This window comes from Carcharodon carcharias, chromosome 34, assembly GCF_017639515.1.
Source record: "Carcharodon carcharias isolate sCarCar2 chromosome 34, sCarCar2.pri, whole genome shotgun sequence".
Lineage (NCBI taxonomy): Eukaryota > Metazoa > Chordata > Chondrichthyes > Lamniformes > Lamnidae > Carcharodon > Carcharodon carcharias.
This window is the reverse complement of record NC_054500.1, coordinates 2,493,140-2,565,228: the sequence shown is the minus strand read 5'-3', so window position 1 is coordinate 2,565,228 and position 72,089 is coordinate 2,493,140. Positions and strand designations below refer to the sequence as shown.

General features: G+C 43.2%; 1 protein-coding gene across 1 annotated transcript; it reads right to left on the bottom strand.

Annotated features, from left to right (window-relative positions):
* Positions 1 to 39,276: 39,276 nt before the first annotated feature.
* LOC121272513 (immunoglobulin kappa light chain-like) lies at positions 39,277 to 63,091 on the bottom strand. Its single transcript, XM_041179127.1, has 6 exons — positions 62,979 to 63,091; positions 60,567 to 60,631; positions 44,519 to 44,866; positions 44,177 to 44,197; positions 42,387 to 42,533; positions 39,277 to 40,076 (listed from the first exon to the last, which is right to left on the bottom strand). Exons 1-5 carry the CDS (start codon positions 63,089 to 63,091, stop codon positions 42,388 to 42,390), a joined length of 693 nt encoding a protein of 230 aa, XP_041035061.1. The 3' UTR covers positions 39,277 to 40,076; position 42,387.
* Positions 63,092 to 72,089: the final 8,998 nt, after the last annotated feature.

Here is a 72,089-nt window from a genome sequence, read left to right as displayed (position 1 = left end):
TGCATTTGTCTTGAAACTACCAACTTTGTTGAAACATTCTGGAAATTTCAATGTTAGTTGTGAATTGAGGTGATAAGAGTTGCTTCTGAGGTCGATCTGCCTTGTGATTTCTGATTAATTCCACAGATTGTCACTGATGTGCTGTCACGGCATGCTGGTTGACCTACAATCACTGGGCCTTTAGGCTCCACGATATTCAACATCTGAGACACCCAGAATTGATTGCACTAGCACTCCAGGACTAAGGACGCTGCACATGGAATTAGTGAACTGTTGCCTGCTGAGAGTTTCACAGCAGTCGGCTTTGCCATGGCCTTCCACGTCACTGGATAGATATCTTTTAGAGTTTGCAGTTATAGTATGCTGGCACTTGCCCCTGTGTCTATCTAGTACAATAATGAGTGTTTACCAACTTTCTTAGGGCAGTTAATTAAAATCTTGGCAAGAACTTTGGACAAAGAGATGGCATCTATGTTTCCCGTCAGATTGACGGTGTGAAACATGAGTTTGTTGCTCTCTGTCTTGTCATGAACATCATCATCATTTTTTGGATTGCCAATAACCTCATGTATATGTTTCTGATGGGATACCGGATGGTCATTCTTATTGCTTGAAGATACCTGTTGTGTATAGTCTGTTTGGATCGGTGCACAGCTCTTTGTAGCTGTATCAGCCTTTGCTCTGGTGCACTGCTGCTATCAATGGCTCTTTCTGCCACATGCCTTGCAGAATTGATGGAAAGCTGGGCATTTCCTTGGTGCCTGCAAAATGCCAAATTATTCTGCTCTCTCCCCTTAGGACGACTGTTGTACCTCAGACTAACCCACTGCATCTGAAGCTGCTTTTCCCACTCGCTCCCTCTGCCATTCTAAACTCGTTGTTCTTCTCAGCTCCAATTACAGCGAATTTTAGAGGGACAGGGCATGTCTTTCACCATCGAGGGAGGGCTGTATGCACACAGCCTTTGGCCCTCCATCTTTCCCTCAATGGTTTGACAGGAGGTGGTTTCACTCCCCTCAACACTGTCCTCTCCTGTTTTTGTTCATTTCCCTATTGGAAGAGAAAGTTAAATCCAAAGATATTTCTGTTGTGAGACTCATGATCTTAATTCAGTATAAGTGATTTTTCAAGGGACAATTTTTGTGAACATCCATCGTTTATCATATTGTTTCTTCCTTCCTTCTTTCATGTTATCTTTTTACTCTGGCTCGTAAAAATAGGGAAAATCCCAAGATATTTTGCAAGTATATCGATGGGAAGAGGATAACAAGGGAAAGATCAGGTCCCATAAGGGATCAAGGGGGCAATCTATCAGTGGAGCCAGAGGATATCGCTAGAATGTTGAATGAATACTTCACATCCATCTTCACCCGACTGAATGAGGATGAAGATATCGGCTTCGGGAGAGAGACTGTGAGGTTCTTGAGAAAATGCATATAGGGAGTGACAAGGTTTTGAAGGTGTTGGCAGATCTCAAAGTGGACAAATCTCCAGGTTTGGAAGATTTCTGTTCCAGGCTGCTGAGGAAGGCAAAGGAGGAGATTGTAGGGGCTCTGACCAAAATGTTTAATTCCTTCTCTGGCCACGGGGGAGATGGCAGAGGACTGGAGAAGAGCTAACATGGTTCCTCCGCTTAAGAATTGTTGCAGAGATAAGCCAGGGAACTACACACCAGGTAGTCTCACTTCAGTAATAGGGGAAACATTGGAGGAAATCCTGAAGGAGAGAATCTACCTCCACTTGAAGAGGTAATGTTTGATCAGGGATAGTCAACATGGCTTTGTCAGAAGGACGTCATGCCTAACAAATTTGATTGAATTTTTTGAGGAGGTGACCAGGTTTGTAGATCAGGGTAATACAGTTGATGTAGATTATACGGATTTCAGCAAAGCCTTTGTCAATGCCCCAAATGGGAGACTTATAAAGAAGGCAAATTCACATGGGATACTGGGTAAGTTGATAAGGTGGATTCAAAATTGGCTTAGCTGTAGGAGACAAAGAGTGATGACAGAAGGCTGCTGTAGTGACTGGGAGCAAGGTTCCAGTAGCATACCACACAGATCTGTGCTGGGTCCCTTATTATTCGCCATCTATATAACATGACATGGATGACTATTTGCGGGGTAGGATTAATAAATTTGCAGATTATACAGCGATTGGCCGGCTAGTTAACAGTAATGTTGAGTGTCTTGGGCTACAGGAATATATAGACAGGATAGGCAAATGGGCAGATAAATCGCAAATGGAATTTAACCCTGAAAAGTGTGAGGTGATACACTTTGGAAGGACTAATTTGACAAGGAAGTATTCAATGAATGGCATGACACTAGGAGGTTCTGCTGTTCAAAATGACCTTGGTGTGTGTGTCCATACATCTCTAAAGGTGGAGGGGCATGTGAATGGGGTGGTGAAAAAGCCATATGGGATACTTGCCATTATCAATCGAGGTATAAATTAATAAAGTAGTGAGGTCACGTTGGAGTTGTATAGAACTTTGCTTAGGCCACAGCTGGAGTACTGTATGCAGTTCTGGTCGCCACTTTATAGGAAGGATGTGATTGCACTGGTTTGGGTGCAGAGGGGATTCACCAGGATGTTGCCTGGGTTGAATCATTTAAGTTATGAAGAGAATTTGGATAGACCTGGGTTGTTTTCCTTGGAGCAGAGGAGACTGAGGGGGTGACCTGATCGAGGTGTACAAGATTATGAGGTGCATGTAAAGGATGGACAGTAAATAGCTGTTCCCCTTAGTTGAAGGATCAGTCACGAGGGGTCATAAGTTCAAGGTGAGGGGGAGGGGGCTTAGGGGTGATATAAGGAAAAACCTTTTTTCCAGACGATGGAGACGGTCTGGAAAGTGATGCCTGGGAGAGTGGTGGAGGCAGGTTCTCTCACATCCTTTAAAAAGTACCTGGATGAGCACTTGGCATATCATAACATTCAAGGCTATGGGCCAAGTGCTGGTAAATGTGATTAGGTAGGTAGGTCAGGTGTTCCTCATGCGTCAGTACCGACTCGATGGGCCAAAGGGCATCTTCTGCACTGTGTAATTTTGTGATTCTGTTAATTCGGGACCTGCCTCCTTGCCCCAGCTATAGCAGAGGTTGTGGCATCGTGGATCAGACCTGCCTTCAAGTAGAAAACTCTAGAAAAATCGGGGCTCTTTCCAACCTGGCAGGAAATTCAATTAGATCCTAGCTGCTGTGTATCTTAACTTCATGTGTGCGCCTTGGACCTGTCACCATTAATACCTTTACCAAATATAAACCTATCAATTTGAGTCTTAAATCTTCAAATGACCCTCCAAGACACCCAGTAATCGTTGGGGCAAATGTTTCAGTTTCGTTTGTGTTAAGAAATGCTTCATGATGTCATACTTCAAGATCCTAGTTCTGATTGCAAAACACCTAATATAACTGCTTTATTGAAATGGAAGGGAGACAGGGAGCACAAATCTATCGGCCAATGAGATTTACACCTATCATAGGGAAAATGAGCTAAGCCGTTCTCAAAGGTGCTATAATAGGACGTTTAGGTAAATTCAAGGTAATCAGGCAGAGTCAACATGGTTTTGTGAAAGGGAAATCATATTTAACCAATTCATTGGTTAACCAATTCATTGGTTAAATTGGAGTGCGTTCAAGAAAGTAAAGGTACACTGGAAAAAAGTGATTCGGAAGATATACTACATTTAGATTTCCAGAAGGCATTTGGTAAAGTGCCATATCAAAAGTTATTGCTGACAATAAGAGCTCATGGTGTTCAGGGCAACCTATTGGCATGGATAGAAGATTGGCTAGCTCTCAGGAATCAGAGAGTAGCCATAAATGGGTATTTTCCTGGTTGTGCCACAGGGTTCAAAGCTAGGGCCTCAACGCCTTACAATTATGCAAATGCTTTGCATGAAGGGAATGATGCTATGACTGCTAAATTTGCTGATGACCCAAAGATTGGCAGGACAGTGAATTGTGAAGAAGACATAAGGAGGTTACAAATGGATAAAGATGGGTTAAGTGAGTGGGAAAAGATCTGGCAAATGCAGTCTAATGTGGGAAATGGTGAAGTTGTCCATTTTGGCAGAACAGAAAAAGAAGCATATCATAAAAATGGTGAGAGATTACACAGATCTGAGATGTAGAGATTTCTGGGTGCCCAAATGCATAAATACCAAAAGGCTAGAATGCAGCTAGAACAAGTAATTGGGAAAGCTATGAGAATTTTATTCTCTAGTTCTGTCGAAGGGTCATGAGGACTCGAAACATCAACTCTTTTCTTCTCCGCCGATGCTGCCAGACCTGCTGAGTTTTTCCAGGTAATTCTGTTTTTGTTGAGAATTTTATTGTTTATTGTGATGGCAATTTAATACAAGGGCAGGGAAGTTATTTTTCAGTTATGCAGGGCATTGGTGAGACCACATCTCGGGTACTGTGCACATTATTTAAGGAAGGATGGAAATTCATTGGAAGCAGTTCAGATAAGTTTTACTTGATTAATACTGGAATGGGCTGGAAAGGAAAAGTTGGACAGCCTAGGCTTGTATCCACTGGAATTTAGAAGAGTAAGAGGCAATTTGATTGAAACATATAAGATCCAGAGTGGTCTTGACAGGGTGGATGTGGAGAGGATGTCTCCTCCTGTGGGAGAATCTTGAACTAAAGGGCACTATTTAAAAATTAGGCATCGCCCATTTCAGGCAGTGAAGAAGAGATTTTTTTCTTTCTCAGGGTGTTGTGAGGGTTTGGAATTCTCATCTTCAAAAGTTGGTTGAGGCAGAGTCTTTGAATATCATTAAGGCGGAAGTAGAGAGATTCTTGATATTAAGGTCATGAAAAGTTAGCGGGGATAGGCAGGAATGTGAGGTTGAGGGTAAATTTAGAACCACCTTGGTCTTATTGAATGGCGGAGCAGGCTAGAGGGGCCGAGTGGCCTACTCCTGCTCTTAATTCGTATGTGCGTTCGTATGATTGAAAAGTTGTTCTGAATTTCCCCACAGAGGAGAGAACTTCAAACCATCTACCCTAACAATTCACAAATAAAGAAATACTCGACAGTTCACCTCTCCATTACAGTTCAAAGAGGAATGTTTGATTTTGGGATAGTGGTGAAAGATATTCACACCTAGCATTCTAACAGCACATCTGGATCTCTGTAGCGCAGCCCATTTGTCTCACAACATCTTAGAAAATGCATAAAAGTTGGAGTGTAAACTGAGGAGGTTTAAATAATTCATGTGGTTCTCTGGATTCGAGAAGCTCTAAAAGTAACATGTATACTATGGGTTTCTTCATGGAACCTCAGAGTCTGGTAAGGCTGTTATTATAAAAACAGAATTACCTGGAAAAACTCAGCAGGTCTGGCAGCATCGGCGGAGAAGAAAAGAGTTGACGTTTCGAGTCCTCATGACCCTTCGACAGAACTTGAGTTCGAGTCCAAGAAAGAGCTGAAATATAAGCTGGTTTAAGGTGTGTGTGTGGGGGGCGGAGAGATAGAGAGACAGAGAGGTGGGGGGGGGGGGGGGGTGGGTGTGGTTGTAGGGACAAACAAGCAGTGATAGAAGCAGATCATCAAAAGATGTCAACGACAATAGTACAATAGAACACATAGGTGTTAAAGTTAAAGTTGGTGATATTATCTAAACGAATGTGCTAATTAAGAATGGATGGTAGGGCACTCAAGGTATAGCTCTAGTGGGGTTTTTTTTATAATGGAAATAGGTGGGAAAAGGAAAATCTTTATAATTTATTGGAAAAAAAAGGAAGGGGGAAACAGAAAGGGGGTGGGGATGGGGGAGGGAGCTCACGACCTAAAGTTGTTGAATTCAATATTCAGTCCGGAAGGCTGTAAAGTCCCTAGTCGGAAGATGAGGTGTTGTTCCTCCAGTTTGCGTTGGGCTTCACTGGAACAATGCAGCAAGCCAAGGACAGACATGTGGGCAAGAGAGCAGGGTGGAGTGTTAAAATGGCAAGCGACAGGGAGGTTTGGGTCATTCTTGCGGACAGACCGCAGGTGTTCTGCAAAGCGGTCGCCCAGTTTACGTTTGGTCTCTCCAATGTAGAGGAGACCACATTGGGAGCAACGAATGCAGTAGACTAAGTTGGGGGAAATGCAAGTTAAATGCTGCTTCACTTGAAAGGAGTGTTTGGGTCCTTGGACGGTGAGGAGAGAGGAAGTGTTGCATCTTTTGCGTGGGCATGGAGTTGTGCCATAGGAGGGGGTTGAGGAGTAGGGGGTGATGGAGGAGTGGACCAGGGTGTCCCGGAGGGAGTGATCCCTACGGAATGCCGATAAGGGGGTTGAAGGGAAGATATGTTTGGTGGTGCACCTAGTCTTACCTTATTGGTGGGACATTCGATCTATTTTAAGTGTTAACCTCTCAAATATTCTCCACCGACGATAAAATAGGGGAAATGCGTGAATCTATGTAAACAGTAATACAATTAAAAACTAAATAGGTACATAATTAAAAGGTGAAGATGGAATTTGCAGAGCTGAGGGCAAGCGGCAGAGGGTGGGAGTAATTGGACGGTCCTTTTAAAGAGCTAGCAGTGTCATGGTAGGCGGAATGGCCTTTTTTTTCCTGGATCATCCTGTTTTCTAAGCCGTGTTTCTTTCTCTAATTCTGGTCTAGGGTTTCGAGCTGCACCCACTGTGGTCCAGTTTCCATCGGCGTCTGTCATCCGCCCGGGACAGCCCTTCAGTCTGGGCTGCAGCCTAGAGGGAGCTAGCATGAGCCTCTATTGTATGTTCTGGTACCGGAAAGAGGGAGCCGCGATGAAGTGGATATGCAGCGGGCACGGTGTCTGGGCCCGATTTCGAGAAGCGAATCGCCGCCCCGCTCGACGTTGGAAGCAATAAATTCACCCTGCAACTGAACAACCCCGAGCTGACAGACTGTGCCACCTATTTCTGCGCTGCGAGTATGGCACAGCGGTACAAACCTGTCACAGGCTGACATCAAAACCTCCTCGGCACCGCGTGCACTGTACGTATGGCTGCACATGCGCAGCCCTTTGACCTATCGTAATCAGCCGTTTCTGTGCCACTGTGCATAACCTTGGCATCCCCCCAAAGCCCCTTATAGCCAATAAATCAGCTATTTTAAAGTTCAGGCACTGCTGTCATCTCGGAGATAGCGTCTCAAATTTACGCTATACACTCCCACATACAGCAACATTTCAATCATGTTAATTAAGGGTGAAAATATTTCCCCGAACATTCGGTGTGTCAACACCTAAAACGCCTTAGCACTCAACCTGCTGAAACGCTGCACTCGCTTCATACTGCCCCACAGACAGTTCAGCAAGCCCTCAGCTCTGCATTGCAATATCCGCTTAGATATTTGTACTCTAGTATCTGAGGCCGGTCTTTAATGTACGACCGCCCGGAGGCCAGACGGCTACTTAATGAGCAAAAACGATATACGCTGCTCTGTGTTCACAGGGTTATGGCGAACGCTCCTGTGCAACCTTTCTGGCACTTTTTTATTAAGTTACATATTGATTATAGGCTGGCTCACACCGCAGTGTGCACCCAAGCCAAGGCTAATTTCAACATGCTTTAAAATTCCAGGAAAACACACGGGAGCACATTGTTACACCTGTTTATCATTAACGTGGCTACAGCATCTCGAAGAACGACATTTCCGGGGGTAGGTCTTGGGTGCATATCTGCACTGACCTGCAGTTTCAGTCAGAAATCGAGTCACTTGGCGTGAGGACACGTTCATTGCAGCCCTCAATTTTAGCATTTTTCCATCCAAATATGCAAATATGTTGTATATCTTTTATCTCTATACTACTTCTGCCGTGTAAGTATCCTCCGTACGATTATATTACATACTAGGGCGAAGAGACCTGGAGAAATCTGTCCAAGTTTGTTGAGAAAATACAGACCTTCCTCAGTAAGCTGCGGGGTGACAAAAGCTGCAGAGGCATTCACAGGTGAAGTGAATAGATAAAAACGTAGAAGATGGGAAAATAATATGGGGGATGTGAGTTTATTCACTTGCTAGAGGCGTGAAACCTCCAAATGCTTATATTCCGGGAGACCTGGGTGCACTTGTGCAAGGAACACAGAATCTAGCGCCCACGTTACAAGAAGTGATGAGGAAGGCAAATCGAATGTCGGCCTTTACTGTTCGCGAATGGTGTACACAAATAACTAAGACTATACAGGGCCTTGGTGAGACGATACCACGGGTACTGCGTCCAATTTTCGTTTGCATCTAGAAAGAACCATTGTAGGCAGCAATGAGAAAGTTGACTGGATTCGTCTCTGGAATGACAGGAGGGTCCTGTGATCCGATACTGAATAATTTAGAAATATGCTCTCCAGTGTTTAGAAGAATTGGAGTTGATTTTGCTGAAACCCATAGACTTCTGAAATGGTTTGAAAAGATAATACACTGAGAGGTTCTATTCCCCTGACTGGGGAATCTATAACATGGGGTCACCACCTCGGGATAAGGCGCCGACCATTTAGGGTTGAGGTGAGGAGAAATTTCTTCGCTCAAAGGGCTGTGAGCACTTGGAATTCTGTAAACCCAGAGGGTTGTGGCTCCTGCATTACTGAGTATATTCAAGGCTGCGATGGGTAGAAGTTTGATTTATCAGGGCATAAAGGATATAGACAGCCGGCGGGAAACAATTTTATGTTCTTATAAATAACATCAGTGTCTGACATGAACAATTCGATTAGACTAAACTACTAATCTTTGATACCCAGCTAACATTCAGTCAATGGATTTGATGATCGCCTGAGTGGGGGTTCTAAGCGTCGATTAATATTCCACTGGTTCAAAAATAAATTGATGTTTTTATTGTTTTTTGCATGAATAATAAAGGCAGCGTTAAGTGGAAACTGTCCGCACGTGCTTGCATCACTACTGACGTTTAATTACGGATAGCCGAAAGGCTCTTAATCTGCATTAAGATTCGATGAATCGCTTCATTGTCTTTTTAGATCTAACGCAATGATTGCGGCCTCTGCAAACTCCACTTACATTGGTGGTAGCAGAGGGCGAGCTGGCAACAATTAACTGCAATGAACGGGAATCCACTCCTCAAGCCATGCTCTGGTACCGCCATTCAGCTGGTCAGGGTTTCACGTTGATCGGGTACATTCGGATCGGAGGTACGATCCATTACGTGGTGGAACAAACCCAGTTTGAAATCGCTGGTGACGGTGATGGAAACTCTGCTTTGAAGCTCCCGAGCGCCTCACCTGCAGACACGGCAATGTATTTCTGTGCGACAAGTGATGCACAGCGGTGTAGTATGGGGCAACGACCCTTCAAAAACCCTCACCGCCTCGTAACGCAATGGAAGAGAGATAGAGCCTGCATTTCTGTAGCAACTTTCACAACCTCGACACGCCCCAGCCCATAATATAAAACAAAATGCAAAATATTCCGGATGCAGGAAATGTGAAATATGAATGAGAAATGCTGGAAATACTCAGCATCATCTGTAGAGAGAGGAACAGAGTTAACATTTCCAGGTAAGGTTTGGAAGAATGGTCCTTGTCCTGAAACGCTAACTTTGATTCTCTTCCACAGATCTACCGGAAATATACCTCCCCATCAAAGCAAAACCCTCTCGTGACTTTTGAAATTTTGGGACACAGCAAGATCCCACAGAGAAAGAATGAAAGATATAACCAGATTATGTGCCTTTCAGCGAAGATGCCTTGTTGTGAACGAAGGCCCAGGGTTTCCAGCTGCTCCCTCAATAGGAGCGGAGGAGCTGGGTACAGACCCCCCAAGAGAAGAGACGGGGCCTCGGATGAACGCCTCATACGGAAAACTCTGAAAAAAAAAACAGCACAACCTCAGTACCCCCCTCTAGCAGTGCAGCACTCCCCCAGTACCTCCCTCTGATAGTACAACGCTCCCTCACTAGTGACCCTGAGACAGTACAGCACTGCATCTGTACTGACCCTCAGAATATGCATACCTTCCTCGGTACTGACCCACAGGCTGTGCAGCACTCTCTCAGTACTGACCCTCCAACGGTGCAGCTCTCCCTCATTATCTCCCACTGATAGCACAACGATCTCTTTTAACGAAACGTCCACAAAGAAGCACTTCCTCTTTACTACACAGAGATAAAAACAAAAAAACTGCGGATGCTGGAAATCCAAAACAAAAACAGAATTACCTGGAAAAACTCAGCAGGTCTGGCAGCATCGGCGGAGAAGAAAGTCCTTTCTTCTCCGCCGATGCTGCCAGACCTGCTGAGTTTTTCCAGGTAATTCTGTTTTTGTCTTCCTCTTTACTGACGCTCAGCAAATGCAGACCTTCCTTAGTATTGAATCTCAGACTGTGCAGCACTCCCTCAGTACTGACCCTCCGACAGTGCATCACTCCCACAGTACTGACCCTCAGACATTGAAGCACTCCCTCAGGATAGACCTTCCAAGAGTGCAGCAGCCCCTCAGTACTGACCGTCAAGCTGTGCAACAATCTCTGAGTATGGACACTCCAACTGTGGAGCATTCTGTCAGTTCTGACCACCCAACAATGGAACGCTCCCTCGGTGCTCACCCTCAGGCTTTGCAGCACTATCTCAGTAGTGACACTCCAACTATGCAGCGCTCCCACAGTGCTGACCCTTAAACAGTGTAGCATCCCCTCAGCACTGAACCTCCGGCAGTGCAACACTCTCTCGGTGCTGAGCCTCACAGTTCAGCACTCCCTCAGTACTGATCCTCCAACAGATTAGCACTCCCTCAGTACGGACCCTCGAACAGTGCAGCACTCCATCAGTGCTGAGACTCAGGCAGTGCAGCATTCACTCAGTGCTGACACTCTGACAGTGAAACGTTTCCTCAGCAATGATCTTCTGACAGTGCAGCATTTCCTCAGCAGTGACCGTCTGGCAGTGCAGCACTCCATCAGTACCGAACCCCTGGCAGTGCAGCGCTCCCTATGTGTTGACCCTCTCACAGTGTAGCACTTCCTCAGTAGCGACCCTCTGGCAGTGCAGCACTCCCTCAGTACTGACGCTCTGATCCTGCAGCACTCCGTCAGTACCTACCCCATGACAATGCTGCTCTGTAATATGTAAACTCACTAATGTTCTTTTTGTAAACGAACGAGCTGCACGGAATCATTAACCAGAAAGATACAGCTTGCCATATAACTACATGAGAAGGGATCTGGAGAATTAAACAAAAAATGATCAATGTGTTGAGACTTAAGAAACACTTTAAAGGAGGAGAGAGAATCTTGACCCTTTAGGGTGAAATTCCAGAACTTAAGTTCCCAGGCGTGGAGAGCCATGATGGAGTAATGGAAATCAGGTGGATGCTCAGCGGCCAGAACTGAGGGTTGCAGAGATCTTGGAGGGTTCTAGGAGCTGGAGTAGATTGCAAAGATACGAAAGGTTTTTGGAGCTGGAAGAGTTTCCAGAGATACAGAGGGTCGTATGGGCTGGAAGAGCTATTATATATGTAGAGAGTTTTGCATAGGCTCGAGGACAATACAGAGATCGAGGGGGTTATATCTACAGGAGGAGATTACAGAGATAGGGAGGGTTGTAGAGACTGAAGGAGTTTTCTGCAATAGGGGGAGCTGTATGGGCTGGAGGAGTTTACAGCGAAAGGAGGGGACGTGGCTATGAGAATATTTGAACACAAGAATAATTCAAAATCGAGACATTGCCTGACCAGGAGCCAAAGTAAATCTATGGACATTGGTGTGGTGGGGGGCGAGGGGGTGGTGGTGGTGTTAAGGTTCAGGGAAACTGGGGTTTGGACAATCTCATGTTTTTGGAGTGGAAACGTCTGAGATTAACTAAGAGATGACACAGACTTGGTTAATCCCAGACCCTCATGGTGCCGCTGTCTTTAAATGGCTTAAACACAATACATGTTGGTGAGTAATATTCACCCATCCAACCTCAGCTGATCTCATTATTTATTTTATAAAGTTTCTGCTTTGCAAAGTGGGCGATTGCACCCAGATAACCAATGCTTATCATCCATATAAACCCTTCCCATCTATCTCCACTTCACCCTATCAGCACCTCCCCTTCATCAGGACCTCCCTCACCGCCTCCACTGGTGCTAAATTATCAGACGACTCATCTGACATCCAGTACTGCATGAAGAGAAATTCAGTCTAGTTAAATAGTGGGACGACTGAAGCTCTTGTTTCCAGTCCCTCTGCAAACTCCCTTCCCCACCTATTGACTCCATCTCTCTCCCTCGCTGCCATCTGGAATTAAACCCATCTATTCATTGACGTTGGGTCATTTTTCACGCCGAGATGAACGCTCCGCCTCCTGTTGTGCCAGCAGTAAAACCACCTATTTCCACCCCTGCAATCCCAGGATGTTGCACAACTCCTTTATCTCAGCTCACCTGCTGCTGAAATTCTCATCCATGTCTTTGCTCCAAATAGGCTTTCATATTCCACCACACCCCTGGCTGCTCTGTCACATTGCACCCTCTGTAAACTGGAGGTCATCCAAAACTCTGATGCCCATGTCTTCACTTGCACAGAGTCTTATTTCCCCATCACTCCTTGCTCGCTGACGTACATTGACACTCGGTCAAGTAAAGTCTTGATTTCAAAATCCACATCCTTGCTTTGAAATGCTTCCATTGCCTCTCCCGTCCCTGTCTCTGTAACTTCTCCAGTCCCATTGCCCTGCGAGGCAACTGCGCTTCTCTAATTCTGAGAATCCGCCATTATAATAACTACGCCATTGGTTCCTTCAGTTCCTTGGGCCTCAAGCTCTGCTGTTCCCTCCTACCCTACTCAGAATTTTTACAGCTCAGAAGGAGACCATTTGGCCCATCCTGTCTACATCATCACTCCGAATGAGAAATTTCATTCTCTTCTGCAATTCTCCTGCCATCCCCCCGTCACCCTGCACATTCTTCCGCTTCAGATAGGTCTCACTGCATTTTGAATGCTTTGATTGAACCTACCTCCACCACACCCTCAGGCAGTGAATTCCAGACTTAATTTTACATCTCGTACTCCACCCCTTCACACACGGGAACATTTTCTCCCCATCTAATCTGTCCAGGTCCCTGGTCCATCCCACTTTCCTCTTATAAGATACTCCTTAAAGCCAACCTCTTTGGTTAAGCTTTTGGTCCCCTGTGTTTCGGTGTCATATTTTGTTTAATAAGGTCTCTTTGACGTGCCCTGGAGCGTCTGATAACAGTAACGGCGTTATATAAGTGCAAATTTCTGTTCCGGCGTTTATGATCCACATGAGGTTGCCTTCCCGCCCACCCCACCGCATGCTACCCATCTATTCCTTTCTCCCTTTCACTCCTTGCAGTGATTCTTGGATACACTTGTGATCCCCTGAGTAGCTCAAGTTGGAATCCAGGAGGAATAATGCGAGATCTGGGCACCCACTTTACACTGGCGCTCAGGGTTGAATTTACATCTTGCTGAAAGGATATATTGCGATGTGGCCGATAAGGACAACATTTGCACTGGTCTTTCACATAGACGCAAATGCGAAGCTTGAATTTCGCTGGTGTGAGAGATTGAAGCCGCCGTTTGGCACTTGCTCATCCTTTTACAATCTGACGCACTCACGTTGCATCAACGTCATAGGCGGCCTCACGCAGTACAGCATTTAATGACAAGGCAGCTGATGGACCTTGGATTCAGGGTCAATCCACGATGCCTTCAGATTGTCTCGCCCTCATCATTTTTCTTCTGGTACCATGTAAGCAGGGGACATATTGACATTTCGGTAGGGTTAATTGTGCGACTCTTATTAAAGACATATTTTACAAACAAGCCGCAGCAAGAGATGAACGTAACAACATGCCATTAAAGCATATGGCAAATGAACGAGGGAGCGAAATAAGGCGTATTTTGTACCAGGCAGCGAGTTGTTTTGACCTGCAACGCATTGCCTGGAGGGGCAGTGGAAGCAAATTCAATAGTAACTTTCAAAATGAGACTTGATATGTAGGTGAAAAGGGGAAAGGCTTGTATCACTACGGGACTAATGAAATTGCTCTTAATTTCACAGGGTAGCTTCTTCTCAAAGATAACTTTAGGGTTGCCTGGTCTAACATTTACTTATTAATGTGCGAAATTTATTTGCAGATGGTCCCTCGAGAGATGTGCTGCATCAGTGGCCGGATGCACCCGCCGTCAAAGAATTACGAGCTGCTGAACTGAACTGTTACCAGAATCAAACAGCCCGCACTACCATGCTCTGATACCGGCAACGCCCCGGGGAAGGGCTTGCTCTGATCCGGTAAAAAGTGATGGGGAGCCAAGCGAACTACAAAAAGGGTATTAAGGCCGGGTTTACCATCACCCTAACTGCGAGGGATAAAAAATCCAAGCTCCACTTGAATAGCGTCAAAGGGTCAGACACAGCAGTTTATTACTGTGCAGCTAGTGATGGAGCACAGTGCTTGAGAACAGTTCTGCGCCATGAAAAAAAACCCTAATGATTAAAAGATAGCCTTCTTCAACCATTCAGTCTCAGGCGAATAGCTCTCAGGGCGCCAGGGCTTGTTATCCACACTGCTAGGGAGCGGGATGACTATTGACTACACTTAGTACAGAGGGTGAGGCTGGTCTGTCACTGAGACTTAGGGCAATCAGAATGATGGGAGTGGGGGGGGGGGGGGGGGGGGGGGGGGATGTGGGGAGCTGTGGATGTATGTTAATCAAAATGCAAGGGGCAGGGGGGGCGTTATCATATTGTTAGGGTCGGAGCTCTCAGTAACACGGAAGTGGCAGGGGCTGCCAAGGTGCCCTCCTCCCAGCCTGGTTTACCCAATATCTTTACTTCATCAACTAATTTGGCCACAGCACATTTGTCTCTTCACTGAAGCCAGAGACTGACGACAATGTGAAATTCGTTATCACGGGCGGGCCGTTGTGGGGGGGGGGGGGGGGGGGGGGGGGGGTGGGTGGGGGAGGGTGGGACATTCGTGGTAGGTGTGGCTTTGGGGGGGGGCGTGGGGATATGGGATGGTAGTGGGGAAGTTGTGTGGGGTGGGCCTGGTTGTGGGGAGGTGCAGGGCTTTGGGGGGACGTAGGGAGGTGTGGGGAGCGGGGCATCATTGTGGGGGTGGGGGATGTTTGTGTGGATGCTTGGGATGGGTGGTTGACGGAATGTGCGGAGGATTGGCTTTGTTTGTGGTGAAGGTGCGGTGGGTAGGGGGTGGTTGTGGGGTGCTGTGGGGTTTTGGGGTCGACTTAGGGAGGTGTGGGAATTAGGGGCTAGTTGTGGGGAAGTGTGGGGATGGGGTGTTGTGGGGAGGCGTGGAGGGGGTGGCTCTGGGGATGTATGGGGAGTTAGGTTGGTTGTGTGGAGGTGTGGGAGGGATAGTTGTCTAGAGATGTGCGGGGTGGGTGGTGGTTATCCGTAGGTGTTGGTGTTGGGGGTGGTTGTGGGGAGGTGCGTGGGATGGAGGTGGTTTTTGGGAGATGTGTGGGGTGGGGGGGCGGTTGTTGGGAGGTGTGGGTGGATAGTCCTGAGGGGGTGCCGGTGGTGTGGGTGGCTATGGGGAGGTATGGGGTGGAGGGTGTTTGCACAGTGGTGTGGGAGGGTGGTTGTGTGGAGCTTTGGGGTGTTTTGGGGGGTGGTGTCGGGGTGGGGGCGGTTGTGGGGATGTGTAGGAGTGGTGGAGTGGGTGGGGGTTGGTTGCTTCAGGGAGGAGGTTTGAGGTGAACAGCTTAGATCAAGTTAAAGGGGAAGCTGTATAAAGATATGAGGGAGAAAGGAACAGATGGAGATGCTGATGGGTGAGATGAAGAAAGTTGTTTGGAGACTCGTGTGGAGTAGAAATGCCTGCTCAACTGTTTGCCCAAATGGCCCGATTTTGCACTGTGCATTTTTGGTAATTCTAGGTCCCAAACGTTAGTATGCAGAACAGAGGAGACCATCACAAGTCGGGCCTATGTGTCTGGAAAACTCCTTTCTAATTGGTTATACTGAGGCGCTTCCATGAAGCGGCTCTCCATCTCAACTGAACAGTGTAGATAACACATTCCTTCCCGTCTAATCCATAATGAATCAACGGATGTGGATTTACGATCCAACCTGGTCTTTTTGCAATGAAAAAACAAAAATTGCCGGAGAAGCTCAGCAGATCACCTGTGGAGGGAGAAAAGAGTAAAATTATGTCCAACTTCTTCAGAACTGTTCACAGGATCAGCTGGCGACAGATGACGCTTTACCCTCACGATACCTTGCAATTTTCTCCCATTTGCTGTATCATGCATGAATCGAAATGAGCGACACCTTTCTCAAAGTTTGATTCGTTGTAATGTTTCGTAACTGGGAACTCATTTTCCCAGGCACAGCTGGACTACTGTTGTTCATTTCTGGGCGCCACTTTTTAAGGGCAAGGGTGCAGAGCAGGTAGATCAATGATGCAAGGGAGGGAGCTCTTCAGTTATATGGGGAGATGGCAGGGGGAGGCTTAGGCTGGAGGAATCAGCAATTAGACAAGAAGTGGGAGGGACTTGGAGTGGACTGAAGCTGCTAATCAAATAGAACTGCAGCTCTTCAAGCGGCCACAGAATCCCCAGAGGAGTAAATGACTCAGTCCAAATTCTGGTCGGTTTCTCTTATCTAAACTGTTAATCAAAAGGTAATTAACTCGATTTTTGCTGTCTGCCCTTCTTTTGCACGGTGAGTCCCCATCGCTAATTCCTTGGGCAGTTTGGCTCTAAATTTGACCCCCTTCAAATTTTAATCCCATTGTTTTCCTTCTATTCTCAGGTGCAGGAGGGGGCATAGTCCAGCAAAATCCACCTGTAATCTCCAAATCACAACACTCCTCCCTCGAATTCATTCTTCTGCGCACGGTTCTCTCAGCTCAGAGTTCTCCTGGTACCACCAGCTCGCAAATGGCGAGTTCTTGCTGATCCTCTACTCGCCCAATGCTGACCAAATTGAGCCGAAGGAGGAGGTGGATGGTATTACTGTCTCGAGGAGTGGTAACTCTACTTTCCACCAGCAAGCGTCCAGTCTGCGAGGGAGTCACACAGTGGTGTATTACTGCCCCTGGCAGTTCCACAGTGACACAAGGAAGAGATGAGAGCACCTAAAACCCAGTGCAGTAGAGAATGGTGCCCAGGACCGAGCCAGCCTCTGGGCGTTAATCTGGCCAGCAGAGGGAGGGTGCTTGATATCTCTGCCCCAGAGATGACCTCACCAAAAAGTGGGGGCTAATGAACAGGTTAAGATTTCCGAGCATATGATACTGGAGGCACTAAATTCCACTCAGGGCCCATGCAACAGATCGAAAAATAAAAACAAAAAACTGCGGATGCTGAAAATCCAAAACAAAAACAGAATTACTTGGAAAAACTCAGTGGGTCTGGCAGCATTGGTGGAGAAGAAAAGAGTTGACGTTTCGAGTCCTCATGACCCTTCAACATAACTAGGTGAATCCAAGGAGAGGGGTGAAATATAAGCTGGTTTAAGGTGTTGGGGGGGCCGGGTTGGGTGGGGGGAGAGAATTGGAGGGGGGTGGTGTGTTTGTAGGGACAAGCAAGCAGTGATAGGAGCAGATCATCAAAAGATGTCACAGACAAAAGAACAAAAGAACACAGAGGTGTTGAAGTTGGTGATATTTTCTAAATGAATGTGCTAATTAAGAATGGATGGTAGGGCACTCAAGGTATAGCTCTTGTGGGGGTGGGGGGAGCATAAAAGATTTAAAAATATTTAAAAATAATGGAAATAGGTGGGAAAAGAAAAATCTATATAAATTATTGGAAAAAAACATCAGGAAGGGGGAAGAAACAGAAAGGGGCTGGGGATGGAGGAGGGAAGGAGTTCAAGACCTAAAGTTGTTGAATTCAATATTTATTCCGGAAGGCTGCAAAGTGTCTAGTCGGAAGATGAGGTGCTGTTCCTCCAGTTTGCGTTGGGCATCGCTAGAACAATGCAGCAAGCCAAGGACAGACATGTGGGCAAGAGAGCAGGGTGGAGTGTTAAAATGGCAAGCGACAGGGAGGTTTGCGTCATTCTTGCGGACAGACCGCAGGTGTTCTGCAAAGCGGTCGCCCAGTTTATGTTTGGTCTCTCCAATGTAGAGGAGACCGCATTGGGAGCAATGAATACAGTAAACTAAGTTGGGGGAAATGCAAGTGAAATGCTGCTTCACTTGAAAGGAGTATTTGGGCCCTTGGACGGTGAGGAGAGAGGAAGTGAAGGGGAAGGAGTTACATCTTTTGCGTGGGCATGGGGAGGTGCCATAGGTGGGAGTTGAGGAGTAGGGAGTGATGGAGGAATGGACCAGGGTGTCCTGGAGGAAATTATCCCTATGGAATGCTGACAGGGGGGGTGAAGGGAAGATGTGTTTGGTAGTGGCATCATGCTGGAGTTGGCGGAAATGGCGGAGGATGATCCTTTGAATGCGGAGGCTGGTGGGGTGATAAGTGAGGACAAGGGGGACCCTATCATGTTTCTGGGAGGGAGGAGAAGGCATGAGGGCGGATGCGCGGGAGATGGGCCGGACACGGTTGAGGGCCCTGTCAACCACCGTGGGTGGAAAACCTCGGTTAAGAAAGAAGGAGGACATGTCAGAGGAACTGTTGAGGGCCCATGCAACAGACACTCGGTGATGTCACACAATAAAGACACACATTCAGAGTTGCTGTGTCTCAGATCTGGATCGTGCTGCTGACGTTAAATGGTAAGGTGGAGCTGAACCGTGAGGTTACAGTTGCCACCACTGCTATTGCCTTGGGAATTAACTCCTTACTTGTTCATCAACACCACTTGTTGGTATCTACTGTCGTTCTCTCTGTTTTCACATCACTCTTGCTCTCTCTCTCTGTCTCGCTCTGTCTCTCTATCACTATCTCTGTCTATGGTTGTCTGTATTTCTGGCTGCCTCACTGCCTGACGGTGCACTTCTCTCTTCCTTCTTTCTCTTTCCCACTGTCTCCAAGTCACCCTCTCTATCTCTCTTTTTCTTTTTCCTTGCTGATGTGTAGACTGGCCGCACATTTTTCTCCCCATATCTCAGTGTCTGTCCTCTTTCTATTTGCATCCCTCAATTTCTGGTCCTCTCCCCTCTTCCTGGTGTCTGTATGCCCCATCTTTGCCTCGGTCGCTCTTTACTCTATCCTCCTACATGCTGGATATCGAAGTGCAAACTATACCCGGATTTCTGTGTCTCTCTCACTCGCCCTCTCTGTCTTACAGATGTGGCAGCTGTGCTGATCCAACAGATCCCGCTTACATATCCAAACACCCGGGCACTCCAGTCAGCATCGAGTGCCTCTACCCAGAAGCAGCTGCTACCAGCTATTTCTACTGGCACCGATGGCATCCTGGCCATGAGCCTCAGAACCATTTCCATTCCACCTACGGCGGAATGGTCAATCCAACTGATAAGGTGGACGGTTTCACCGCGAGAAGACCCGACAACACCCACTTTTACCTGGAGACCACTGGGTTGTGTGCCAATAACTCGGCTGTGTTTTACTGCACCCTGAGTGTACACATTAATGCTTGGAGATGGGCGAAATCAATAAGAACCTCAAAGGGAACCGGTAAGAATTGTGTGAGATCTGACTCTCTTTATGTGTTACTTTCTGTCTGTCTCGTTATCTGTCTATCTATCTATCTATCTATCTATTTGTTTATGCCTGTCACTCTCTATCGGTTAGAAACAGCCAGGCAGACTGGCTAGGATGAAAGTTACAGAGTAAAGGGAGGCCACCTCTCTCTGGTGAAAAACTGAAAGGTTGATCCTCGTCTTCGGGTGCTGTACTTCCTCAGTGATAGCTCACAAATGACCACAGTCCAGGTGACCGTGGCCGGTATGAACCAGATATCCAACTGGCCTGGTTCCCATTGACAAGAAAATAGAAAAGGCTGCCAATACACAGGGTGGGTTAGCATTGGTACAATGGCCAGCTTAATGTTGAGTTAATCGCAAGATAAAGAATCCTCTATCAAGGGTACTTTAATTACATTTTGTTTCTACAGGCTGTAATAGTTTCCAAAGTGAAACAACTGAAGTGACTGGGATTGCGGAGGTTGACAATTTTTTTAAAACAGCAGATGTCTGAGATTTCTGAGTTCCTTCAAGTATGGTCTTTTGTGAATTCCCCACTTCCTTCACTGGCTTCTATCGCCTATGCCTTTCACTTTGGAACTCCATCCAACCCCTCCCCACCCCTGCCAAACGTATCCAGTTAGGAACATAGGAAGAGGATAAGGCCATTCAGCTCATCGACTTTGTTATGCAGGAACAAGAGGAGGCCATTCAGCCCATCGAGATCGCTGTGACATTCAACTAGATTTTAGGCAATCTGCATCATAACTCTGTCCCCTACTGTGGTTATGAATGTGTTAAGCCCCTTGCGAAACAATAATCTATCATTCTCAGTTTTGAACTTTTCACTTTAATGCAACCTTTCTACCCTTCTGAGGGGGAAGGGGCCCTGGTTCCCATTAACCTTTGTGTAAGAAAGTGTTTCGCAAAATCAGTGCTTTACAGTCCAACACTAATTTAAAGGTTCTGTTCACTTGGTCAGAACCTATACAGTCCACTCCACTCCAACCCATACTCCTTTACTTATCTGAAATATCAGATTGTGATCATACCTTTATCTCCCATATTCTGTCTAATATTGTTATAATAAACAATATTGAGGGGGAAATATTTTCTCGTCCATCCAAGTTATTTCACACTTGGCTTGTGGATGGTAATATACAATGCTCACCCGCCATTAGCATGTGTGCTCTTGGGATAGACAAACGCCCAGGGAAAACCACAGAATAACTTGCGGTGCAAATTCTTTTAAGTTCCTCACCAGCAGGCAAAATAATTAAAAGTAAAATGATTCCAGGTGAAGATTTTGACTCAATAATCCCATGCGGTTATGCACTTGTTGTAAGTCGGAGCCTCCATCCCAGCCAGAAGCATTTGCTCTGACCAAAGTGCATAACATGATACTTTCCCAAATTAAGCCCCAAAAATGATATACATGGCAGTCAAGGAGCCCAGTAACCCAGGAAATGCTAGATCCACCTGAGGGGGTAAAAAATCTTCTACATTCCTGACACTCATTCACAAACAGATTTGCTGACTGTGCCCCAACCACTCATCCAGGCCATTGATTGGAACAATACTGATTACGAGAATCCAGACAGTCCATCTAAAACGACGTTGGAATTATTTCAATTAGCTCATTAACTTATAACTACTGTCGTAGGTATCTTCTTCCAGAGAAGACTTTGCGCCTTGTCTAAAGCTTTTCAAAGCCTCTGTAAACAACATCATTTTGCTTTCCCTCACCATCATTTTGGTTATCTCTTCAAAAAAATATAAGCACATTTTTGAGGCATGAACTCTTTCTAGAAGCCACGTTGAGTGTCCCTAATATATCCTCCTTTATTCAAATAATCATTTATTGCCTCAGTAATGCGTCTCACAAGCACCTTACCGATTACTGACATCAAACTTATTGGCTTATCTTTATCCAGTTCTGCCTTGTCTCCTTTTATTTTAAACTGTGGGGGCCACGTCAGCCTCCCTCCAGTCTACTGTGAAACGAGCTATTAGAAAATCGGGCCAGGCGATAACACAACCATTTTCCTGAGAACCCACGTATGGACACCACCCAGCAATGCTGCTCCGCCTGGTCTCACGCTGTTAAACCTTTCTAAAACAATGAGCTCATCAATTGAAAATTATTCGATTTGTTTCTAATATTGTTAATAAATTCTAATAGTCGAACATTATCTTTAGGAGTGAACATTGATGCAAAGTGCTCATTACATACTGCTGGCGTTCCCACTGGGCAGCTTTTAACCTTCTTTGAACGTTCTTCAATTGCCCAGTACAAGCCGCTGAGAATTCTGGGGCCCTCCCGCGAAACGCTTTGTGTGCCAATAAATTATAGGGGCGATATGAATGCCAGCTGCTCTTGTTCCCTTCATCAACACTGAGTTTCCTCCCCTCCACCACGAGGGGGGGCCAATACCTTACAAATGACAGCCTTTTGGCACATGCTATACGCAACTGCCACCGAGAGGGTTCCATCTCACAATGAGATATTCGTTAGTATTGTGATTTATTATTTGCATACACAGAGGACTAGTGAGGTTTATGTTAGAATTATACCCAATGGAGGAGACGGAGTGCAGGAGAGATAATGAGATGCAAAGCGGGAAAACTAAATCGATAGAGTGATAGGCAGTTAGAGAGAGGGAGAGATAAGGAGAAGGAGAGAGACAAAGAGAGAGAGAGAGAGAGAGAGAAAGGGAGAGAGAGAAGTATCAATGCATGGAAATGCCAAGACACACACACATATAGAAAAATGGTAGATTAGGAGCCAGAGATGGAAACACAAAAAATCATAAATATTAGCAAAGATGGAGAGATAGAGGTAAGAAGATAAAACAGAAAGAGAGGGAAAGAGCAAGAGAAATATATAACTAGCCTTTATGTGAATAAAAGATTTTTAACCCTTCGTGTGACTGTCCTGGCTCTTCTTGTAAATATACATTCACTTGTCATAGATGCTTTCAGCATCAGAAAATGTATTGGTCCATTACCTTCTAAACCCCTTGCAAAAGCAAAGTAACTTCAACAACTGCAAAATCATGTATATTACACTTTTAACGTTAGACAACGTCCCATAGCGCTTCACTAGAGCAGTATCAAACAAAGGTATGACAGACACCAAAGAAAATAATGTTACATTAGATGGCAAAGTATTGGTCTATGAGGTAGTTGGAGCTGACGTATATCAGCTATAAACCTATTGAATGGCGGAGCACATTCAAGGGGAAGAATGACCTCCTCCTATTCATAGAAACATAGAAACTAGGATGCTCTTTGGGCCTGCTCCGCCATTCATTATGATCATGGCTGTTCATCAAACTCAATAGCCTGCTCCCGCTTTCTCCCCATATCGTTTGATCCCTTTCGCCCCAAGAGCTATATCTAACTCATTCTTGAAAACATACAATATTTTGGTCTCAACTACTTTCTTTGGCAACGAATTCCACAGGCTCACCACTCTCTGGGTGAAGAAATTTCTCCTCATCTCAGTCCAAGATGGTCTATCCCGTACCCTCAGATAGTGTTCCCACCATCGGGAACATCCTTCCTGCATCTACCCTGTCTAGTCCTGTTAGAATTTTATAGCTTCTACGAGAACCCCCCTAATTCTTCTGAACTCCAGCGAATATAATCCTAATCAACTCAATCTCTCCTGATATGTCAGCCCCCCCATCCCGGGAATCAGTCGGTTAAACATTCGCTGCACCCACTGGATAGCAAATTCATCCTTCCTCAGATAAAGAGACCAAAACTGCACACAATATTCCAGGTATGCTCTCACCAGGAGCCTGTGTAATTGCAGCATGACATCGCTATCCCTGTACTCGAGTCCTTTGGCTATGAAGGCCAACATACCATTTGCACTCTTTACCGCCTGCTGCACCTGCATGCTTACCTTCAGCAGCTGGTGTACGAGAACACCAAGGTCTCGTTGCACGTTCCCTTTTCTCAATTTATTGCCATTCAGATAATAATCTGCCTTCCTGTTTTTGCCACCAAAGTGGATAACCTCACATTTATCCACATTATACAGCATCAGCCATGCGTTTGCCCACTTACTCAGCTTGTCCAAATCACACTGAAGCATCTCTACTGCATCCTCACAGCTCACCCTCTCACCCAGCTTTGTGTCATCTGCAAATTTGGAGGCATTACATTTGGTTCCCTCATCTAAACCATTAACGTATAATGTGAACAGCTAGGGCCCCAGCACCGATCCATATGGTTCCCCACTAGCCACTGCCTGCCATTCAGAAGAAGACACGTTTATTCCTACGCTTTGTTCCCTGTCTGCCAACCAGTTTTCTATCCATCTCAATACAGTATCCCCAATCCCATGGGCTTTAATTTTACACACCAATCTCTATCGTGGTACGTTGTTGAAAGATTTATTAATGTCGAAATAAACCACATCCACTGGCTTTCTCTCATCAACTCTACTAGTTACTCGAAAAATTCCAGTAGATTTGTCAAGCATGATTGCCCTTTCATAAATCCATACTGACTCTGCCACTGCTTTTTATGTGCTCAGCTATTAAGTCTTCTATAATGGACTCTAGAATTTTCCTGTTGACATCAGGCTGACTGGTCTATAACTCCATGTTTTCTCTCTACCTCTCTTTTCAAATTTTGGGGTTACATTCGCCACCCTCTAATCTTTAGGAACTGTTCCTGAGTCCATTGAATCTCGGAAGATGACCACCAAAGCACCCAATATTTCTAGGACCACTTCCTTAACTATTCTGAGATGTAGATTACCAGGCCCTGGGGATTTATCGGCCTCCAATCCCATCAATTTCCCCAACACCATTTCCCTACTAATACTGATTTCTTTCAGTTCCTCCCTCTCACTAAACACTGTGTTCTCCAACAGTTCTGGCATGTTATTTGTGTCCTCTTTTGTGAAGACAGAACCAAAGTATGTATTTAGTTTGTCAGTGATTTCTTTGTTCCCCATTATAAATTCCCCTGTTTCTGACTGAAATAGACCTATATTTGTCTTCAGCAATCTTTTTCTCTTCACCTACCGACAGAAACTTTTAGAGTTAGTTTTTATGTTCCCTGCAAGCTTACTCTCGTACTCTATTTTCCCCTTCTTACTCAATCCCTTGGACCCCTTAACTGAATTATAATCTGCTCCCAATCCTCAGGCCTCATATTTTTTCTGGCCAATTTGTATGCCTCTTCGTTGCATCTAATGGTATCTCTAATTTCCCTTGTAAGCCATAGTTAGGCTACTTTTCCTGTTTTACTGTTGCACCAGACAGGAATAAACGATTGTTGCAGTTCACTCATGCGCTATATGAATGTTTGTCATTGCCTATCCACCGTCATCCCTTTAAATAACGTTTCCCAATCTATCAAAGACAAATCGTGCCTCATGCCATCGTAGTTTCCTTTATTATTAAGATTCAGGAATTAGTCTCAGAATCAACTACGTCGCTCTCCATCTTGATGAAGAATTCTATCATATTATGGTCACTCATCTCCAAGGGGCCTCGTACAACTAGATTTCCAATTATTCCTTTCTCATTACACTTGCTCAGCCTAGGATGGCCTGTTCTCTAGTGGGTTCCTCAACGTATTTGTCCATAAAAACATCTCGTATACACTCCAGGAATTCCTCCTCCACTGTATTGCTACTAATTTGATTTGCCCAATCTATATGCATATTTAAGTCACCCCTAATTACAGATATTCCTTTTTTGCATGCAGCTCTAATTTCCTGCTAAATGCCATTCCCAACATAACCACTACAGTTTCCTCTTCTTTATGTTCTTATCTTTATATATTGCTATGTCACAGCCAATAGCAAATGCTGAGCTTTTCAAATCCCAAAGAGAAACTTGAAACACCTGCCACAACTTGTTTTGCAGTTTGTATACATTTCGAGATGCGTGCCTTGAATTCAGTAGTAATAAGACCACCAAGTCTTAGAAATTTTACAAAACCAGGTTAAACATTTATTAATAGAAGAAATTACTTTAAATATATAGATATATCTACAAACTACTAGTTTGATAACTTCTAAATCTCCCAATCAATATAACTCCCAGTTACACTTTCGATAAGGCAATAATAAGACACATAGATTTTAAAAGACCCAGGCACTGAAACATGATACCCTGTACAATTCGAATTTAAAGTGAGTTTTCTTAACTTCAGCCCTTTGAAGGCAGCAGCTTGAGGCGTAGATGCTGAAGGATTTTCACACTTGTAAGATCTTAAAAATGCCTACCCTTACACACAGCCTTCATTCCTTAATATATATTTTCCCCTTTGACAGAAAATATCCATTGTTTCACTATGTCTTTGGACATTACGTTCCTGATAATACAAACCACTCGTAGCACTATGTTTTACCAATAATCTTTGGGAAAAAATAAAAACACTCTTTCTAAACTTCACCAGGCTAGGTGAAATATTTCACTTCCTCTTTTGAAAACAATCTAGTCTGGTTTATTTAAAATCCAAACGTTCCCTGGACACCTATGTTTCTGATCTTCCCCATGTTTTCAGAATTAACATTTCAATGTAACTTTTCTTCCTGCATCAAAGCACCCAGACTCTTATTTAATTAAATTTCACCCACACACAGAGACATCTACAGACACACAGACACGGGTAGGCACATTGATATATGCCACTATTACTCTATTTAATAATAAATCCCAATAACATTATGATAATTATTATACCTCCCTGACAGTGTGCCCTTCGCTGTCCAGTTTCTAAAAGCTGAGACCCCTCTCAAAAAGTCTGTTGTCTCCACCAGTTTAAGGTTCCTTAGGATCGATCACATGTTTTATCAGCTGTCCTAGTGTGGGTCAATTCTTGATTGTGTTACGTTCATAGGAAGCATATGGAATCTGATGCTAAGTAAATGTAGTTGTTGCTGTGACTCAGAGTAGCTGCAACAAGTTGAATTGTAGGTCCGTTTTATCTCTAAATCAGTGGAGTGGATACAGAAGCAACAGGTATCACAAAACAACCTCCACTTTATGCCTCTCTAGGGAATTTCTTTTACATGGCTACCATCACCATCCAGTGCCGAAGGTGAGGTTATGCAACATATCCAAAGGCTTTACTCAAATGGAGAATCGACGTCATTCATTATTTTCCCAAAGTTAAAACATCTCCAGGTGTTCAGGTCCCAATTAGAATTCACTTTGAAGCCAGGCATAGGGCCCCTGCAGGCCTTCATTAGGGGTCTCTTAATTTCCGCCATCCCCAAATGAGGCACAGAGTATGAGGGAGAGACTGAGGGAGAGTCAGATGGGGAGAGGTAGCATAACTAGGTAGAGAGAAAGAGAGAAATGGAGAGAAAGCGAGAGAGAATAAAAGAGATGCAGCCATAGAGAAAAAAAGACAGAAAGACTAGGAGAGACAAAGAGAGGAAGAGAGAAGGACAGATAGAGAAAAGAGAAAGCAAGGGAGACAACGACATATAGAGAGAAAGAGAGAGAGAGAGAGAGAGGCAAGTAGACAGGTTGAAAGAAGGGTGGATAGTTAAAGTGAGAGGGACATGCTAAGAGAGTGACTGAAAGAAAGAGATAGAAATAAGGAGATAGGAAGAGGGAAATAGAGACAAGCAGAGAGAACATGTGAGCAGTAATGATAAAGGAAAAAAAAATAGAATCAAAGGAAAATAAAGAGGGAGTGACAAATAAAGAATCAAAGAAAGAAGAAGTGCTGGTAAACACGGAGAGAGCGTTAGAGGAAAAGGAACAGAAAGAGCCTGGAGGAGAGGTGGAAAATGTGAAAGAGAGAGAGAGTGAGAGGAACAGAAATAGAAAACAAATGACAGGCAGGAAGAGAGGAAGAGAGAGTGGAACACCGAGACAGAGAGCTGGAATGGTGAGCTGTATTCAATAAATTGATCCTATTTAAAAGTGGTATTTTTCATTATACAACATTCCCTTAGTTACCTCTCCTGTCCCATCCCAGCAATCCTGATAAACTTTCTGCGTTCAAATCTACATTAAGATCCCTTTAAAAGTTCTCATTGAATCTGCTTCCACCATCCTTTCAGGAAGCGCAGACCAGATCACAACTGGCTATGTCACAAAATATTTCTTCCTATTGTCCATGTTTTACCTGATGCCGTGAGTGTTCATAGGGTCCTAAGTCAATGTTATGGACTACCAGGGTAACTCCCAGCACCGCCCTAGCAAAACTGGAGTCAATGGGAATCACAGGAAAACTCTCCACTGGTTGGAGTCATACCTAACACAAAGGAACATGGTTGTGTTTGTTGGAAGTCAGTCTTCTGAGCTCCAGGACATCATTGCAGGAATTCCTTTGGTAGTGTCCTCACGCCAAACATCTTCAGCTGCTTCATCAATGGACTTCCTTCCATCATAAGTTCAGAAATTGGGGTGTTCGCTGGTAATTGCACAATGCTAAGCACCATTCACGTCTCCTCAGATACTGGAGCAACCCATGCCTATGTGCAGCAACACCTGGACAACATAAAGGCATGGGCTGACAAGGGGCAAGCAACATTCACGAAGTACAAATGCCAGACAATGACCATCTCCAACAATGGAGAACCCAAGCATCTTCCCTTGACATTCAATGGTATTACCATCACTGAATCACCCGCTATCAACATCCTGGAGGTTACCATTAACCAGAAACTGAACAGGACTAGCCATATAAATGCTGTGAATACAAAAGCCGTTCAGTGGCTATGAATCATCCGGCCAGTAACTCACCTTCCGACTCCAAAGCACCTGTGTACCATCTACAAGGGACAAGTCAGAAATGTAATGGGATACTCCCCACTTGCCTGGATGAGTGCAGCTCCAACAACACTCAAGAAGCTCGGCACCATCCAGGACAGACCACCCCATATGATTGGCATCATATCCACAAACACTTCCCCCCCAAACCCCCCACCATTGATGCACAATAGCAGCAGCATGCGCCATCTACAACATGCTCTGCAGGCTCCTTAGGCAGCACCTTTCAAACCCACGACCACTACCATCTAAAAGGACAAGGGCAGTATATACATTGCAACACTACCACCTGCTAGCTCCCCTCCAAGTCACTCAACATCCTGATTTGGAATTATATCACCGTTCCTTCAGTGTCACTGGGTCAAAATCCTGGAACCCCCTCCCTAACAGCACTGTGGCTGCACATATACCACATGGACTGCACCAGTTCCAGAAGGCAGCTCGCCACCCCTTCTCAAGGAAAATTAGGAATGGATAATAAATGATGGCCTAGCAAGTGACTCCCAGATCCCGTGAAAAAATGAAAAGAGTCAGGAGTGTGAAGGAATGCTCTCCATTTGCATTGGTGATTGCAAATGCAACAACACTCAAAGAACTCGACACCATGACAAAACAGCCTGCTTAATCGGTATCTCATCCACCTCCTGACTAATTAACTCCTTCCACCCCTGGCTTGCAATGGAAGCAGTGTGTACCATCCACAATAAGGATTGGCAGTAATTCGCCAAGGCTCCTTGGACAGCTCTCAAAAGCTTCCACCGCCACCACCTAGAATGACAAGGGTAAGAGGCGCATGGGATCGCCACCATTGACAACGTTCCCTTCAAGTCACCCATCATCCCATTTAGAAGCTAGATCACCGCTCCTTCACTCCCACTGAATCAGGATGCTGCAACTCCCTTCCTAACAGCACTGTGGGTGTGTCTACACCACATGGACTGCAATAGTTTAAGATGGCAACTCACTACCCACTTGTCAAGGGTGGTTAGGAATAGGCAATAATTGTTACATTAGCAGTGACATTCAACGAGTTAAGATACCTCCTTTCTTTCCCTGTTTAGGCCAACATCGTTTTTTTTTTCCATCTCTTTATCCTTAACTCCTTCAGGCACCACTTCTCTCCCTTGTAACTCGGTATTGAACATGTTAATAAGTTATCTATTCCAAGGATGCATTGCATTTTCAATCATTTGTTATCTTTACAAAACATTGCAGTTCACTGCCTCAGTGCACGGCATACACAATGACATAGCATCTACCTGAGAAAGCAGGAACTGCCAGAAATACACGAAAGATGCAGTCTCAAAAGGCAATGCACAGCATAGGGAAGACACAGCAGATACGGGGCTTAAGTAGTTACCAGAAATTGTAGGAAATATGTTCAGAGTCGAAAGGGGAAAGGAGGAACTACGGACATTCACAATACATAAGGGTCTGAAATTTGCCAAAAGGGTATTGGAACACGCAAACTGTACAGAGACGAAAGAGAAAACATTTATTTAATTTTGTATTATGGTGGGATTGGAACTCATATCTCCAGTTCCTTCAATCAGGATTACTAGTCTAGTCATATAACCGCTCTGCTATCTCGCTCTTTAACCTGTTTTCAAGCCTCAGGCATGTTAGTGGAAAATAATGTCTGTGGGTGGCTGCAGGTGATGTGTGATGCTTTGACTCTTGTATTTTCAACACAAACACCAGGCTGTTATCTTTCTTGTTGCATGTTTTGTCCTATTTAAAAATTGACAGCTACACTCTGATAACCGCACACCCTGGCTGTTTGTTTTCTGTCTCTTCATCTCTGTGCTACTTAATTATGTTTCTGTAGCTTTTGACAATTTTTTTCCCACAAGACCATTGAAACATAACAGTGTGGTGAAATTTGTAGCTATTCGAGGCGATTGATTGAATTTGACAGTTTAGAGAAGAATGGCTCTATGAAGGAGCAGGCATGGACTTGCCGAATGACCTTCGTCTGTGCTGTAACATTCTGTGGTTCTATGACACCTACCCGGAAATGTGCCCTGCTGGGAGTGCCTGAAAATATTTACAATCAAAATTTGCAATCAAATATTAGAGAGGGGAGAAAATATAACTTTCATTCCTAGTTTTGTATTCAGTCGAGTGCAGAAGATTTAGGAGTGATCAAATCAAGGTATTTAAGATGATTAGATGAGGGGCAAGTAGTATTGAGGAGGCGGGGAGGCTGCAGAAGGATTTGGACAGGTTAGGAGAATGGACAAAGAAGTGGCAGATATAATACGACGTGGGGAAGTGTGAGGTCATGCACTTTGGTAGGAAGAGTAGAGGCATAGACTATTTTCTAAATGGGGACAGAATTCAGAAATCTGGACTGCAAAGGGACTTGGGAGTCCTAGTTCAGGACTCTCTTCAGGTTAACTTGCAGGTTGAGTCGGTAATTAGGAAGGGAAATGCAATGTTGGCATTTATTTCCATAGGACGAGAATATAAAAGCAGGGATGTGCTGCTGAGGCTTTATAAGGCCCTGGTCAGACCAGATTTAAAATATTGTGAGCAATTTTTGGTCCCATATCTCAGAAAGGATTTTCTGGCCTTGGAGAGGCTCCAGAGGAGGTTCACGAGAATGATCCCAAGAATGAAGCGCTTAACATATGAGGAACGTTTGAGGACTTTGGGTCTATACTCGATGTAGTTTAGAAGGATGAGGGGGGATCTGATTGAAAATTACAGAATATCGTAGGGCCTGAATAGAGAGGATGTGGGGAAGATGTCTCCATTAGTAGGAGAGACTAGGACCCGAGGGCACAGCCTCAGAGTAAAGGGAGGACCTTTTAGAACAGAGATGAGGAGAAACTTCTTTAGCCAGAGAGTGGTGAATCTTTGGAATTCATTGCCACAGAAGGCTGTGGAGGCCAGGTCATTGAGTGTATTTAAGACCGAGATAGATAAGTTCTTGATTGGTAAGGGGATGAAAGTTTATGGGGAGAAGGCGGGAGAATTGGGTGGAGAACCTTATCAGCCATGATTGAATGGCGAAGCAGACTCGATGGGCAGAATGGCTGAATTTCTGCTCCCATATCTGATGATCCTTTGGACATTCAGAACAAGTGGACCTATTCTTAGAATTCGATCCATGCTGCCCGGGGGCACTGTCAGGATGCACCCGACACAATGATTAGTGGAAAGCTGGAACTCACTTCCATCAACAAGCTGTTGAGGCTAGGGTGCGTGTGGAGTGGGGGAGGGGTTGGAGGTGTTGATGTCTATAACAATGTTAAAACCAAGATTGTGAACTTTTTGTGAGGGAAGATTATTAAGTCTCATGTTATGAGACAGATAGATGGAGTTAGGTGGAGATTAACCATAATGTCATTGAAAGGCTGAAGATGATCGAGGGGCTGATGGCCGTTGCCTGTTTCTATGTGGCTTTGCCTTCCGGTGATGCTGTTGCTAGTTGATTGACGGTTTGGAAACATATCAAATTAATAATATAGTTACCTTGTTTGCAGGCGTGTGCATAAGCTGGATCACTTAATACAATGACTGGTTCCCTAAGTGCCACAGGCTGAATAATCATTAGGAATTAAACCCCACCAAACCCTAATCATTGCTTAGAAGCGAAGAGCAAGTGTCCCACAACACTTATTTCTTCCTAACCTTCCAACAGTCACAGATTATTTCAGCACAGAACAGAAGGCATTCACTTGGCCCGTCATGCATGTGTTTTCTCTTTGAACGAGGTACTCCATTAGTCCCACTTCCCCATCGTCTGCTGTTAACACATAATCCTACAAATGTTATCGCTTTTAAGTAAATATCAAATACCCGTTTTAAAGTGACTATTTAAAATACTTTGACAACCTTTCAGGAAATGCATCTAGATCACCACATCTCGCTATGTAATTTCTGCATGTTACCTCTTGCTATTTTGGCAGAGACATTAACTATGGGCCCTCTGGTTACCGATCTGTCTGTCTGTCTATATGCCTATCTGTTATCAGTCTGTCTACCTGTCTGTCTGTCTGTCTAGCTGTCTGTCTGTCTATCTATCTATCTATCTATCAGGTCTCAGGGACTGTGTCTATAACATAACAGGGAGCAGGCAGCACAAGAGTGCACATTTAATCAGAAAGACAAAATACTACAGATGATGGAGGCCTAAAATTTAAAAAAAAACGCTGGAAAAACTGGCAACATCTCTGACGAGAGAAACAAAGTTAATGTGTCACGTCCAAAATGACTCTTCAGAACTTTCGAAGGACAGTCATGCCTGACTGGAAACCTTCGCACTGTTATTCGTGTTTGTTCATCTTGAGCTGCAATTAGAAAGGAGGGATGAAAGAATGAAAGACAGCTGGAAATAAAGCGAGTATGTTTGGATGAAGGGAAGAAACGGTGGTGTAATGATAATGCCACTAGACTAGTAATGCAGGCACTGAAGGAGACATGGGTTCAAATCACACCATAACATCTGGTGGAATTCAAATTCAATAAATCCATTTGGAGTAAACAGTGACGATGAAACTATCATCAGTTGTTGTAAAATCCCACCTGGTCCATTTCTGCCCCTTTAGGGAAGGACAATTGTTGTTGATAGATGTGACTCCAGGCCCAAAAAATGTGGTTAGCTCTTAACTAAGCCTCTGAAATGGCTCAGCAGCCTCCTGGATGAAGGTCAATTAGTAGCAGGTAAGTGAAAAAGAAAGAAAGAAGGAGAGAAAGAGTGCAAGAAAAAGAACAGGAATCAGTAAGAAAGAAAGGTGCAAAGAACGGCAGAAAGGAAAGAAGAAAATAGTGAATGTGAGCGAAAGAAAGAATAACAGGAATGAAAAAAAGGATAAGAGAAGCAAAGAAAGATAGAAATAGGGTAAGTTTGATTGCATGAAAGAAAGATTGAAAGAATCAGAAAGCATTGACAATGAAAGTTAGAAAGGTAAGTGGAAGCGAAGAGCTGAAGACAGGAAGCACAATTACATGAAAACAAAATGCAGAAAAGCGGAAGTTCAGCTGCAATGTGCATCAGCAAGTTTGTTAAATACACCCAGCAGCCACATTCCTTTGCAAACGGGCGGCAGGTGCAGGCATTCAGAGACAGTTTGTCACCCAGGAGGAAATGAGAGGACAACATCTCAGCGAGCCATCCTCCAAAATCAGAGCCCCACGGCTGCAGGTGGCACTTTCCGTTAAACCGCAGAGTGAAACTCAGGCCCACGACCTACTTTAGAAACTCTGTGCCACGTCTGTGAGCTCAAAGCTGCATCCCACCGCTTCCGTTTCACCTTTTTCCGTGCAGCTGCTCAATGTTTTTTTCCCCGACTTCGTGACATGTTTTGAGTCAGTACTTTCCAGTCTGATCAACCGACGGAAATAACAATGGACGTGGATTTTGAAGTCAGCTTACATTATCGCTTTCTCGTCGGTTTTTGTACTCATGCCGCTGAACCCATTGACAAAACTAAAATTATATTTTCGCCACACTATAAGATAGAGTACACTTATGATCAAGTCTGCCTTCCCACACTGATTTCTTAAAATGCTACTGTTGACATTTTTGTATGCAGGCTACTCGTTGAAGTAAAGAATCGCTATGGGGTGTGTAACTGTGTTGGAAGAAAGGAAGGGAGAGATGAGAGATCGAATTCAGTGAGAGCGAGAGAGAGTGAAAGAGAGCGAGAGAGGGAGAGGGGGTGGGGGGGGGGGTGGGTGGTGGGGTGGGGGGGGTGGTGGTGGGGTGGTGGTGGGGGGGTTGGGGGTGTAGGGAGAAGAGAAATAAAAGGCGAGACCGAGAGAGACAGGGATAAAAGGAATGGTGCAAAGCCAGGGGAGAGAATAACAGGGCGGGAAAGACCGAAAGCTAGAGAGTCAAAGGTAGAGAGACGGGTGAGAGAGAGGCAGAGAGAGACAGAGATAAAAAGCGAGAGCGGGGGAAGGAAAGATGATAGAGAGATAGGTAAATAGGCAGAGAGGGCAGGAAATGGAGTGAGGGAGAAAGACAGACAAGCACACACAGAATTAGAGTGTGCTAGGCAGAAGGAGAGAGTGGGAGAGGGAGAGTTAACTAGATATGGATAGGGTTTAGAAAGACGGAGTAAAAGGCAAAAAGTCAGGAGAACTGCAGAGAAACATCGAGAAAGAAGGAGAATTAAGGAGACAGCTGGTGGAGAAAAATGAGATAGGGTGGGAGAGACGAGAAAGAGAGGGCGAGAAATGGCACAGTTGATGTATAGAGACATAGATAGAGAGAAGAGAGACAAAGAGCAAGAAACAAAAAAAGAGAGGAGATGAACAGGAAGCGAGAGAAGTGACTGCGGGGAGGATACAAAGGTATTTAGAAGCAGGTCTTTGGAAAAGAGAGGATGGAGGTTGAAAGGGAGAGATAACTTGTGGGAAAGAGAAGAAAGTAGTTGGAACAGGAGCAGATAGACTCAAGCAATGAGAGAAAGAGTGGAACAGAAGGACAGAAGGAGATACTTTCCCTAACATAGTGTACCGAGTTCCTTAAACATGCTGTGTTTGCAACTTTACCAAACTGATGTATACGTGCATCACTCAGTGTGATAACAAAAGTCTCTCTCAATGCATCATATATGCATCACTCAGTGTGATAACAAAAGTCTCGATCTCACTAAAATCTGTTTATATTTCATAGTTTACATTATTATGAAAGGGTTCTGTCGAGTAGATTTGGGGAAGATATTTGCACTTCTTGGGGAGATCAGAAAGAGGGACCCTAAAAATTAGATAGCCACTAATTAATCTAACGAGATTCAGCAGATATTATTGAGTCAGAGAGCACTGAGAATGTGGAACCCATTTTCGCAGGGTATTGCTTGAGATGAAAAATACAGAAACGAATTTAAGGAGAACCAGGATACGCTGCAAATGAAGGAATAGAAGGATATGCTCATGTGGTGACCTGAAAGGGAGAAGAAGAGAGTGGATCCAGCAGAACCAATGGTATCGAGCAGAAGCACCTTCTGTCTTTTTCTGTGTTGATACTTCTGTGTATTTCCATGGATTTAGATCTCAGTTTAGCCAAGGTCACATCGAATCTTCAAACAGATTCTATGGGCCAAACGGCTTCTCCTGTTCCGAGGTTCCAGTATATAGAGGTTGGGCATGGTGTGGTTATATGCAGAGCCGACTGGCTCTATCCTCTCCCAACAGTATGGACCAGAACACCCATGGGATAAAAGAGGGCTCCACCAGTCCTGACATTCAAAATCTCCTACTTAGACACTCTCAGAATCACAGAATCACACAGAGCAGAATAGGTCCTTCGGCCCATCGAGTCTGCACTGACATGTGAGAACCACCTGACCTATCTGACAAATCCCATTTACCAGCACTTGGCCCATAGCCTCGAATGTTATGACGTGCCAAGCGCTCCGCCAGGCACTTTGTAAAGGATGTGAGGGAACCCGCCTCCACCACCCTCCCAGGCAGTGTATTCCAGACCGTCACTGCCTTCTGGGTAGAAAAGCTTTCCTCATATCCCCCCTAAACCGCCTGCCCCTCACCTTGAACTTGTGTCCCCTTGTTACTGCCCTTTCAACTAAATGGAACAGCTGCTCCCTATCCACCCTGTCCATGCCCCTCATAATCTTGTACACCCCAATAAGGTCGCCGCTCAGTCTTCTCTACTGCAACGAAAAAAACCCGAGCCTATCAACCTCTCTTCGTAAATTTAACATTCCAGGTAACATCCTGGTGAACCTCCTCTGCACCCCCTCCAATGCAATCATATCCTTCCTATACTATGGCTACGAGAACTGCACACAGTACGCCAGCTGTGGCCTCACCAATCTTTTATACAACACCAACATGATCTCCCTACTTTTGTAATCTGTGCCTCGATTGATAAAGGCAAGTGTCTCATAAGCTTTTTTCACCACCTCACTAACATGCCCCTTCACCTTCAGAGATCTATGGCCAAGGTAACTTTGTTCCTCAGAACTTCATTGTGTCATACCATTCATTGAATACTTCCTTGTCAAATTACTCCTTCCAAAGTGTATCACCTCACACTTTTTAGAGTTAAATTCCATCTGCCACTTATCTGCCCATTTGACCATCCAATCTATATCTTTCTGTAGCGCAAGACACTCAACCTCACTGATAACCACCGGGCCTATCTTTGTGTCATCCACAAACTTACTAATCCTATCCCCAACATAGTCATCTATGTCCTTTATATAAATGACAAATAATAGGGGAACGAGCACAGATCCCTGCGGTACGCCAGTGGACACTGGCTTCCAGTCACTAAAGCATCCTTCTGTCATCGTCCTCTGTCTCCTACAACTAAGTCAATTTTGAATCCACCTTATCAAATTACCCTGTATTAAATGTGCTTGCCTTCTTTATAAGTCTCCCATGTGGGACCTTGTCAAAGGTTTTGCTAAAATCCAAAGAAGCTACATCAACTGCACGACCCTCATCTACACACCTGGTCATCTCCTCACAAAATTAAATCAAATTTGTTAGGCATGACCTCCCTCTGACAAAGCTATGCTCACTATCCCTGATCAAACCTTGCCTCTCCAAGTGGAGATAAATTCTCTCCTTCAGGATTTTCTCCAATAGTTTCCCTACCACTGACGTGAGACTCACGGTCCTGTAGTTCCCTGGCTTATCTCTACAACCCTTCTTAAAGAGTGGAACCACATTAGCTGTTCTTCAGCCCTTTGGCACCTCCTCAGTGGCGGGAGGGGTGTGAAAAATGTGCAGAGCCCTTGCGATCTCCTCCCTTGCCTCCCTCAGCAGTCTGAGACACAAATCACCCGGACCTGGAGATTTGTCCACTTTTAAGCCTGCCAACACGTCCAATACATTGTCAAACCTTATCTCATTTTGATCAAGAACCTCGCAGTCTCTCTCCCTGAGTTCCATAACGTTATCGTCATTCTCTTGGATGAAGACAGAGTTGAAGTATTCATTCATTCAACTATCTATCAATGTCCTCTGGCTCCACCCATTGATTGTCCCATTGGTCTCTAATGGGCCCTGCTCTTTCCCTGGTTATCCTCCCTACTTTTACCAACCAGAGCTTTCTTATACACCCTCTTTGATCTCCAATTTGCTTTCTTAATGTCCACCCTGCACTGTCTGTACTCCACTAATGTCTCCGCTGATTTGCTCCCCTTTTACCTGCTAAAAGCCCCTCTTTTCCTTCTCATCGCTCCCTGCACATCTCTGGCCATCCATGGTTCTCTGGGCTTGTTACTCCTTCCTATCAACTTAGAGGAGACATGTTGAGCCTGTACCCTCCCCATTTCCTTTTTGAAAGCCACCCACTGCTCTTCTGTAGATTTCCCCACAAGTAGCCATTTCCAGTCTACCTTGGCCAGATGCTGGCTTATTTGACACAAATCTGCTCTCCCCCAATCCAAAACTTTTTTTTTTTTGCAACTTGTCTATTTCTTTGTCCATAATAAGCTTAAATTGTACCATGTTCCGGTCGCTATCATTAAAATGCTCCCCCACCCATTGTGTCAGCCACCTGTCCGGCTTCATTCCCCATAATTTGGTCCAGCACTGCACCGGCCCTTGGTGGATTCTCTACATATTGACCTACAAATTTCTCCTGTGCATATTTCAAGAAATCTACTCCATTCAAGCCTTTAACCTGTGCCTATCCCAATTAATATTGGGAAAGTTGAAATCAGCTAATATAATTACCCTATTGTTATTGTTTTTACACACCTCCAAGAATTATCCACATATTTTCTCCTCAATTTCTCGCTGCCTATCTGGGGGTCTATAATAACCAGCTAACAATGTGGCTGGCCCTTTTTTATTCCTAAGCTCCACCCACAAAAGATCATTCGATGCCCCCTCCAAGATATCATCTCTCCTTACTGCAGGAACTGACTCCTTAACTAATAATGGATGAAGACAGAGTTGAAGTATTCATTCATTCAACTATCTATCAATGTCCTCTGGCTCCACCCATTGATTGTCCCATTGGTCTTTAATGGGCCCTGCTCTTTCCCTGGTTATCCTCCCTACTTTTACCAACCAGAGCTTTCTTATACACCCTCTTTGCTCCTTAACTAATAATGGAATGCCTCCTCCTCTTTTACCCCCTCCCTTGTCTCGCCTGAAGATTCCATTTCCCAGAAAATTGAGCTGCCAATCCTGGTCCTCCCACAGCCACGTTTCTGTTATGGCTACCATATCACAATTCCCTTAGTGACTGTGAGCACCACTGTTCATTTGCAGCAAATCATTTAGAAAGAAGAGGTGTTTTGACCTTTGTGCCAAATCTGAGAAGGAAATTTATCAAACCTGGATCCAACAGAAAGGATTCTTGCTGAATTTGCATGTTAGGGCTATTGTAGCATAGCTTTAAGTGTAGTCTTGGGCCAATAATCCAGAGATATAAATTCAACTCCCATTACTGCAGCTGGGGAGTATAAATTAATGCCTGAGAACATGGAGCAAAATCTATCATCAGTAATGGTGACCTTGAATCTACCGGATACTTGTAAAATCCAATCTGGTTGACAGGGATTATACCATCTTTACACAGTCTGGCCTCTATTTGCCTCCAGGCCCAAAAGCATGCAGTTGACTCATAACTGCCCCACGAAATGGAAAATGAGATGCCGACTCAAACCTGTAATAGAATTGGGAATCTACGCAGCCGACCAAGCCTATTGGATAAAATTGGCAGGAGGCCCTACAGCCCACAAGAATTGTTGCTCTGGAAGATGAGTTTTTTCAACATCCTTGAGTCTGTTCCATAAAAACAGGAAGAGAAGGTAAATCCCTCTGGTGCATATTACATAGGAACATGATGATGTGATTAAGTCCTCAGCACCTGCTCAGACATTGAATTAGACTGTGGCTGATCTGCTTCACAACCTCATTCCCCACCGTTGCTTGATATCCCTTTATATCCATACTCAAAAAAACATCTGTAAAATGTCTACATATTTTTGATTTTTAAAAAGCTTGGCGCTTGGTTGGAAAGCTGAAATCACGGTGAGAAGAAACTGGTTTCTTTATAGAAATATTCTATTTATTTTTTAAACAGTGAACAAGTAGCAAGAAATGTAAAAAAAAAACAAGTCACTTGTCAATACAGGAAGCACTGAGAAGCCCATGACAAATAATGGACAAGTGCGAGCCCTGCCTCCTTCCACAATATCTGAAGTGAATTCTAAAACTAACAATAAGAGTTTTGCATTAATATACAAGATTGAAATACGTTGATATGTGCACCAAACTGGATTTGAGTTATAGCGTGCTTTCTGCTACTCAGTAATATGTACAGCTTTACTAGACTGGCGAAAGGGATTTTGTTTCATGGGGAGATTAGAGCAGCTGTAATTGTTCGCCTTGGAATTAAGTGGAACGAATGGCTGACTTTTTTTCAAACAGCAAGAATTTTCGCAATGGGCCAAATGGCTTCCTTTTGTGCTCAGAGATCCTATAATTCTTCATAAAGTTTCAAAGGACACAAAATAACAATGAATATGCACATAATCTAGAAAAAATGTTGCGAATTCCTCAAAGCTTAACCTGTTCAGGCACCAGGAATTCATAAAAAATCTCAAGATTATGAACGGATTTATTCCAGCCGAAAAGCGATAACAGAGTGTACATTTCATCCATTAATTTCCCGCAGCAACGGTGCGCCTGTCTTTACACCGGTGTGGCGGGAGTTGATCAGGCAAAATTCACCCCCTAGATATTCACAGTATTCATATTTTCTCTTCTCCTGCTCTCGTGTTTTCCACCGATTATCCGTTCAACGCTTGTGGCTTGTGATGGTCAGTCAAACCTTTTGCTGTAAGATGTCTAGTGCACAATAAAAAAATACATTCGGCCTTGCCATCATTTTAAAACCAGAATCATGCAGCACAGAAGGAGGCCTTTCTGCTGACCTACTGGCATTTCGAAAGGGATATCCAATGAATCCCAGTTCCCTGCTGTCCATATCCCGTATCCCGTTCATAACACTTATACATCCAGCGTCATTTTGAAAGTTACTATTTAATAAATTTCTATTGCCCTTTCTGGCTATGAATTCCAAATCATGGCAACTCGCTGCATAAAAATACTCCCTCAGCTCCTCCTTTGGCTCTTTGATCAATTATTTTATACCACTGCACTCTGCTTACCGATCCAACTACTACTGGAATCAATGTCCCATTACTTACACAAGGCCGTCAATCGTGTCCAAGCCATTTCTGCACTCCTGCCGTCACCCTTCCCCACCCCACCCAGAACCTCTCTTTCCATCTGGTCAGCCTCCGGATTCAATGTATTACCTTCACCAACTCCAGACGCATGCCACCACTAAGAATATCTTACCTTCCCCTTTCCTGTAAGCATTCTGAAGGACTGTTCCCTCTGGTCCACTCTTCTATCACAGCCTGTACCTCATCCCTTTCCCAAGGCACCTTTCCATGCAAACACCTGGCCTATTACCTCCTCCCTCCTCACTGTCCAAGGCTCCAAACACTCCTTTCAGGTGAAGCAGTGATTTACTTGAATTTCTTTTAATCGAGTGCGTTCTTCTCGGCACTAGGGGGACAAATTGCCGACTGGACGACCACTTTGTGGAACACATTAGCTCAATTCTCGAGCATGACGCTGACCTCCCCATCTCTTGCCATTTAAATTCACCATTTTGCTCTCAGCTCATATTCCTGTCGTCGGCCTGTTGCAATGTTCTAGTAAAGCCCAAAGTAAGCTTGAGGAACAGCACCCCATCTTCTGATTAGACAATTTACAGACTTCCGGAATCAACATTGATTTCAACAACTTCAGACTGTGAATCCTGTCCTCCAATGTGTATTCTCCCCGAATGCAATCCGGTACCTTGGTTCTCATCATTTGTTTTCAGGTAGCTCTGACCTTTAGTTTTCCATTAACACCTATACTGGACCAATGTTTTCTTCCTTTACTATACTATTACCACCATTTTTGCCTTTGTTCCATGACATATCTGTTATTTTATCTCCCCCGCATTCTGGTCTTCTGACCGTCCCACTTTCTCCAGCTGACCCTCCCCCTTTTCAACAGCTTAAAAACGATCACACCTCTACCTCTCTTCCATTCCAAAGAAAAGTCATTTTGGAATCGAAAGATTAACTGTCTGTCTCTCTTCAGAGGTGCTCCCTGACTTTTTCCAACATTTCCTGCTTTATTTAAGATTTCCAGCATCAACAGTGTTTTGCGTGTATCTCCTCACTTACACCACTGACTCTGTTGATGATTTTGAACACTTCTGTGAAATGTTCCCTTACACTTCCCTGCTCTAAGGAGCACAATTCACTTTTCAAAGCTGACGTCCTGCATCCCTGATACCATTCAAGGAAATATTCTATTTTTGCTGTTCAGTGACTTGACATCATTGCCCTGACAAAATCAGTAATAGTCGAGATGAGTCATACAATCCTGGTCATGCTTTTTTAATCGTGAAGCTGAAGCATTGTAAAAAGGAGGAAACTGCATTCATTTGTAAAAGAAAATCAGAAATATCAATAGTGCTAAATATATTCAATTGTGTTTTTTTCCCTTAGTGTGATGGGCAATAGGAGTGAAAAGGAATGTTTATTTTCATTCGAGTACTTTGGAATAAGAATCCAACACTAGGATTGTCTAATATAAGATATTCACTGACACATCCAATAATGAATTGAACGGGAAAAGGTTTTAATTCCAGAAATAGAATGGGGAACTTGCCGCCATTTGGCGTTTATGAGGCGAATAGCACAGAGCCTGTCATGCTGGAAGGTGGATATGCAATAACAGAAGGTCATGGTGCTAATGTTAGATGAAGTGGAGTGGGGCTGATATATTGCTAAAACAATGGCAGGCACAATTAGGGCCGACTGGTTAATTTCTCTACTATAATTTAATTGTAATTCTATGAATGAATAGATGGGTTTCCCATTAACGTCATGTAAGATCATGTGATACAGTTAGAATGAACGTGGAGTGCAATTTTGCTGCAAAGAATCTATAGCATGGGATTCAATCAAGGTATCGGGACCCAACAAATGAAGGAGAATCATTTTTTTTTCTTGGCTTGGGCACCATAAAAACCCACCTTCACTGTTGGAATGCATATTTTAATACATTTAGTTAGTTTAATCTTACCTTAGTTTTCCAAGCAAGTATTGAGATGAATATTCCATAAAAGATGCTTTTGCAGATCAGGATCAGGTACGTCAATTTTGCTGCTCCCATGCTTTGCATTTTTGCTTCTGTGAAGTAAATATAAGTACACTTTGGAATTCCTGTTCTCTAGAAGTGAGGAATTCTATTGTTAGAAAATGGAACATATCAACATTTCAGGATCCCAGCCTATGAGTTGAGTTGTAAAAAGATAATGTTCTCCTTTGATGCGATAAGTTGCTCTAGGTTTTACCCCAGTACAGTAAATCTACTCCAATGATGTGCCATGTCCAATTATGAACACTGCTATCTCCTGTGGGGATCATACTAACATTTCCACCCTCACCCCCCGAAGATGAAGCAATATCTGAATTAGTAGCTCAGGATTGTATGGGTTCACAGCTTGTGTAAGCCATAACTCGTGGGGAGATTTCTCCCTTTGGCGCCAGAAGATCATGCACTCAAGTCCCAATCCAGAGCCCCATAATACAGACCAAATGTCCCAGTGTGAGTCGAGCGGGAACGCTGCACGTTTGGACGAACCATTTTTCAGATAAGGCCTTAAGCAGATGATCTGATGCCCTTTGAGGCAAATGAAACAATCTGGTAGCACCATCGTGTTCTCCAGTATGCCCTGGGCCTCAACCTATTCCTTAACCGATGTCACAAAACAAAGATTATCTGCTCACGTATCTCATTGCTTTTTGTGCTATGTTGCTATTTGCAAACTAGTTTCTGCTATCCCTACATTATAGTAGCGAGTTTACTTTCAATGTACTTCACTGGCTACAAAGAGTTTTGCAATGTAATGCAGCTCTGAAATGCACTACATAAAACTCCCTTTCTCCAAAGAGGGGAACTCCACTTCTTGTTTCTGCACTACATTCAAGCTGATCTCACAGAAGGAAATTTAAGTTTTAAGATTGATGCACTTCCACTCAACTCCCTCCATCCACCGCCAGGCCTTTCCTTTCCCTCATCACAGCGAACGTGTATTCCTATGAGTTGAATCCAGGAGAACTCAATACTAATTCATTGGTCCCGCACTATCTGAAAAGGCCAGCTGCATTTTTCTCCCGAAGTGAGTTTTCTAATAAACTGAGCAGCAAAGGTAGTTTTGTTTTTAATGGAAAGCAAGTGTTTCCAAATGTTGAAGTGACTATGCACACAATACCTGATAAGGTAATAATTCCAGAATTGCAATTTATGCGCTCTGGCTATTTAAAGTCATAGCCTTATTATGACATAAAAGAAGGCTGTTCGGCTCGTCCAGCCTATGCCGTCTCTGTAGAGCTGTTCAGTTAACCCCATTCCCCTGCTCTATTTCTGTAGCCCTGCAACTTTCTTTCTTTCAATTGTCCATCCAATTTCCTTTCGAAGTCATTGGTATTCTTCGCTTCCAACACAACCAAGGCCATTTCAGTTCATTACCTTTCTGTGCATGAAAGAAATGCTCTTTCTCGCATTACAGCTGCATCTCTTGCCCAAAACCATAAATGTGTGTCCCCTTGTCCTTATGCCATCAGGTAATGGGACAGCGTGCCTTTGTCTACATTATCCAAATCTATCATTATCTTGTACACTGCCGTCAAATCTTCCCTCAATCCTCCTTTCTTCCAAGGAGAGCAATCCCAGCTTTTCCAAACTAACCCTTCAGCTGAAACCCCATCCCTGGAATCATTTTGGTCAGTCTCCTTTGCGCCCTCTTCAGGACTCTCTATTCTTCCTAAAGTGCATTGCCCAGAAGCAGATAAAAGGATATGGAGGCTTACCTTTACTTACACCGCAGGTTACTGAAAGAAATGAAAATAAAAGCAACCATTTAGCACCAGATGTTTTATGAAATTAGTGTGTATTTGCAGATGATCACATTTGTAAGTCACACTCAGCCCGATACATTATGACAGTCGTGTTAATATAGTTTTTAACATTGTTTCCGAGTACATTTACATGTTCCATGTGTTTTTTTAATGATTTATTTAGTCATTTATTGATTGACAGATTCATCTACGTGGTTACTCTTTCATTAAGAAGGGCACGGGCACTACATAAGTGCAAGATCTTGCTTCCTCTGAAGCTAAAATGGAATGGCATGGGCCATTTTGATGACCTACCAGCTTTGATGTGTAGCGTGTAATTAGATTCACGAACATCCGATGCTCCAATATAATGCTTCACTGCGCACTTAATTGTCTTAACCCAGATCCAATCTTGGGCATCGAGCCTCAGGCGACTGCTGATGCTGAAGGATTTGTTCCCTTCACTTGAGATGGAATTGAGGTCGGTCTGAATGCTTGGGTCGTTGGCCTTCTTCACCATGTCATCGACGAACCACTCGATCTCGATGTTGTCGGGGTAGAAATCAGTTACAAGGCAAACCACAGTCGCTTTCCCCTTCTTAATTTCTTCAGGGGAGGGTTCAAAGATAGAAACTTTGGCATTGCTAATTTTGTCATTCTTACCTGTGTGGGAATTAAACAAAACTAAATGGAGAGAACATGGATGAGGATGAAAACAGTCCAAGGAGTTTAAACAATATAACTTTTCAGACTTAGAACAATTAACTTAATGCTAAGTTCAGAGGAAACCTGCTTCCTAACTACGATGCCACGCATTACAATAAATCACAGAATCAGTTTGCAAGATGTGAGTGCTTTTTACTTTTTGACCAGAAATGATGTGAGTTGGTAATTAGATCACTAAGTGACATGTAATTCTGTATCAAGCATAAAATATTTTTCTGTCAATCTGAAAGTGTGATCTGAATTATGGACCAACTTGTCATCAATTGACTGGTCTATCATTTACTCTGCCCCTGTAGAGTCCTTTCCAATTCTAAGCATGCCAAGCTCTCCACATGTGATCAACAATCTATTCATTGCACTCATAAACTACCATGGTAAATAAAGAGGCCGTTCAACCCATCACGTGAGTGCAGGCACTTTGGTAGAGGTAACAAGTTAGTCCCACTTCCACCGCCTCACCCTTCTGTCATGAGAGAGTAAATTGGTCTCAGCTTGATCTCTTCAAAGTCCCCTCCATTTGCTTTGTAAAAATTGCTTAGATCACCATGTCAGGCAATGCATACCGGATTAAACAACTCGGACTTTGAGAAAAAAAATCCTCATCTCTCCTCTGTTTTTTTTTGACAATCATCTTAAATCAGTGAGTTTCATTTTCAATTAAGATATTTAATTTTGCAATATTAAAGTGTCTGGGTTTGCAATCGATTACCTGCGAGGCTGCCTAAATATTAGACACGGATTTTATTCGATTGAAACGTTACTATCAACAATACAGCAAATGATTCCCAATCTTGTTGCATTTTTTGGTCTGAATGTTGAACCAATGATTCGTTGAAGTAATTAGAATGAAAGGCTGGAGATCTTTTCTTTAGAAAATGGTGGACTGAGTGCTGAATGAATAGAATGCTTAAGATGCTGAAAGCTTTGAACGGACAGGCATGGAAAATATTTTCCTACTCTTGTATGTGTGTATGTATATATGTGCGTGTATGCGTGTGTGTGTTGGGGAGGAGTAGGGGATGGGTGGGTGGTGGACTAGGGCGATATGTAACACGAATGAAGCATAAATGTAAGATAGTCGGAAAGAACACAACAACACAGGAATAGGAGCAGGGGTAGACCATACGGCCCATCGAGCCTGCTCCACTATTCAATACGATCACAACTGGTCTTGGGATTCAAATCCATTTTGCTAGCTGCTCCCCATATCCCTTAATTCCCTGAAAGATCAATAATCTGTTTATCCCAGCTTTGAATGCATTCAGCGATGGAGCACAAGCCACTTGGGTAGAAATTTCCAAAGATTTTTGAGTTCCTTTGGCTGGTTCCCTTGCAATATCAAGACTTACAAGTTTCATACGTTATAAAAGATATTCTGCTGCTCTATTCTTAGGGCCAAAGTGAATAACTTCAAACTTCCCTGTATTATACTGTGTCTGTCATCTCGTTACCCATTGACTTAACCTGCCTATATCACTTTGCAGCCTTTCTCTGTACTCCTCACAGCTTAACATCCTACTTAAATTTGTATCATAAGCAAACTGTGATATATTTCTCGCTGTCCCTTCATCGAAGTCACTAATGTAGATGGCAAATAGCTGAGGCTTGAGCACTGATTCTTGTCGCACTCTGCAATTCACTGCCTGCCAACTTGAAAAAAATTCCCATTTATGCCCAATTTCTGTTTTCTATCCGGAAGCTAATCCTCTACTCATGCTAAAAGACTACCCCAAATTGCACGAGCCTTTATCTTCCCTATTAACCTTGTGTGGTCAACTTTTTTGAATGCCTATTGAATATCTGGGTATAAGACATCTACTGATTCCACTTTATCTACCCTGCTAGCTACATCCTCAAAAAAATGTATGTTTTTTTGATTTGTTTAAGGGATGTGACCCAGCATTTATCGTCCATCTCAAGTTGCCTTTGAGAAGGTGGTGGGGAGCAGCCTTCTTGAACCGCTGTGGTCCACGTGACGTTGATATAGTCACAGTGTTGTTAGGGACTGTGTTCCAGGTCTTTGACCCAGTGACAGTGAAGGAACGGGGATATATTTACAAGTCAGGACGCTGAGTCACTTGGAATGGAGATTCCAGTGGTGATGGTGTCATCTGCCTGTTGTCCTTGCCCTTCTCGATGGCAGTGTTTGTGGTTTAGAAGGTGCTGTCTAAGGAGAATTTTGGTGACTTTCTGCAGTGCATCTTGTGGATGGTACACATTGTGTCACTGTGCCTTGGAGGTGGAGGGACTGTTTGTGGAAGGGATGCCAATCAAGCAGGCTGATATGGCCTGGATGGTGTCATCCTTCTTGTGTGTAGTGGGAGCGGCACTCATCCAGGCAAGTCGGGTGTATTCCATCACACTCATGACTTGTGCCTTGTAGATGGTGGACAGGCCTTAGAGATTCAGGAGGTGAGTTACTCGCAACAGTATTCCGAGCCTCTGACCTGCTCTTGTAGCCATAGTGTTTATACGGCTAGTCCAGTTCAGTTTCTGATCAATGGCAATACCCATTATGTTGGTAGTGGGGGATCCAGCGATGGTACTGCCATTTAATATCAAGGGGCGATGGTTATATTCTCTCTTGTTGAAGATGATCATTAACTAGCACGTGGGTGGCGTGAAAGTTCCTTGCCACTTGTCAGCCCAAGCCTGGACAATGTCCAGGTCTTGCTGCATTTGTACACGACTGCTTCAGTATCTGAGGAGTCGTGAATGGTGCTGAACATTGTGCAATCATCAGCGAACATCCCATTACCGACCGTTTGATCGAAAGAAGGTCATTTGTGAAGAGTTTGGAGATGGTTAGACAGAGGACATCCCCTTGAGGAACTCCTGTAGCGATGTACTGGAACTGAGATGATTGACCTCCAGCGACCAAAACCGCCTTCCTTTTTTTGTTAGGAATGACCCCAACCAGTGGAGGTTTCAATGAGGTCGCCTCTCATTCTTCTAAGCTCCAGAGAATATAAGCACAATTTACATTAGCTGGATTCAATGCGCAACCCCTTGCTCGGGCTCTTTGATGTCATACTTGGCGACATGCTGCCTTGATGTTAAGGGCAGTCACTTTCACCTCACGTCTGGGGTTCAGCTCTTTTATCCATGTTTGAACCAAGGCTGTAATGCTGCTAGGAGCTGAGTGGCAGAAACTATACTGAGCTTCCATTTCACAAACAGAAGTTTCTTTAGTAAAATCATTTTGGCATCTTCTAATCATACTCTTCTTTTCTGGGCTTATTGTTAAGACTTCTGTATAATAGATTCCAGCAGTTTTCCTACAGCTGCTGCTAGGATAATTGGCCTGTAGTTCAACGTTTTCTCTCTCTCTCTCTCCGTTCTTGAAACGTGGTGCAACATTTGGCAACTGCAAACCTAATGGGACCGTTCTGAATCTGCAAAGTTTTGGAAAATCATAGCTAGCACATCCGCTATCTCTGCATCTATCTCTTTCAGAAACTTAGGATGTAGGTCATCAAATCCCAGAGATTTGTCGGATTATACTCCCTCCAGTTTCGACAATATTTTTCCTTTGATTATATTAATTTCCATAATTTCCTCACTCCCTTTAGCACCTAAGCTGTCATCCATTTCCTGTATGAAATGTGTTTCTTCTACTGTGGAGAAAGACACAACATATTTGTTCAATATCTCTATTTCCTCATTCCCCATGATAATTTCTCCTTTGTTCCTAAAGGGACAACATTTACTTTACCCATCCTATTCCACTTTATGTACTTATAAAAGCTCTTACATTCGTTATATTCTTTATATTCCTGACTTGTTTACACTCATATTGTATGTTCTTCACTTATTATCAAAATCCTGATGGCTCTGTGCTGCTTTCTGAAATATTCCTAATCCTCTGAATTGCTACTGTTTTTTTGCAACATTGCAAGCCTCTTCTTTTAATCTAATCCGATCTTAATTTATTGCGAGGAACCAAGCCCCGATACCTATGTAACTGGCTTTGTCTGAGTTTAAGATTCTTGTTTGTAATTGGAGTATGTCGTTTACAAACTTAGCATGCAATTGAATGGTCTTTTAATCACAATAATTCCATTAGAGATTTCAGGAAAAACGTTTTTACTCAGGGGGTGGTGAGAATGTAGAATTCGCTACGAGAGTGCTTGAAGCTAATAGTATGGATGTATTTATATGGGAAGCTGGATCAAGATATAATTGCGAAAGAAATAGGAAGACATGATTTCGGATTAGATGAGGAGGGATGGGAGGAAGCTCGGGTGGTGCATGGTTGGGCCGAATGGCCTATTTATAGGCTGTGAATTCTATGTAATTAATATTTGTACACCTGTAACAAGCAGACGGGAATCTTCTCCCGTTCCTCGTATTCAAGGCGCTTTCAACTGATTCACCGCGATTTACCCACAGCTGTTAATATAATCCCGTTCTCCCAAATAACATGAAGTTGGCTTGACGTTCGTAAAATAAAGCTACAGTGAAAGATATCCGGCCCAGGTATGGCAACCATTCATCTGGGAGGCATTTAACATCCATGCTGTGCAAATGCATTCACTCCTTTAGGATATGAGACTGGGTTTGGGAGGACTGTATAGCTTAAATTGAGAACTTGCGAGCTCCTTTCACGACATGCAACCAAATTTAGGGGCAAAGGATGCATTGTTTTGAGCAGTATTCAATGTTAGAATGTTATAACGCCCTACATCCTAATTATGTAAAGTTAAGGTCCCACAACAGCAATTGGATAAATTACCACATCATTGTATTACTGATGTTGGTTGAGTGATAAATATTGGCCCAAGGACACAGCGGAGGAATTCTGCTCTGCTCCCTCTGCTCTCTCATTTTTGTCCTCCGTTAAGAAGCATCTCATAAGCCACATAACCTTTTCAAATTTTGGCCATTTGCACATTATGTTGCTCCACTTCAAGTATTTGCCTGAGTTGCTCTTCTACTGAGCACCTTCGAAGGTTTTTTACAGCAACAGTGGCGTTATATAAATTAAGTACTGGTTAGGCTTCGGCTGGAGTATTAAACACAATCCTTGGCCACCATGCATTGAGAAGGGTGTCAAGGCGGTAGGTCAAGCCACTTCACTTAGGTCTGGGATACATTCCGCCCACCCGAAAGGGCTGATAGAGTCTAACTGGCATAATGTCGCATCCGAAGTATTGCACAATCAACATTATGGTACTGCCTCAGTACTAACCTCCTGGCAGTGCAGTACTTGGTCAGCATTGTCCTCCAGCAGCGCAGCACACGTTCAGTGCTGACCATTCGGCAGTGCTGAAAATCCGAGCCTGGGTTATGGAGTCAAGCCTCGAGCTGGACGTGAATCCATAACTCCTTGACTTGGTGGCAAGAGTGTTGCGCACTGGACATTTTGAGCAGCAATCTCTTTCTTAACCACTTGAGCTGCTGATGACAGACATTGCATCTTTACTTAAAGGATTTAGTTTGGTACCAGAGCCGAAATAGAAGAAAGTACCTTGAGCGCCATGAAGTATTGTTGTCGAAACATTTTCAAATTAAAAAAAGCCTGAACCCCAGTTTAATTTTGGTCCAAACAGCAACAATTGTATCACTAGGAACACCTTTCATGCCACTCTGTAGTGCGTCCTTAATTATTTTTCGTTTATATTGTCTGATTTTTTTAATTAATTGCCTGTAAAACCGTATAATACCATTATAAAGGGAACAACATCATCAATGCCCCCTTCAGCTTCGCTGTCGTAAGGAAGATAAATGTAGCTTCTCCCGCCTCACCACATAGCCAAAGGCTCTCAGCCCTGGTACCAATCTTCTGAACCCCCTCTGCAGCCTCTATAATGCCGTGATATCCTTCTTAATGCTTGGTGGCCAGGAATTAGATACAATATTCCAGCCGAAGCCCAACGAGCGCTTAATTTATATAGCGCCACTGTTGCTGTAAAAAACCTTCAAAGTTGCTCAGTAGAAGAGGATCTTCAGGCGAATAATTGAAGTCGAGCCATATCAGCTGCATATGGCCAAAATATGATAAATCATGTGGCTTATGAGACTCTACTTAATGGATGACAGAAATGAGAGAGCAGAGGGAGAGAGAAAGATTCAAGGAGAGAATTTCAGAGTTTAGGGCCTAGGCAGCTGAAGAAAAAAACAGCTAATGGTAGAGAGAATGGAACGGGGAACTGACGAATGGGCCGGAATTGGATGAGTGCAGAAACCTTGGAAATTCAGAATATCCTGTCTCTGATAAGGTACAAACCTAAAGTGCAAAATCATTATCTGGCCACACCTATTGACAGCTGTAACTTATTAAAGCATTCCTAAAACTCTATAGTTGGCTAATCACTTAGCACCAGAAATGGAAGTTTCAGAAAGCAGCAAATAACCGGTGTGACTTTCTAATTACCCGCTGGCACTGAAACCTTAGCTTCATCTCAATAAAAATAATTTGCGTTATTGCAACACAGTTAACAGCCGCTGCATTACAAGTATGAATCGAGTCATTGCTTTCACGTCATGCATGTTTATATCTGGTGGAAGTAACTACTGGAATGACGTTTCTGGTGTTTAAATCATCTAACTGGAAATAACTTAGCTAGGAATTATTTCCACATCTGGGCTGCACTCTTGGTAAAGGATGTCAAGGCATTTGAGAGGGTTCAGAGCAAATCTACCAGGATAGTACCAAGGATTAGGGGCTTCAGTCAATGTGGGCAGACTGGAGAAGCTGGGGTTGTTCTCTTCAGATCAGAGAAGGTTAAGGGGAGTTTTAATAGAATGTGAAGGATTTTCATCGAGTAAAATGTATGAGCTGCTTCTACAGGCAGATGAGTTGATCACCACAGGAGGCGCTATCATTACCAAAATACAGGGGTGAGGGGGTGAATTTTATTTTTATGAGTGAATAGGTATGACCAGAAATGTTTCATCAGGGCCATCAGCAGAAGTAGGTTCGACAATAACTTTCAAACCGATTGCATCTATTTTGACAAATGAAAATGTTGCTAAATCATGCTGAAATCTTGCCGATAACACTAATTGGATAAACTCTTTCAGTGAACTGACAGAGATATTATGGGCTGAATGAAATCCTTCTGTGCTGAAGCTGTTGGGTTGTCATTAAAAACCCAGTTGGTTTATTAATCTGCTTTAGGCAGGGAAACCTGACATCCTTACTCAGTCGGCACTTATTTGTGAGTCCAGTTCAAACCAAAGTGCTTGACTCTTAACTATTCTCTGAAGAAGCCCTTCACTTGTGTCTAAACCAGCTACCAGTGTTTCAAAGAGCATGCCCAGTAGCACCTCCTCGGGGCAAAAAGGGGATGGGAAATGAATGCCAGTGATTTCCATATTCCTAGAAATTAACTCAAACTCTTTATTAATTTAGCATATAGAGCGAAATTGTTAAGCTAAAAGAATAAAAGCAAAAAAGCTGAAGATGCTGGAAATCCAAAACAAAAACAAAAATACGTGGAAAAACTCAGCAGGTCTGACAGCATCAGTGGAGAGGAACACATTAACGTTTCGAGTCCGTATGACTCTTCAACAGAACTAAGGAAAAATAGAAGAGAGATTAAATATAAGCTGGTTAAAGGCGGGTGTGGCAAGTAGAGCTGGATAGAGGGCCAGCGATTGGTAGAAATAGCCAAAGGATGTCATAGACAAAAGGAGATATAGATGTTGAATTGTTAAGCTATTTGGTTCTTGCTACTGATCTCTGGCTTGAAATCAAGGCTTTGAATTCTGGTTCATCAGAGGTTTAAAAACAAATCCTTGACTACTCAATGTAATTATTTTCATGAAGAGAGACAAGAGGCGTTTTCTCTCCGATATCTTATCTTTTAAATCCTTGACTAATCTTTGGTTATTACATGCAATACTTTTGTTGGGTAAGAGCATGGATGGTAACAGAAACAAACATGGCTAGATGGAGCTAAAATTCAGATCAGCTCTGATCTAACTGAATGACAGAACAGGGCCAAGGGGTGAATTGTCACCTCCTGGTCTTCTGTAGCTTCTTATGTTTGATGAGAGCAGACAAGCCGGGATTCCAGCTCTTTTTGAAAATTGTTGACAAGGGTTTGCATCTATTGTCAGCTCGACAGCAGCCCTTCATTGCTGAGTTTATTTTATTTAAAATAATGAGTGCTTGTTGAACATTGCCTATCTTTTGTCAAATTAATGAAACTAAATGCCGTGTGACTGACAATTGGAAGAGGAAATTATTCAGTTTTACATGCGTAATTCGGAGGTGATGACCTACTGGAAGTGTCGCACAACTAGTAATTAAGTGGCCCAGGCTAATGTTTTGGGGGCATGGATTCAAATCTTCCCCATTAGAGCTGGTGGAATTTAAATTCAATTAATAAACCCGGAGTATAAAGCTAATCTCAGCAATGGTGACTATGAAGCTATCATCGATTGTTGTAAAAACCCATCTGGTTCACTACTATCCTTTATTGAAGGAATCTGTCTATCAAGCCACTCAGTTCAACAGAAATGAGGGATAGGCAACAAGTGCTGGCCATGACCACGATACCCCTATCCCTTGAAACTATAAAAATAATACCCAAGTACAGTGTTTTGCTAACGCCGAGGTAGAGAGGCAAGTTTGATCAAGAGTACTGTGTTAACTAGTAATATCAAAATTGCTGGGGCCATATCATTGCAGGATATGTTTTTACCTGGCTCCCCTGTACAATTTTGATTTGACTAACAGCAATGCCTAGATTCATCTGGCTTTCCCTAGCCTAATCAATTCCAAAGGTAGGGCAATTGAAAGCACGGAAATTATGGTAAACACACATAGTGACTTGGCTAGACTCGCAGCACAGATATATGGACTCTAGAACTGTGCACAATGTATCAAATATAAGTTAACTCAGATATATGAACATCAAAAATTGGTCCCAGTTCTGGTCTCCATGTATATTTCTACTTATCTTGGCTGAGTAGGACTTGATAGAGGTGTTTAAGATGTTGAAAGCTGGAGTCGAAAAGGTGCATGTTGAGAACTCTTGTAACCTGCCTAATTAATAACATTGTCATTGTACATTCTTCATCTTGCAATTCAAATTTACTCCAAGTTACCCAGCCTTTGTTTCCATTTGTGAGCTTTCAACCAATTACGAAACAAGGAATGAACACTTGTAGAAAATTAAAGGTTAAGTGCTACGATACATTGTTGTTTACCTATCTAGAACTGACAGCTTAGTCCCAGGACCAAAAGAATACATCGAGCTCTGAGATTAGCACAATGCTGCAGGTCAGTGGTAAAACTATTAGGTCTTAAGTTAGGCCCCAGCTGGAGTCGCGCACCAATTTCTAAACACCACATTTTAGGAAAGATAGCATGTCCTTGGAAAGTTCGCAAATGAGATTTAATGACATGGTGGATGAGGGAGCTCAGTTATGTAAAGGGACTGGAGAAGATAAGGTTCTTGTCCGAGAGAAGGTTAAGGGGACAATTAGTGGACTCGTTCAAAGCCAGGGAGGATTTTGTTGGAGTAGATTATGGAGAAGATATTTCCACCAGCCAGAAGTTTTGTAACCAGAGAACAAAAAATGGAGGCGATTGATAAAAGAGCGGAAGTTTTGATGAGGAGTTATTTCTTTAAGCAGCCAGTTGCTATGACATGGAATGCTCAACCTGAAAAGGTGCTGGAAACAGGGTAAATGCTAAATTTCAACAGAGGATTGGATGATACTCAATGAGGAGCAAATTACGCAGCTATTTGGAAAGGACTGGATGAGTTCGCCGAAATTGATAACTCTTTCAAAGAGCCGGATACAATAAGATGGGCCGAAAGTCCTTTTGGGGGGTGTAAGGTTCTATAATCTAACAGCGCATCGGTCAATTTATTTTCTAACAAGAACAACTAGGCCTTGCAATTTTCTGCAATTACAAACAATGGATATTCACTTCAGGACATCTCACTATCAGGATCTTAATATTATCAAACTGCACAACATTGTTCAAGAATGGGAGTGCTCAAAAGAAGGCTAAAAACTGAGGCTTATTCGCCTGGCTTTTGTCAGAAGATCATAAAGTGTGGATTAAGAGTAGGCAATTAGGTTCAGTCCTTATAGCCTCCTCTATTCTGGATCCTACTTTAACCAATAATTCTCCCGAGAAAAAATCTCATACAGGTCTCCAAATTTCAAAACAAGATGACATGTCTACCATAACATATATTGTTACACTTTGCAGTGCATTTCTTTGTTGGTCTGATGCCACATGAATGTTTTATAAATCTTGCAAGGCGTAATGAGATTCATGATATTTTCATTGATAAGTGGGACATGGGAAAGAAACGGCGTTTTGAAGAACATAGCAATAGTGTATCAAGTGTTTTAAAGCAACAATGTATTTCACATTTACCCACCCAAAGCTCTAACTTTGGTCCCTTGAGCAAAATATAATTTCTTTTCGTTTGAGCAGCCCTATGCTGCACACCTTTACAAAACCTTTAACTCAATCAGCCTATTGAACCAATCAAGAGGTTACTCAGGAGCTCTAGCCTTCGCTACTATTCTTCATATTCCTTGATACTCTCGCCCATCATAAATCTATCCGTCTTAAACTTGAAATTACACTTGACCCTGAGCACCCACTGTCTTTTTGCGGGGCGGTAGGGTGGGATGGAGTGATTTCTCCCTACATTTCTGTGAAAAAGTGTTTCCTGATTTCGCTTCTAAATGGCCTAACACTAATTTAAACATGTCCTCTTCGTATGAATTTTTCCACTGGTTAGGAATTCAGCTAAGTCAAGAAGGACATCCCATTCTTATATCCTACATTAGACATCCCAATGCATTTTCCCGCTTATTAGGCTTGAAGTGCTATTATCTGTATACTTTCCAAAGTACATATCGATTTATGATATTCTCATTGATGATTGGAATATTGGAGAGTATTAGGCCATTGCATTAGACTATTCAATGGTTTAAAACAACACTGATGACACACCGAACATAAAGGTAAGTCTATAATGAACAAACTGTTTACCGTTTTAACGACCTGACAATTCTTAACACAATGAAAATCAACCCCGCTGGCCCGGCAATTTAACAATTATTAAGTATTATGTTTCATTACTGCAGGTGGTAAATTGTTCTTAGTGGTGTTAATAAGATGACTTTTTAAATGTTTACTTTTTTCATTGATTTTCGTTTCACTCTGTTCTCTCCCTCTCTCCCTCTTTCCCCCTCTCTGTCTCTCTCTCTGTCTCTCTCCTTCGCTCCCTCTCTCTCCCTCAGCACATTAGTTTTTTCCTTTGCTTTATGTCTGTTTCTGTACCTGATTTCACTTCAGTTCACTCTGCCTTTCAGTCATCATTGTTTATTGGCCTTCGAAGGAGTGCAGCTGATTTACCAGATCACATCTGGGATTCAATGGATGTATTACCAGGAAAGTTTGAAGGAAGTAGGGTTTTATTCATTGGAACTTAGAAGGTTGAGGGGTTTATTTCAAGATACTGAGAGGAACTGATGGGGTAGATGGGGAGAAACTATTTGCCAAATTGGGTACCCTGTTACTCGGGGACACTATCTAACAAAGAGAGACGGACATTTCAGGAGTGAAATTGGAAATACTTGTACAAGCAAAGGATGGAATAAGTTCGGATCTCCCTTCCGCAAAAGGCAATTCATGCATTATTAGTCGGCAACCTTCAGTCTGAGGTTGATATTGTTTTTGTCAACAGAAGTTATTCAGGATTGTGGAGCAAAGGCTGGCATTGGGTCTTAGGGCAGAAATCATCCATGATCCTACTGAATGGCGGAACAGGCTGGAGGGGTTTAATCCACATCTCGTGTTCCTATATTTCTAAGTTCGTACAAATCGCACTCGAACCTATTCATAAAGTCCGTTTTCATCTGTTCAGATAAAGCTCCCCAAAATTCTTGCAACTCTGAGTTCAAAAGGATCTCCTAATGTTCAATTTCCCATTGCTCTTAAATATATAACCGTAGGAAACTGACCTGCTCGCTAGAGGAAATAGTTTCCCTTCAAGCATTTAGCCAATTCCCTCTTTTTCCATTCTTTCACAAGTTGTGGGCTTCGCTGGCTAGGCCAACAATTGCTGCCCATCCCTAGTTGCCCTTGTTGGTGGTGAGCTGCCTTCTTGAACCGTTGCATTCCATCTGGTTTAGATGCACCGACAATTCTGTTAGGGGAGGAGCTCCAGGATTTTTAACTGGCGACGGTAAAGGAACCGCGATATATTTCCAGTGACCTAAAACATGACTCCTTTAGTTACAGATCCTCCTGCCAATGGAAGTTGTTCTTATTGTTTTCTGTACCCAGAGCTTTCGTTATTCCCCAGACCTTAGTCAAAACATCCCTGTTCTTATTCTGTTCTAAGGAGAACAGTTCCAGCTTCTCTAGTTTTGATAGCCTTTGCGTGTGGCAGTGTTTGCCAATTTCACTCCCGATCGGACCCCCGAGTTCTCGAATACCCAATCTATGGAAATAGTTTCTCTCTATCTGCCCTATCATTTACCCTAAATATCTCGAAATCGCCCCTTAACCATCTAAATTCCAATAATTAGAATCCCATTTTATGTGATAATTTCCCGCAATCATCCTATTTTATAAGTCCTCTTGAAATTTTTCTCTCTGATATCACTTTAATCAGAAGTGCCAAGTCAACTCAATATAACTCATCCAAAACCACGAGTTTTGAACCAATACCAAATGTATAATCATAGCTTCCTGATACTAATTTAAACGGTTATAAGAAAACTAGTGCCTCTTCAACTCTGTACATGTTCGCTAATGAATACGGTTTGATCATATTATAGTGCGTTGTATCCCTCCCTACTGCACTTTATCTTCTTCTTTGCTATACCTTTTCTCGTCGTCTTTGACCACCACCCCCCCCTCCCAGATTTATCTCTCTAATTTCCGAACCTCCCACAGTGCTGTCTAAATTCCCTCTGGATCTGGAGTTTGGAAAGATGAGAGGAGATTTTAATAAACCATGACCGTTTTGAATAGGGCCTGACAGGGGAGAGGATGTTTCTCCTCGTGCGGAATCTAAAACTCTGGGGGATTAATTTCAGAATGAGCAGTTATCCATTTGAAACGAACATGAGGAGGAATTTATTTTCTTGCAGAGTCACAAATCTTTGTAATTCTCTAACTCAGAGAGCTTGGGAAGCAGCGCCATTGCATACATTCAAGGCCGAGTTACACAGATTTTGAACTATAGGGGAGTCAAGGATTATGGGGAACACGGCGTAAGGTGGAATTGAGTCAAGGTCTGGTCAGGCATATTCTTTCTGACTGGCAGAGCAGGCTGGAAGGCCCGAATGGCTTTCTCCTGCTCTTATTCATTATGTCCTTACATTCGTTCTATGTATATGATTGCCAATTCCTCTCTCACTCTCCCTTCAACCCTGCCTATCTTTTTCGTTATGTCCAGGTAGTTACTGTAATTACTACTTCTTTAATACAATGTTTAGTCTTTTTCCAAATTTCATACTGTCTCCCTTTGCTTTAAATTGATTAGAATAAATTAGTCGAGTGTTTCAATGCTCATTGAGAAAAAAAAATGATACATCTTGATCAACAACTCACTTACCTACAACAGTTAACTTAGTGCCATCTCCAAAGTGCAAGGGTTGATTATTATTGTTCACACACCATCATGTCACTTCACAAAAACGATCCTCACCAGCCTCCTGGCAAAACGCACTGCCCCACACATTTAGTTCACATGAGATTACCACAAGCTAATGCAAACTCATGAAATGACTTGGAATTAAATGCATTCCAATTAAAATTAAATGCATTCTCAATACCTCCTGTTTATCTATATCTGCCCCTGTATGTCAGCGTTTTAAGGTACACTCCTGACTAGTACAAGATTTCCTCTATATTCCTCAATTAGGCATTCAACTCTGATTCAAACACGCGATTCTTGCTTCATTGGAAAAAAAGGAATCACACTAACCTAAAATCGTTAACTTAGACCCTTCCCCAAAATTCAGAGGGTTGTACCCGTTTGCACTATACAAAGCAACAGTACCAAAACACAGCGGTGATGTACAGATGTTCAGACAAGTAGGCAAGTAGATAGATAGATAGACAGACAGATAGATAGATAGACAGACAGACAGACAGACAGGCAGACAGGTAGCTAGGTAGGTAGATAGACAGACATGCAGACAGACAGGTAGATATTTGATAAAACGATGCATTCATATATATCAATTTACACTAATGTAAATATAATTTACCTGAAACAGTCACTTTAGTCCCAGCTCCGAAATAATAGATGTTAGCAGAGCACAAAGGTTAATTCCTGTTATAAAACACCTCAGCTATTTGCGATTTGTGTCCCTAGGGGATTATGTGTAACAACGGGCAACAGAGGCACATAGGATCTAGGAACATGTTGATCAATAATCTTTAATGATCTTGCATAACAAAAATCAATGAATCAGACATTTTAAATTTTCAATTGAGAACACCCTCCCCAATTCCTCTAGTCATAACAACTTTCTGGTGGAGCCATGTACAGAATTCCACTCGACTTTTTGTGAAAAAAATGCTTCCTGACTTCACTCCCGAACGGTCTGTCTCTACTTTTAGGATTTTACCCCCTTGTTCAGCACCCACCACACCAGAGCAAATAGCTGATTGCTATCTACCCCTATTGACAATCAACTTAAACACAACAATTCTACCATCCCTTAATCACCGATACTTAATATATTACAAATCTCATTGAAGGAGCCTGTTGTCAAAATGTGACTCTTTTAACCGCTGTATCATTTTGTGTAAGGAGGAAAGTTTATTCAACCCTTGAACGCCTCAGGGTGCACAGATACCATAGCTCAAGAACACTATCGATTTTGATTGGTAACTTTAAAACACATGGCCTCTAAATGGTATTATTTCATTACTGTTACAGGTCAATGGGGAATATGAGGAATAACGTTGAGTTTCCATAACGTTCGATGCCTTTCTCGCCTATGCCTTTATACAGTTTCCCCTTTAAACGCATCTACGCTATTCGCCTCAACCCTGTAGTAGCGAGTTATCACCACTCTCTGGGGAAAAACGTTTCTCCGGAATTCCCAGTTGGATTTATTAGGGGATATCTTACATTGATGCCCCCATCCCTTACTTCTGGTCTCCCCACAAGTGGAAAGCTCTTCTATACATCTGTCCCGTCGATACCTCTTCCATCATTCTAATTTTTATCAGGTCACCCCTCAGCTCCAGCCCGTTCATTTTCTCCTGATAATTATAACCCCTCAGTTCTACAATCATCCTTGTTAATATTTCAACTGTGTCTAATGCCTCTGCTACTTACTTTATAATATGTAGGCTAAAAGTGCGTAAATAACAGTTCAATCTGACATTTTTAGTTTGATAGATGTGGCCTCTGTTTACTGTTCTGTCCTCATTGACCAAACCATTCTGTCTGCATCTATATTGTTGTTTGTTCTGCATATTTGAGAGATCCTACCTTCTGTTCTTTCTCAGACTAATTTCCAACAGTGAAGTGAATGCAATGGTCGCGATTCTGCCTTAGTAAGCTGAAGTGTTGAAATTAATTCACCGATATTACCTATAGTTTCACCCCCTCTCCCACCCCGCATGAATTCATGAATTGCAACAACTTTCTTCAGTATTAGAAATGTATTCACTTACCGAACACGACCAGTTTTGTCCCACTTCCGAAGTAAGCTTCACTAGCAGAACACAATGGTACAGGGCTATAGCAAAAATCCACCTCAAGCCAGGAATGTTAGGTCTATTTTATCGGATCTTCTATTAAATTAATGACCATTAAGGGACGTAGGAACAGGGGTACATTAGGCGGCTTTTCAGCCCTTCCAACCTGTTCCTCATTCAAATAGGTATTGGCCGATATGTATCTTAACCCTTCATCCAGTCTCGTTTCAGTAACCCTCAGTACTTCTGCTTACCTACAATCTATCTATAAGGATTTCCAAGTTTTCAAACCCTCAGTATTCTCAATAGCTTTTTAGGAAGTGTTTTTTTGATTGTCACTGGATGCTGTATGAAGAACTCTCCGACATCACACTTGAATGGCCTGGCTCTAATTTAAACTGTTCTGGGCTCCCCCCCGGCCAGAGAAGCAGTCCCCCTCAGCCCATGCAACCAACTTGTTTAATTTATTTAAACGCCTCGATTATGTCAAACATCAATGTTGTGTATTGAAAGGAATGAAAGTTCAGCCCCTAGCTTTATATCTCTCATATCCAAGCATAAGCCCTGGCGATTTTTAACCGCATTTTGACGTTCAATTTGGTCAATGGGAGGAACAGGATCGTCTTACCCAAAACTGTTAACTTTGTCCCGTCGCCGAAGTAAAGTTCATTCCCTGCACGATGCTCAATCCTGAGTCATGAACAGGCCCCTGGGTTGCCCCTTGCCAAGTGAGAGAGCTTGCGCCGTTAATAGACAAACATTCGCGCAGCAAGTGCACATGGTTCATGGGGCACGATTTATAAAATTAAACATCTTATTCATCACTGCCTGGCAGATAAACTAGAAATAAAAGAGACACAGGCTCACCCAGAACTGTTAGTTTGGTTCCTTGCCCAAAGTAATTCACATCTGCCGCACGGTGACACCTCATCCCCTCAAAAAGCCTTTAAACGGCTATTGCTTTCATTTGGCATATATCCAATCTGCATGAATCCGTTATCAGTTGCATGGAGCCCATTCTAGTCTACATGATTCCATGTTAACCTGTGAATGTTATGCCTACTTGTATGTTTCATTTCTATCCTATGGATTCAATCTCGACCTGCAATGTTGAATTCTGGTCTCTCTGGATCATATTTTGATCTATAAGTTCTATACCACCAAATAAGAGTGGAATTATTGATTAGTCACGAGTGATATTTATATTCATTGTATGGTCGATTCAGCACTCATATTAAACCAATTGGTGCAGCGATCTCTAAGTATTCTGGCTTTACATAGAACGACTTATTATTGCTGGCGAATAAACAGGAATATTAGCTGCGTCCCAGGGATTAACTGTTGAACCAAAGCGCAAACAGATGCATTCACAATAGGCACGTTTCTCGCTGGTGATCTAACATGCGCCTGAATTTTTAAGTGGTCCAGACTGGCAGGACGCCTGGAATACACATCGTTGTGCATGTACTTGGAGAAAAAAATAAGTTTATTTTCTTACCTAGTACCGTTAGTTTGGTGCCTCTCCCGAAGTAGGCCGCTGTCCCAGCACATCAGCAGGCCGGTTTACATCAACACCATTCAAACATCGTCTCTTAGACATTAGTGCAGCTACTATAAAGGCACCAGGACGCCCAATGAAATAGTTTTTATGGAGTGATTACTATAGGTAACGCAGGAGTCGAATTTCACCAAGGAATCGCATCAAAAGCAGTGTGATAAATGACCAGGTCATTGTTTTATCTTGGCTGACAGATAAATAGCGGCCAGAGCATTGAAGAGATGAGAGGTTGAAGAGTACCCGTTTTTTTTCATAAATGACACAAAACTTTTCATTTTACGTAAAAATGCCCTCGGTGGGCAATGCCAAAGCCCTTGACGATGCTCCCTCCATTACCCCCATGAAATGTTGAAGTTTTCGCTATGTTGTCACTGCCTTTCTGCTGATCTTCCGATAGGCGTGTGCCTTGAGGTTTTTGTACAGAGACTGAATTGTATTTTATCACTGTGTCCCCCCTGTCCCCACGGTAATTTATACCCATACAAAAAGCGAACTCACACAGTGCAAGGCCCCGCCTCTTCATCCCGTTACGTGATTAGAGATTGAGGTTTCGAGAGCTTGTAAGACCTTAGGTACGTCGCAGAACGTTATTGAGCGCCCAAGGGCTTCTTACACTGTTACAACTGATGGCCATTCATCCCCTGGATCTTCTCGTCTAGGAGCAGGAAGAGGGCATTCTTGTTTAATTTATTTAACCGCCTCGATTTTATCAAACATCAATGTTGTGTATTGAAAGGAATGAAAGTTCAGCCTATGTAAGCAGCTCCTAGCTTTATATCTCTCATATCCAAGCATAAGCCCTGGCGATTTTTAACCGCATATTGACGTACAATTTGGTCAACAGGAGGAACAGGGTCGTCTTACCCCAAATTGTTAACTTTGTCCCGTCGCCGAAGTAAAGCTCCTTTTTGTACCAGTTATTTAGGAATGGAAGGAGGCCCATTAAGGCTACTCAGCCCTGTTAAAAATGGAGTAGAGGGCGTCATTCAGCCCCCCGAGCTGGTTACACAGGAACGGAAAGAGGCCCATTCACCCCCTTGCACCTATTACACAGAAACAGCAGGAGGTCACTTAGGCCGTCATGAGCCTATTATGTAGGAACGGGGACAGGCCAGTACATCTGTTGAGGCTCGTACACAGGAATAGCTGGCGGTCATTCAGCCTCTTAACTCTGATGGAAAAGATTAGGAGGCCATTCATCTCTTGAGATGTTACATAGGAACAGGAGGCAGACATCACCCATTGAACCTTCCTTTCTTCGATTCACCTTTTCTTTCTTCCCTTCTGACTTCCTTGCTCCCTTTATTCCACCATTCTTCCGTCCTCTCCTCGTCCCCTCCGGCACTCTCTTCATTATATCTATAACGCGCTGGATCTCAGTAATTTACCGACACCTTCCCTCAAACAGACACAATTAGCTTATGCAGTAAATCATGGACGCTCCGTCACTGAGAATCCTATATCTGCAAAATTAGGAGCCCACTGGTTGCCCAGGTGTGCTGCTGAAGTGCGGCGCAGTGCTAATTTCTGTTCATTTCTCTTCAAAATGTCCCGCTTCAAAACGCACCTGTCTCTGAACTAAAAGATCACAAGATCTGCCATTTCTTTGTTTAGATGCTCAATAAGCAGTACAGCTAAATATAGCGCGAGGTTTCGGGTTGAATAGGTTCCAAGAAGCATTTATCAAATAATGAAGATCTTAACTGAATACATTTATCTAAAGTGTTGGCAAAGGAAGATGATTGTGAAGTCACTAAATTAAGTGAGTTTCCGTTTGCTTTTTAGCAATTACTGCTCAGACTATTGTTGCTTCCAAATGCCCCAAAGGCAAAATAAACCTCTGAGCACTTGTGTTAAACCTGTGTGCAATGTGGGTCCACATTTAGAAAGATATGGACAATTATGGTACCTATTTCGCAAAGGGAATGTGGAAGCAAGGAGAATGTGCTTGCAATATTTGAAAGGAGATGTTATACTTATCAGGAGAAACTTAGCAGACCCAGACTCTCCAGAAGAGGGTTGTGAGCTAATAGAGTTCTTAATAATTATGTGCCTTTCCGATAGAGTAGCCGTAGGTAGGGCAAGCCAATGGAAGATGCTTCAATTTGTAGCGGATCTAGGACTGTAACTATAAAATAGGCGCCTATAATTGCAAGTCGAAGCTCATGGGTAACTTATCTATGCAAGCACGCTACCACAAGGAGTGATTGAAGCGAATAGCTTTGATGTATTTAATGGTGAAGCTGGATAAAGACATGAGGGAGAAAGAGATTGAATGATTTGTTGAGGGGGAGATGGAATGAAGAGGAGAGGGGGAGAGCCACTGGCTACTACTGGTTCAGGACACCTAATGGAACCCTCATTACCTCCGCTCTTCCCCCACCCTCGCATTCTGCTTCCCTTCTAACATTGCCCACGGGATGCATTATGTCCTAACCCGAGAAGGCAGCCGCTGTCAAGTGTTATCCAAAAGAAAGCAGCCCCGATATTGCAAAGCTCCTGATAACTGCCCCTCCGGCAGTGCAGGGGTCCCTTAGTACTAACAGTCCGACAGTACATCACTCCCTTCGTACTGATCCTCCTACAGTGTAGCACTCCTTCAGTACTGACCATCTGACAGTTCAGCTCTCCCTCAGTATTGACCCTAAGACAGTGTAGCACTCCCTCAGTACTGACCCTTTGACAGCTCCTCCTGGGCAGCTCCTCAAACGGCTCAGCGTTCACACAGTACTGTCCATTCAACAGTAAATGGCCCAACCGTACTGGTACTAACTGGAGCGGTAACAGGAAATGGCAACTTTTGACTAAAGGTGATCAAACTACCAATTAATCCAGAGCTAATAATCTAAACGACACACCTCTCCTAACGAGTGGAATCTTTCCAACTGGTTGACATTGATCTGTTGAGCTACGGTTGCAGATGATTTGTCACGTTATAAATGCACAATTCGAGAACGGCAAGTCACCATCTTGACTTGGAAGTATATCGCCGTCCCTTCAATGACGCTGGGTCAAAATTCTGGACTTCCCTCCTTAATAGCACTGTGAGTGTACCTCCACCACATGGACTGCAACGATTCAAGAAGGCAGCTCACCACCACCCTCTCAAGGGCAATTTGGGATGGGCAATGAATGCTGGTTTCGCCAACTAGGTCCGCATTCCATGAGGGAATTAATCTAAAACAACTAAGTTGTTTGCTTTTAGTTTACTGACATTTAACCGGGCCGCAGCCATGTAAAGAAGTTAAGTGCATTTGCGAAACACGGGCCGTAAGTGGAGCTATTGCTTCAATAATATTTGTTGTTTCTTCATTTCCTCCCTTTGTTTCCTCTACCTGCAACATGAGTCCTCCAATCTCCTCCTGAAAAGACTCCACCTCCCTATCTTCCATTAGGATCCTACTGAAAGCCGAGCAAGTTTCGGATGACAATATTTCCTGGTGTGATGCGGTGTCAATTGTTGGGTGAATTTGTGAAGTTTTGACTATACACGTTCACAACGCCATTTCAAATTAAGTTGTTATTTGGGTCGTCTGTGGGTCTGTGACTACGAGCCCTGGTAGGCGTGTAAACATGACCACCTGTGTTTATCTCTGTGAGACTGCTGGCAGCAGAATATTATGTTCAATCTCTTTTTCGCGTTTAACGGGGTTTTAAGATGGACACAGGGAGATGCCGTATTCCTCCTCAGAAATCAGGCTTGCGACAAGGAGGGTCGAAACATATTTCAACAAGGGAACGATATAAAAACGATGCCAGTGACGCTTGCGGTTACTTATTCGCAAATGGCACAGCAACATAAGATGGTATAGAAATGTGCGATGAAATGCCGGTATCCGACAGCTTTTTGCCCCAGCGATACAAAAGTAAAGCACCGCGGATACTGAAATAAAAGCAGAAAATGCTGGGAATATTGAACAAATCAGACAGCATCCGTGTAGAGAGGAACAGAGACAAGGTTTGAGGTCAAATGAAAGGTTCAGATGAAAGGCTTCGAAAATGTTAACTATTTCCTCTCTCCAAAGAAGATCCCGGGCCTGCTGAGCGTTTCCAGCATTTTCGGCTTTGATTCCGTTCGCTACACTCTCCCTACTTCCCGTCACGCTGCCAACGTCGTTGACCTGCTACCACTGTCCCTTTTAATCCGTGGTATTGAACTTTGATGACAAGGTTTGTATGTGACATTTCATCTAACACCTTTTGGAAGTACAGAGTGTATTCGAAATAGGAGGTCAATTGTTAAGGTGGTGAGTTTTGCAGCCCATAAGGCCGCCGTGGCTAGCTCGGCAAATGATCTGCAGATAATAATGGATAGAGTGAATGAAGTGGTGAAAGATGAAGGAAAGAAACTCAACAATAGTAAGAACGTTATGAGATTTTGAAGAAATAATTATGTGAAACTAGAGGTCAAGATCAATGGTATCACAAAGTAAGTACCTGGGAAGGATCTTTTCATAAATACATTGGAGCTGGAACAGCGATGAAAAAGAATGTGTTCTCCAAACATTTGCGCAGCATATCAATGGGTAGAGGTGTTAAGCACTGAATCATCATTATTATGTTTTTATTTGTTTTGCTAAATGGGGCTGAAATGTGGACCTTGAGAAAAGCGAGCTTCTAAGGGTTATAAGCTGTGAAATGTGGTCCTAGAGCAGGATGGAGAGTGTCAGTTAGACCATATGACCATAAGACATAGGAGCAGAAATTAGGCCATTCGGCCCATCGAGTCTGCTCCGCCATTCAATCATGGCTGATAAGTTTCTCAACCCCATTCTCCCGCCTTCTCCCCGTAACCTTTGATCCCCTTACGAATCCAGAACCTATCTATCTCGGTCTTAAATGCACTCAATGACCTGGCCTCCACAGCCTTCTATGGTAATGAATTCCATGGAGAGAACATAAGGACAATGAAGAAGTTCTCAGCATGATAAAGCGAGAAGATCGTTAGTGAATATCATCAGAAAAAGGTAACAAGGTTGGACAGGCCATGTTATAAGGTACGAGAACTTGCTGAAATATGTTAGCAAATTAAGACTATATGGCCTCATACCAAGACGGATCTTAGGCTATTTGAAATTGAAATTGAATCAATGAGGAACTGAATAGATGAAACCGCCACGCATGGAGAAAAAAGCAATGGGTCCGTCCTTAGGTAGGTCACTACTATTTCGTTTAGAAGTTTATGTACACTACATTAACCCCATTATCCTCTGATACTTCATCAAAAAATTGGTTCCCGACCCGGTTTCTTGGTTTGCCTATAACAAGCTGAGGGCGTCAAAATAAATTATAGCATTTACAATGTGAATATGAGAGCATCTCAAACTACCCTGTACGGCTGATAACTTCCTCAGATGTGTCTTTCTATGGCAGCCGTGGTTCAGTGGCTAGTACTTCATGTTTGACTCAAAGGTTTGTGGGTTCAAGGAACACCACAGAGACTTGAGCATCCAATCAAAGATGATACTCCAAGCACGGTACAGAGGAAAGCGCTGCTCATTGGGAGGCGTAAGGCTGGGGTGCTTTCCTGTGTCAAAGATGTTAACCGAATTCCCATCTGCAGATTGAAAATATATCAAGGCCGCTATTTCGAAGATTCAGGGCATTCAACCCGGGATCCTGGGACAATATTTACTAAACGTTCACTGTAAAAAGTCGTCTTGTCAGTATCACGTTGTCTTTTGTGGGAGTTTGTCGTTCAGCAATTGGCTTCTATGTTTCCTAAATTACAACGGCGAATGCACTTCAAAAAGTATTTCTTTGTCTGTGGAGCAATGGTACGTACAGAATGAGTAAAATTGGTGAAGAAATTACTGAAGTAACTCACGGTTGTGCCTTAAAATAAAGAGATTTAATATAAAGTTGACGATGATAGCATTTTAGTATTGTTACTTTACCAGCTGGTGATGACGTAACTCTCGCTAGCGCCCATAGCTGCAAGTGGAATGCTGTCAGATAGAAAGAAGTTATTTTTTGCCAGTAGAACCGGATTGTGACGTGCGCCCTCTGCTGGAGTTGGAGGGAGTAGAATGGAAGCTGCATAATTAAATCCCAATTACATTTGTCCCCTGTGGATTATTCAACTCTATATGACTGAATACAGTCACATTCATAGTTTGACAACAACAACTTGTTTTCAGTGAAAGCAGGATGTCTTGCACCAACTCTGCAGGGCATTGCTGAGACTGAACCGACAGCACTCCTTACTGTTTTGGTCTGCTTGATTAAGGAGGGATATACTTGCGTTAGAAGCTGTTCAGGGAAGGTTCACCAAGGAGAAACTTCTTTAGCCAGAGAGTGGTGAATCTATGGAATTCATTGCCACAGAGGGCTGCGGAGGCGAGCTAATTGAGTGCATTTAAGATTGAGATAGATAGTTCTTGATTGATAAGGGGATCAAAGATTATGGGGAGCAGGCAGGAGAAAGGGGTTGAGAAACTTGTCAGCCATGATTGAATGGTGGAGCAGACTCGATGGGCCAAATGGCATAATTTCTGCTCCTATGTCTTTTGGGGTCATTTGATCTATGTTGGTTTCTGGGATGAATGGGTTGTCTTAGAAGAAAGATTGAGTACACTGCACATAAAATCAATCATGCCAGAACGCCAAAGAATTCTTTCCTCTTGTGCCAATGATAGGATGGTGATCATCTGAAAAGGTCGGTATTGCCTACAATTCGTATTCTTCCCGGAGATACCAATAATGTTTTACAACAGGCTCTCGGGATAGATGATGGGTGCAGATAACATTGGTACAAATTTGTAAGACCTCTTTCAGAAAGGAACATTTCGTACTGCGGTACATTATTAAGCTACGTCATGGCATGTAACGTGTGCAGCATGTTTGAGTGAAATTGGGCCTCTGGTTTGAAAAGATTTTTTGCCTTTTGAAATTTTCATCATCTCATGCCTCGAGATGTTGCAGCCCCAATTGATAGAGAAAGCTCCTTTCGCTTTTAGTCATTCATGGGGTGTGGGCTTGAGATTGACAGCATTTTGTACATCGAGTTCATCGTGACATCTATTGGTTATCCCTAATCACTATTGAGAAGGAGGTGGGAGGCGGCTTTCATGAATACAATTGAGTGTTATGCAAGCACCTTACTCAGGACAGTTAAGAATCACATGTATCTCACATGCCTGATCAATATGGAGTCAAGTGAAAGCCAAACAGGATAACAGCGATAACGTTCCTTTCCACAGAGGTATTAGTGAGCCAGGTGATGCTCTTTGTAACAATCCTGTCATTTGATGATCACCATTGCTGATTGAATTATTAACAGTTTTACTGAATGAACTGAATTTAAATTCACAAGATGCTGTGGTGGGATTTGAAATCCAATCCAATTGTAGACTTCTAGAATACTAGTCCAGGAAGATAACCCATAAGTGGTCAGTTAGCAACACCATTACTGCTGTATAATTTGACTAATAATGTAGTAGAAGGTGAAGGAAATGCATCGTCATTTTTCTTGGTTTAACAATTTATGTGTTCCTAAGTGGGGAGAGGGGCTCGCAGAATGAAGGAAGCCACACTACTGTGCTGAACTGAATGAAGGCATGGCTGGGTGTTTGAACAATTGACAATTTAATTATGAGGCTCGAAAGCTGAGATAAATTGGCAACATTTTACCATTAAGGTTCATCATGACACCAGTGACTATCTTGGTTCACTCATTGGACCCTTCGATATTAGTGCAGCATTAAAATTGAAATCAAACTTCCAGTGCCTCGGCGTTCCTACACTGCTTTAGTTAGGCAAAGGACGTGACCAGACCACAATCAAGAGGCAATGCAGGAAAGGAAGCAACGATGCTAATGGAGAAAATGCAGAATATAAATTCTGAAAATATAATGGACAATTGGAGCATTATCAATAGAAAAGAGAAAATTCCCGAGATCAGCCAGAAGTCTCCATGATTTCAAATTAGCTTGCACTAGACTGTTTTCAATAGTTAACCAAATGACGAAATTTGAGCAAAGATTTGTGATAATTACAAAAGTGTCTTGCGGTCAAACATTAATAAAAATACCTTCTGCGATGAGGGGATCCATTTATCACTTTGTGTTTAAAGTATTTATCTATTTAAGCATTGGTTTGAAGTTAAAAGATGCACGGGTATACATACAAGACAATAAGTTAAATATGGGTACGGAAAGAGCAAAGCTATGAACAGGACATGGTAGCTGCAGAAGCACTAGGTGGTTATTGTCAAGGTGCAGAAGCGGTTTGAAGAACTGCATTCCACCAATTGTAGTCCAGTGATAAATTGTCACATTGCCGGGGTCTACAGCCTGAATTTTCAGAATGAATGTATGGTGGTGGGATCTCATAAGAACATAAGAAACAGGAGCAGGAGTAGGCCATTCAGTCCTTCGACCCCGCTCCGCCATTCAATGACTCTTCTTCGACTTCAAAACTATTTTCCTGCACTATCCCCATATCCCTTGATATTTTAAATATGTAGCAATCTATCGAACTCCGCCTTGAGCATGCTCAACGACAGAACCTCCCTAGCCTTCTGGGGCAGACAATTCAAAAGATTCAACAAAGGTTCTCTCAGTGAAGAAATTCCTCCTCATCTCTGTCCTAAATGACCTGCTCCTTATTCTGAGACTTTGTGACCTGGTTCTAGAGCCCTGCCCTAGCCATGGGAAACATCCTTCCAGAATCTACCCTGTCGAGGTCCTGTAAGAAAGTTGCATGTTTGAACGAGATAACCTCTCATGCTTCAAAACTCCAGAGAAGAAAGGTTCAAACTATTTAATCATTCCGCTTAGGGCAATCTCAATAACTAATTTAGTGAAACATGTTCTTCTCCTCCTATGGCAAGTGCATATTTCCTTAGGTAATGAGACCAAACCGCTGAAAATATACCAGGTGCAGTCTCATTAAGGGGCTCTACGTACTTACAATAACAAATCTTTACTCCTCTTGTAATGAAGGCCAATATTCCATTTGCCTTGTAAAATGTATTGCTGCACTTGCATATTAGCTTTCAGTTACTCATGAACAAGGACAGCCAAGCCCCTTTGAAGTTCAACACTTCCCAGTCTCACACTATTTAAGAAACAGTGCATGTTTCAATCTTTCCTACTAAATTGGATATTTTCACATTTCTCCATATTGTATTCCATCTACCGAAGGTTTACCCACTTGCTTAGCCTCTCCAAATCCTCCTGAAGCGACTTTGCATCTTCCCCACAACTCACACTTCTACCTAGTTTTCTGTTCTCTGGGAACTTGGAAAAGTTAACTTTAATCCCCAGATCTAAATCATTGATATAGATTGCTAATAACTGGGGTCAAGCACTGATCTTTGTGGATCATATTTTTTCTGATTTTCTAATGAGGAGAGGTTGAGTAGGTTGGGCCTGTAGCCAACGGAGTGATCTTATTGAAACATATAAAATTCTTAGGGGTCTTTTCAAGGTAGATGCTGAAAGGTTATTTCCCTTTGTGGGAGCGTCTGGAACCAGGGGCCATAATCTCAAAGTAAGAGGGTGCCTACTTAAAACAGAGGTGAGGAAGAACTACTTCTCTCAGAGGGTAGTCAATCTGTGGAATTACTTACCATGGAGGCCTGTAGGGGCAAGGTCGTTAATTATATTCAAGGTTGAAATAGCCAGGATTTTTAGTGAACAAGTGAATCAAAGGCTATGGGGAAAAGGCAGGAACGTGGAGTTGAGGATGAACATAGCAGCCATGATCTCACTGAATGACGGAGTAGACACGATGGGCCGAATGCCCTACTTCTGCTGCTGGATCTTAGGGTCTCCTCATACTCAGCCAGTCACAGCCTGCCAACCTGAAAATGACCCATTCACTCCAGCTCTCTGCTTTCGGTCCATTAACTAGTTCTCAATCCATGTCAGCATGGTCCCTCCAATTCCATGTGGTATATTGCTGTTTACTAGCCTCTTGCGTAGGGTTATATCAAA

Coding starts and splice junctions, on each gene's coding strand:
- LOC121272513 (XM_041179127.1), bottom strand. CDS start 63,091: ATGGGCCTCCTTCCATTCCTAAATAACTGGTACAAAAAGGAGCTTTAC. Junction 44,198..44,518: donor CACGCTACACATCAAAGCTG/GTAGGTCATCAA, acceptor CATTTCTTTCAG/TAACCTGCGGTGTAAGTAAA. Junction 42,534..44,176: donor AACCTGCGGTGTAAGTAAAG/GTAAGCCTCCAT, acceptor CCTCACTTCTAG/AGAACAGGAATTCCAAAGTG.